Raw genomic sequence first — 72,089 nt, 5'->3', positions numbered from 1 at the left:
TTATAAGCACCATATACATTTAAATTATGTGTAATAGCTAAATATGCATAGGTACAACTTTATATGGAAGATGGCAATTCTGAACAAATTGGTGCATGTTTAAGGATGCATATAAAACCTTTACATTATATTATTCAGTGCATCAAGTCAACACATGTTATCAATCTAGGAAATTTCAGAATTACTATTCCAAAAACATAATATGCTAAAAATTACCAATCCATACACACACACAAAAAAAAATTAAGTTAAAAATTACAGTTCTAAAAAAAAAAGATAAAAAATGATCAATTAAAAAAGCAACATAATACATGATATGTTTGGCTGTGAAAGACAGATTTCAAACTGGCAAGTTCAGTTCACTTAACTGCCTACTAGTGTGAATACTAGTGCCAAATGCAGTTTGAAGATGCTATGCCAAGGACTTTAATCCTGCAAGTCACATCATCTTCAAAAAATATTTGCGACCACCAAGGAACAAAGGATTGAACTAAAATCTGGCAACAAGTCATGTTCTCAGACAAAGCACAAGTTATGTAGTTTGTAAATTGCAGTCAATGTTTGCCAGCCACCAAATTTACACTTTGAAACCTGACACTTAGCACCTTCTGTTAAGCAATGTCCAGCAGTTGTAGTTTAAGATGCAATCAGTGGTAGCTGAAGTGGGGGGCTGAACACACCTGCTTCCTTTGTCACAATTCTGGGGTTCTTTGAAATAAAAAGACCTTCACTTCAAATTTTACTCACTTCCCCTCCCCTGTTTTTAAAATTGCTTCACTGCTATATAATATACATTAAGCATTAAGCTAATGCCATTCTATCTGTAGAATATAATAACTTAACTTAACACACACACCATAACGTATAACGTGTGTGTGTGTGTGTATATATATATATATATATATATATATATATATATATATATATATATATATATATATATAAATATATATATAAAACACACCAATAATTATAAATATATTTTAAATAATAGAGCAATAATAAATTAGTTTAACAACTTATTATAAACCAGATGAGAAATCAGATTTCTGATGAATCTATTTTCTTTTTGTCTAATTAAGACTGTAAAACAAAAATATTTTTATCATACTAAAATGGTTTTATGCGACATACATTAAAAAGTATAACTTTAGGCAGGGACTATACAGAAATAAAGGCCATTAGTTGCAACAAACATTAAACATTTTCTTTATTTACAAAAAAATTTTCTTGTTTTTTAGTGAGCTTTAAAGCACTTTTAAACATTAAGTGTGTAAAGTGTATTGTAATATAGCAAAAATAGATATGCATTTAGCAACCTTTTATGCCACACACACACACATACACACACACAGATATATATATATATATATATATATATATATATATATATATATATATATATATATATATATATATATATATATATATATATATATATATATATACACACACACACACACACACATACATATAGGGGAAAGGCGCCTATGATAGCATACTTAACTTTGAAGCTTCATTATTCAGTATCCTGAAGACCAATAATAAAAGTTTTGATATGGATACATTCCTTGTTACATCTAAAACAATAATTACTCTGGGAGTTTTCATCAGTTTTATTTTTTTTATAAGTTATTCTTATTACAAAAAAAAGCACAAGTATGCCATCATAGGCAACCACTGCTCCTATGATGGCATAGGGGAGGATGGGGCTAGTTAGGATCGAGGGTAACTTAATGATTTCATTTAACCTTAGAGTCTTCCCTCAGAAAAGCCAGAAATTACTCAAAACCATCCTAATTTACCATTTCGTGCTACACACCAGCATTGTAAAATTTTGCGCATGCGCATAGGATATATTGTGTTTTACGTATTTTTTGGACCAAAAAAAAAATTTTGGAGCATCGCTTTCTTTTAACTTTACTTAAAAATAAGTTTTTCTTATAAAAAATAAAAAAGGTTTTCCCATCTCATCAATATTTCAACACCCCCAACTCGTCAGTATGCCATCATGGGTAAAAGTCATCATTTTCATTAAAACAAGCTGTGTCTGCTTTGTTCAAAAGATAAAATTAAAGTAACTATTCCACTAAATGCACAAAACTTGAATATAAAATGCATGAAAATTTCATTTCTGCACAGTTAATAGTAAAATCACAATCTTAAATATATGAATGAAATAAAACTACAACAGCACATCCCAAAATTGATTTTTGTTGATTATAAAAACAATACTTGTGCACAAGGGACGTTTTTTCACTTAAACTAATGTAAAGTCAGTATAGTCATGTAGGTCTAATCATTTTTTTTACCAAAATCAATTTTAATGGAAATATGACCGATATGCCATCATAGGCCCTATGCCATCATAAGCGCCTTTCCCCTATACCCTAAAAATTAGGATCACCATTCGGCAATGCTAAAAGTGTTTGGGGTCAGCAAAAAATTTATATATATATGTGCAACTCTTACGGATATATATATATATATATATATATATATATATATATATATATATATATATATATATATATATATATATATATATTTATATATATATGCCGATACAGATGGACAAAAAAAGGTCGATACTGATGATGATACCAATTAATTGACTGATTATTTAATTAATACAATAAAACTAAATATTACAGGTTAGGATCAAGATCATCATGATCAATCAGCTACTGGTAACATGTAATCAAGGTTTACTAGTAACAAGTATACTGACAACTTACATAATATTGATTGCAGCCTTTTCGGAAGTGAACTTGTTATGAAAATATATATTAAATTCTGTAATTTTGTTTTAAAAATTAAAAGTATACCTATATATGAAAAGAGTTTGGTCTATTTAAAATATAACTATTTCATAATTCAAGATATAACTTTTTTTAAAAAAGCCATTGGTTAGAAAATTGGTCAATAATAATAATAATAATAAAAAGTCAATAAAAAAAAGCTGTTTTCAATAACAATATCAATTAAAAAAGAGAGATCATAAAGAAATATGTTTTAGTGACTTATTTTTTTGCTGATCATTATTATTTCTTTAGTATATTAATAAATTTAACTTTTGTCACATCAAATAATAACCAGAGATTCACTAAAATCCTAAAAGAATAATTTTAAAAATAAATCAAAAAAGTTAAACAAAACTTTCTGAGAATAAAATTATAATAATCAAAATATCTAAATCCTGTAAAATCTTGCGGAATAGATAGAATAAATAACCCTGTGTGAGAGATTTAAAGATTTAAATAAATAACTGTCATGTGTGAGAAATTTAAAGATTTAAATAAATAACTGTCATGTGTGAGAAATTTAAAGATTTAAATATATAACTGTCATATGTGAGAAATTTAAAGATTTAAATATATAACTGTCATATGTGAGAAATTTAAAGATTTAAATAGATAACTGTCATGTGTGAGAAATTTAAAGACTTAAATAGATAACTGTCAGGTGTGAGAGATTTGAAGATTTAAATAGATAACCATTAGGTTTGAGAAATTTAAAGATTTAAATAGATAACTGTCATGTGAGAAATTTAAAGATTTAAATAGATAACCGTCATATGTAAGAGATTAAAAGATTTAAATAGATAACCGTCAGGTGTGAGAGATTTAAAGATATAAATAGATATCTGTTATATGTGAGAGATTTAAAGATTTAAATAGATAACTGTCATATGTGAGATATTTAAAGATTCAAATAGATAACTGTCATATGTGAGAGATTTAAAGATTCAAATAGATAACTGTCATATGTGAGAAATTTAAAGATTTAAATAGATAAGTGTCGTGTGTGAGAAATTTAAAGATTAAAATAGGTAACTGTTATTTGTGAGAAATATAAAGATTCAAATAGATAACCATCAAGTGTGAGAATTAAAAATTTAAATAGGGCATAGTGGTTAAATAAAAATTTTATAATTGAAATGGAAAATATTTTATATCTGATAAAATCTTTGTTATTAGATTTTATTACGAAAAAGGTAATATTGAGAGGTAATAGGTATAAAAATAGGCTGTTAAACATGGGTTAGTGGTATAGATTTTGGTTTTAATAGAACTATCTATAGAAATTTATTTAAAAAAATTTGACGAGTTTTGATTAGAAGTAATTTTATTTCTAAACTAAATGATTAAACTAAAAGATATGTTTAAAATTGATTTGAAAAATTGAATTTAAAAAACACATTTATAACCTTCAAATAAAAAATTATTAGAGCTTTACTTTTAACCAATGTATTTTTTCTTGAAATAAATTACTTTGAAGAAAACATTAAATTTAAAATTATAATCAATGTTTTTTGTCTTTAAATAAATTACTTAGAAAAAAATAGTTAGGACTGTTATTTTTAAAAAAAGCAAATATTTTCTTTGTATCACATTTTCAATGTTCTACCAAAATCAAAAAATTTTTTGAGTTCAAAGACCTTTCTTGAAAAATTATATATTGAAGCAGTTCAAGTTAGTTTTTACTTTTAAAACTCGTTTGTGTGTTTAAATCAACATTAATGTATTCCAACAGTAAATACAAAAAAAAATTAAAAATTGCATTAATAAATTCATTCATTAATACAAATCAAAATAAATTATAAACATTGCATATGTATATATATCTTATACTGCTAGTTTAGGTGAGCAGTCTGACGTCATACTGAAATATCCTGCTGCCAGGGGCTTCAAACATACATCGACTGACAAATAGGCTGACTCGCAGCAAAATGCTGCTACATTGAATGAGGGTTTGGCATGGGGCAGCAATCTTTTCTTTTATTATTATTCATTTTTTCTTCTTTTTCTGAGAATTCATATTTAATGTAACAAAAATATGGTAACAATTTTTACATAAATATGCTATAGTAGATCAACCCTTAAAATTAAGATTGACATTCACCAATGCTGACCTAACTGACAAAAATTGCTGACCTCATTTCTAGGTTTTATGGTAAGAACATTGTATCAAATTTTTTTTGCCGCAAATTATTGCCAACCTCATTTTTCCTAATTCCTAGGGTTGAGTGTATATATATATACTTTTGAAATTTTTATATACGAAATTATATAAAAATTTCAAAAATATGAATCATTTTATAAATAAATTATAATTTCAGATTTTAGTAAATAGAAAATGACATTTATTACCTTTTACAAAAAATGGGAATTTAACACGATTTTTAAATTATAATTTTTTTCTCTGTTTTTTCTAAAAAATAGTGATTATATTTGAAATTTTTACATAATTTCACTTCATTTAAGGCCCAACATGACATACTTTTAAAAACTATTTTTTTAATAATATTAGGGACCTGTTTGATGTATATATAAAACACATTTAGGGGTTGTCAGTTGACATTTTCAAAAAAAGTTGCTTTAGCACCACCCATATATATATATATATATATATATATATATATATATATATATATATATATATATATATATATATACATATATATATATATATATATATATATATATATATATATACCACTTATGAAATTTGAATGATGATTATGTAAAAAAGTTTGCATGACAATTAATTAGATTTGATATTTACACTATTTGCAAATGTAATAACTTATGAAAAAACAAAGAAATTTTTATTTTTTATCAACCTAATTTTTCCATCAAAATGTTTGGTAGAAAAATAAAAATAAATAAAGAGATGTTTTAGACATAAAAAAATAAATCATAAAATAATCAAAAGTTTTATTTATCGCCTTGCAAGCGCAAGAATATTTATTTTGACAATTTCTCATAACAAATAACAGAAATAATTATGAAATTTAAAAAAACAACTTAAAAACAAAATAAAAAATATTACCTAAAAAATATAACACATTAAATTTTGCTTTATATTACGGCCACCTTAGATATTTTAATTTTTTTGTTTTTTTAATTTATTTATTTTTTATTTTGAATTAGTTTTGTTATAATGATTGATTGTATCAAAAAATGAAAAAACATTTATTACAAACTTTAAATGATATCTTATAAAGAGTTTATTTTTTTTCAAACTAAAATTAAAACTTTTTTCTATACATATAAGACCATTAACTTTTTAAAATAATATTTCGAAGGAATTTAGATACCCTTGTTATCAAGAATAAATATACTTAATTAGTATAAATATATTTAATAAGAGATTGTCTATAAATTACCCAATGCTAATTTTCATTAAAATGCAAATCAAAAAAGATCAAACATATTTTTAGTCTCAGCCTTTAATTGAATAAAAAAAACAGAACAGCCCATTTTAATGAAAAAAGTTTAATGAAAAGCATTACATAACTTATGGACGATCCCTAATGAGGGTATCTAAACTCCTCAATTTTATTGAAAAATGATATTAGAGTTATATCCACAAAAGAAATTTTTTATTTAATTAACTTGTTTCTCTGCGCAGCGGCCTTGTTTGCCAAGGTTCATGTTTTGGAGTTATAGAGTTGAAAGAGGGTTATAACCACAAGTAGCCTCCTCATCTGTAGTGGCCTTCTCGGCCTTGGGGAGGTGAATTATATATAAAAAAAAAAAAAAATTAATAATTATAAGTATTTAGGCTTCAAGCAATATAGCTCTTGCAATGTCTTTGTTTTTATTTTTAGTTTTATTTTTTGAAAAATAATAGTTTATAAAAATATTTTATAGAAGTTACATCAGCTTTATATAAACTACAGTGTGTGATTTCAAAAAAGTGAAAACAGAAATATTACTTTTAATTTTTTCTAAATTATAAGCTAAATTTATACAGAGATAAAATTAAAGCTGATGTTTGGGTTTAACATAATATACTGCCTATTTTATTCAGGTTTATAAAGGTTTTCCTTCGCAGATCTTTAATTAACCAAAACTCAAATTAGTTATCATATAAGTTCAATGAAAATTGCGGCACAAAACAGCAAATGATCTCCTACTTCTATTTTTTAAATTTTTGTGTTGTATAACTTATGGTTGATGTAATTAAAATGATTTTTTTTGTTGTTGTTGCAACAAGTAATATTTTTGGTTTCTATTATTTTTATTTTTTTGAATGAAAAAAATCATAATTTCCAAAGCCGCAATTTAAACAAAATAAAATTAACATATTTTAATTCACTTATACAAATGTCAAGAAAAGAAATAAACTATTGTTAAATGATAACAAAAAATGTAATATTAAATTCAATCATTTAATATTAAAAAAATAAAAAATTGAAACAAATAAAAATTCCACAAAATATACATTAACAAAATAACACTTCTAGCTTAATTGTTTTTCTTAATTACTAAATTAAACTTGTTGTGCAGAAGTTTTAAAGAAGTTAATGTCCTTAAATTAAAAAAATAATAATAAAGATAATTTTATGACATCAAAAACACACAGAGCTAATAAGCTCAGCCATTCTTTTTTAAACAAGGCCTGTATACATATACATATATATAAATATATATATCAACCCTTGGAATTAGGTGCCGACCTTAAAGTATTTGAGGTTGGCTAAAAATCGCTGTCCTCGTTTCTATGTTTTATGGTGACTCCTTTGTGTCAAATTTTTTTTACTGATCTCTAACATTTTGTTCAACTTGTTAGAGATCAAAATATATATAATATATATATATATATATATATATATATAAATAAATATAATATATATAATATACATATAATATATATATATATATATATATATATATATATATATATATATATATATATATATATATATATATATATAAATAATACGTAGTATTATTGTCTAACCAAGAACGTGAGCTGGTGTGTTTACACACCTTCGGTATCACATGACCACGCTGATGGGCCCCAAAAGGCGAAACGCATCCGTGATTGTGATACGCACTGACTTGGTTAGACAATGATACTAAGTATTATTAGTATACACCAATTTTCTGTACTAGTAGTTACTAGTCGTCATGTGAGTGCCGTACCGTGGTTGGTATATTTTTTTCAAATATATATATATATATATATATATATATATATATATATATATATATATATATATATATATATATAAAACAGTTTAAGGTCAATATATAGATCTTAAACAGTTTTAGGTCGGCAATAAATTGCAAACCTTTAACTGCTAGACATCTGTATGTAAATCTTTTGGTATTCATGTGTGTATAGTTAACAATTTAACTCCAAATAAAATGGGAGGCAGAAAAAAATAACTCCAATTAGGTGACTAAAATTATGACATTACAGGAAGTATGATGTAAACATAGGTCATAGAAATTATAGCTGATGCTTCTTGACACCAGATATACTGTTAACTGGCTTTTTATCAAGTAACCATGAGTTGTACATCACAAAAATTAACCTCTAGGCATAGATCAACTTTGCTTACAAAAAAAATTGGAATAAGCAACAATTGCTTATAGTCTTACTAAATGCCTGTTGAGGGGTTAGTCAATTCAAGAATGCTACGTCATTCTAAAACAATTAGTTCCAAAAAGCAGATTTTTTTCCTGTAGAGGTTTGTAAATAAATAATAAAAGTAAATAGTATTCAGTGAGCTTCATATTGAAAATAAAAATACATAAATTTATGTTTAACGAAAGAACTCAGGAACAAATAGTTATACTGCAGGCTTTCACAGATGGTGTACAATCATACATAATTATATGACCATGCAAATAATATTCTTTTCGACAATTTGACAATGGCTTTTAACGCATTTTTCAAAATGTGCAGGCAAAAGTTACAAGACTCAACTAAAAAAACTCTTATTAAAAAAAGAAAAGGAATCTTTATAAAATAAAAAAAACTTAGCTAAAACTAAAACACAAAAAACAAACAACAAACGCAAAAAACTAACAATAAACTTTGAATTATTTATCTTTACTTATGTTTATACGTTTTTTTATTAACATAAAAATAACTTACTATCAGACAATCAAAACAGTTTTTGATCCTCTCACTCAACTGACTTGCAAACTGCTGTGACTGAAAGATTTTATTGTGCATTAGATGGAGGCATAGAGGCTAGAGCTATTGCTTTTGACATATCTAAAGCTTTTGACAAAATTTAGCATGCTAGTCTTCTGTATAAACTTTTTTCATATGGTGTATTTAGGAAAGTTTTTGAGATTAATAAAATCCTTTCATTCTAACCGCTTTACTAAAGTCATCCTCGAATACCAACACTCATCTCTTCATTTCCTGTAACTTCTGGGGTGTGTCAAGATTCTATCCTTGGTCCTGTTTTGTTTCTTATCTGCATTGATGATTTTCCTAACAACCTTACATTTAAAGTAGCTCTTTTTGCTGAGAACTCAACTTTATAATCCTGTTTTGACAAAAAAATCTTCTCTTTTTGGATTGCTTAGAACAGGCAGCCAATCTTAAATTTGATTTCACTTCTGTAACAAATTAGGGCTCAAAGTGGCTTGTAAATTTTAACTCCAACAAAACTCAGTTATGTCACAATACTGTCAACATTTCTATATTAATAAATGACGACAACCTCACTGAGTCCTCTTCAAAAACATTTGTCATTTTTTATTCAACTATTTTTATTTTATTTTTTTAAGTGTATTTACATTAATGATTCTTAAAAATAAAATAAAGTTTATTAAAGCAAAATAAAGTTCATTAAAGACACTTTTGTTGTCTAAGAAAGTCATTGTTTATAAAAACAAAATTATTTTTTATTTTGTAGTAAAATTTATTATAAAAGATGCATACTAATATAATTTATACAATATAAGTTAAAAAAATTATATACAACTTTCAATAATACTTTAACCAAAAATTATTTACAGTAAACTATTACATATTATGATTGATTAAATAGTGAGAACATGAAGGAAATGCTGCTACATTGATTAAGGATTTGAATAGAGTCACCAATCATTTTTTTCATTAGTCCTTATTACTTTTCTTTGTTTTTCAAAATCTTATAGAATAAGGTAAGCAAAAAATGTTAACAAAAATACATCTATAAACACAATAGAAGACCATTTCATAGCGAAAATGCTTAAAACTATTAATTGTAACTTAACTCAGGTTTAGTATTTATATCGTCAAGAGTTAAAGAGTGTCATTTAGCATATTTTTAATTACCACATTGCAATTAAATTTAGTTAAAACCACATTAAAAATCATTTAGACAATACAACCATAAAAAAATTACTGATCAAATCTAAATTTGGTATTTGAAAAAGATTATATCTCATTATAATTTATTTCTTAAAGCAATCTTATACATAACATAATCACCTTTTGTTCGAATTATCACAGTTTAGTCTTTTTTTTAAGTATTTAATAAACTATTTTTAATAAAGATTATATTCAGATTAGTATTAGTAACAGTAATATTTATTGCTGTAACAATTATAATTTTTCTAAATATATTAAAATATTTAAAAACAAAATAAATTGTGGAACACAATGCAAGCATCTTGTTATAGACAGCCCACACAATTCAAAACAATTTAACAGTTATCAAAATTATTTATATATTTGCGTTTTGAAAACATTCAACAATCTCTATGATTTCATTCAAAAGTAATAACCAATAAAGTTTATAACCTAAAAGCAAAGAGAAATTTTAGATTTAACTTTTAAAGATAATGATATTCGTCAATTAAAATATTATATTTAATTTAAATAATTTAATAAACTATTATTTTTGTCTACAATACTATTATTTATATTTTGAAAAACCGATTTTCCCACATTTAGCCCCAAAGTTGGTATAGCCCTTGAAATTAGCGTTGGCATATGGCAGTGCCGACCTAAAAGTATTTGAGGTCAGCAAAAAATTACCGACCTCATTTCTATTTTTGCCAATCTCTAACAGGCTAAGGTCAGCAGTTTATTGCCAAACTTATTTTCTAATTCCGAGGGCTGATACTCAATTATCAAAAAATTCAGATCTGCACCTGTATTAGTAGATACCAGCGATTTTCAAATTTTTTTAAAAATCAATTACTTCAAGCTGGAGTACTTTCAATAGACCATTGAAAAAAAACATGATTTTAAATTTTGCAACTTGTTTGAGTTTAGACAAAAAAAAATGAAGAAAAAATAAATAAACAGTTGGAAAGTTTTAATTTATTAAGAGTTATTAAGAAAACTTCTAAAAAAAAATTAAGTAAAAAAAATTAATTGAATTGAATCCATCAAAATTTCCTAACTTTTCCAGGACTTTTGCAATATTTAATATATTCCCTGACTTTTTAACACAGTTTAGAATTTCTTTGACTCAGAAATGAACCTTTTAGATGATGAACTTTTCTGATTAGTCTTTATGGAGAAAAGTCTTAAATAGAAACACAGTATTAAATGAAAAAAAAATTGATTTGAAAGTGATTTTTTACTAATTTATTAATGCTCTGTTTGAGTGTTTAAGCACTCTATTTTGTAGGATACATTTAAAATTATTTGTGTGTATGTATGCATGCATGCATGTATATATGTATGTATGTATGTATGTATGTATGTATGTATGTATGTACGTATGTATGTGTATATATATGTGTGTGTGTGTATATATATGTGTGTGTATGTGCGTGTACTATGAGAGTAACAAACGGCTTTTTAAAAAAACATAAAATAAAAAAAAAGCAGAAATAAAAAAACTTAAAGAATTTTAATAATGGTGTCAAAATATTCCACAAATTTGTGAAATATTACAGTATTTAAGACATTTATAACTTAAATACTGTAATATAATAAATATTACTAATTCTAATTAATTTAATTTTACTGTAATTTAATTTTTGGTATAGATTAAAGTTTATTAATTTCATTATTTATGAGTATTTATTAATGAAGTGCTATGTAACTGTAACTTATTTGATAAACAATTTTCTATTAATTTACTTATTCATATATATATATATATATATATATATATATATATATATATATATATATATATATATATATATATATATATATATATATATATATATTCAAAATACTTTAAATTAATTAATTTGTACTATCAGAGTAAATAATATAATACCAAATAATGGCTTTTCAATTTTTGTTATAACAAACATAAAATTTCAATTTGAATTTCATTACATAAAATTAAATGAGATGTTGCTCACCAGAACTCTGAATGTGTTAATTGTGCAAGCGAATTCAGAAAAGTGCAAGAACTTCGAACACAAAATAAATAAAAATTGAATTAAAATGTAAATACTCTTTATTTCCAAATTATTTGATAATTTTTTTCTATTTGGGAAGATATTGTAAATAATAAAAGCATATAAATATTTCTGACTAAAATATTCATAAACAGGCAATGGATAAGTAAAACCCTACTTTGATGTATTAAATAAGAACAAATGTTGCATATTTAAAAAAACTTCATAAACGGAAAGTTTATTATTTTGATCTTAATAAGGACTAATTGGTAAATAACTTAAAACTAAAATTAAGAATGCAACCTATAATAACATAGGTAAAAAATTAAATCTTAATTTATATGGTTTTCATTTCTTTTTTAATTAAAAAATTATGACTTAACTTATACTTTTTATTTTTTTTTAAATCAAAAAAGTATTAGTTTAAACAAATCTTTTTTTTTTAATAAAAACTTCTACTTTAAAATTTGATACAATAAGTTATATTCAAAAAATCAAAGAAAGAAAAAATGTTACCTTTTTCAGTTCAATTTCTATTTATAAACATTATCATCACCAGAATGAAATACTGGATCATACTCAGTTATTGACTTTAACTGTCAATAAACAGCTTGGTTACTAAAACTGAATGCCTTATCACAACTTATGACAAGTTTCTTGTTACAATGTTACTTAAAAAAAAACTTTTTCAAAAAATTTTATTAAATATTTTGAAAAAATTTATTTAGAGATAAGGGACTAGGGATTATTTAAGTAAAGACAAGTAAACAGACACACAAAAGTTTAATATGTGACTCACATATATTTGGCATCAAATACATTCTCTAAAAAATTTACAATATAATATAACAACTACAAAGTGGCATAGACTAAATCATATAAAATACTCTTATAGGAGAAGCACTTTTGCCAGTTTAAATTCATAGTAAAAAATTTTCAATTTTTTTTCTCTAACTAGTACTTTATCTTCTCTTACCAATTTGCTTAAAAATAACAAAAAACGAAACTTTTCGAATTTTTTTTTATTAAGTGACATAAACTTCTATAATAAGAAACTAAAAATTAAAATAGTTTTGTTTTTGTTGCATATGATAGCACTTCTATGATACTTTTAAGAGCACAAACCATGTAAAACAAAGCCACAAAGAAATGAGAGCCCAACACAAAAGATGCAGTCTAGTTACATGCATATTTATATGTATTCATTTAAGTATATGTGAGTGTGTGTGTGTGTATATATATATATATATATATATATATATATATATATATATATATATATATATATATATATATATAAACACACACACACACACACACACACACACACACACACACACACACACACACACACACACACACACACACACACACATATATATATGTAAATTATGTTAGTTATGTTAATTATGTTGATATATATATATATATATATATATATATATATATATATATATATATATATATATATATATATATATCACACACTAATATTTTTGCTAAATTCTCTAAAAATAGCACAATATCTCAAAGATATAGCTTAGCCTACTATGCATACAATTTTTTATTTACTGTTAACTAAACGCAAGATTTAGGATTATGATAGACTATATTTAATACTAGCAATAACTAATAACATTTAGTCTTGATTTAAAAATGAACTTGAAACGTGTGCATAAATAGAAAAAAAATGCTTGGTACAGCCAAGAAGAATTAAAGTAATTATTTTAAAAACAATTATTCTTCAAATCACTCACTGGTATTATACAAACATAATTTAAAAAAAAATGCTAAATGGTCTAGTTATAAATTAATTAGTTACATCTAATACTTTAACATACTTAAAAATGTGAACAAATAAGATTTAACTTTTTTCCACATCTTTAGCATTAATCCGATAGAAATATTTATCAGATTCAATCTGATGCAAACAATTAACAAAAATGAATGTTAATCATAATAATTTACATTACTTAAATTATATTATGACATTAATATAGACAATATTAGATTTCTTCTTAACTGTTGCCAAGATATTGATAAAAAGTTATGAAAATATATTGAATAAATTAAAATAGTATTTGTTAAAAAATATTCAGCTGCAAATTTATTTATTGCATTTTGAGATAAAACTTAATCGCTTTTGAAATTTTATTTTTTAATTTTAGGAATGTTTATATGTAACTAATAATAATTAGCATAAAATTGTAAATTTTATAATCATAATTATTCATATGTAGTAAGAGAACATATGGTCAGACCTTACTATATATACTGGTATTTTACAGATCTACTAGTTAGATACTTTACAATAATTATTTTAAACATGAATTGTTATGAATTTTTTAAACTGGCAAGAAGCACTTCTCAGCATCTGAAATGCTTCATACCTTCTTTTGTTTGCGCATTTGTAATTTCCAGGGTATAATCAGGAGACTTAGCAATTTTTTTCTGTAACATTATTGCGTCTCTTAAGTCATTTAAAGATACGGCTTGACAATCAAATGTAATCGTGTTATACTCCAAATTGCTGCGAAACTTGTAATGTATTGAAGACATTTTCTAGTGTTTATTTATTAACTTCAAATTAAAAGTGTTCAAAGCATATTTATTTTCGATAGGAATTCCACAAAATCGTTCATATCACGTTGATGTTAATCTTCGTTGTAAAGTGATAGCAAAAAACTGCAGCAACTATTCAATGATTTGCCACAGATTATTCATAAAATAATTTTTTTTTCAAATAGCCAGAAGTCATTGATTTGTTGATGAATTTAAAAACTTCAATTGCCTTTCGACAAGTCCCTGTCGACACACGTCTTTTTTTTATTTATTTTTATTCAAACGCAATCTTAAAGCCTATATTATAACATTTAAGATACAAAAAGTATTGCATTGTGGATAATATTATGTACCGCATTTTTTAAAGTACGATTATTTTAAACCACCTTTCTCACATTTAACAGACCACAATGAATAACGATTTATTCTCGGGCAATAAGTAGTAACTTTTTTTTTTCACATATAAAAAATATAAGTTCTTTAAATATAAAAAAATGTTGTTTAATATTTTGCTTCTTTGAGCTATGTAAATATTTTAGCATCTTAAATAAGTTTAAAATGTTCTTTTTTTTAACCATGTTGATATAATTTACAAAGTTCATCTTAAATTTACGGAGTTAGTTAGGTGCCTCTCATATAGTTAAAAACTAGTAATAGAGTGTTACTAAAAAGCATAAAAAGTACGAACAAACAAACAAAAGCAAAACAAAACAAAATAGAGTTCTGGTATGTTCAAAAAGACATTCACTGAGATGAAATTATGGCTCTCGAACTACGTAAATTATTCAAATGTTTAAAGAACCACACCTGGAATATTCAGTTTCTGATTAGGTTCCTTATTAAAAAACTGATATAGCCTTGGTTAAAACTATACAACACATAATAAAAAAACGGGTTTTTAGCTTGAGACATCTTTAATACTGTAAAATATTAAAAACATTAACAATCAGATAATTTGTATACAGTATATGTATATTTTAATGCTAATAATAATACTAATAACAATAATAATAATAATAATAATAATAATAATAATAATAATAATAATAATAACATAATAATAATAATAATAATAATAATAATAATAGAAATAGTAATAAAATATGATAATAATATAACTTATAATAAAAAAATCTTGATTTCCCTTTTAACATGGTGACTTTGTTTCTATTTTTCCTTGTGATTAAATCTATCATGTGTTATCTATAGTTTGTCTATCATGATGTTTGACCATGTCTTTGATATTTAACCATTTAAACTTTGTTTTTATACCTATATCATAACTCTATTTAACAACATAATCTTTCAACTTTGTGAATGATATTTTACAAAATGAAAGATATTTAGTTGATATTTTTGAAACGGAATGAATAAGTGCGTGCTTCAACTGACTTAGAGAACATGCTGGGAGTAGTAGATACATTTGGAAAAGGGTTAAAGTTGGAATTAAGATTGCCTGTAATAACCCAAACCCTTAGTTGATGTATGTACATTACTTACATGTTCTCCTGATTTAAATTCCTCAATATGTGAACATTTGTTGTATGTTCTACCTATTTAAATCAGTCTGATTGGTATAAATTTTACAACATAAAATACATTTTAGTTAGTTAATTAAGTTACATAAAGCCACAGTCTTGTTAAACTCATCATCAGCTGAGTATACGGGCCTATACCCAACTCTTATATCAGCTACTTTTGTGTGGAATTTATGGTAAATGATGAGCTGTAGTAACTATAATGATTGAAAATTGTCCAGTAATTGTTTAAATTCATCAATTAATGTTTCCTCAATGATAATATCTGGTAAAGTTTCTGACAATCTCACGATGAAATCGATTTCGAAGTTGAGCTTTGGGTGCTATGTGACATATCGTTTTTTTTAATGAACGTTGAGTTGCGTATCTTTATTTATTGACGAACGTCACAAAATAAATGTAAGAGATTTATGTCAAATAAGGAAGTTTTATTTTCAAATAATTTTTATTCTAGTTAATAAGTTATTAAATACATCAAAGATGCTTGGTAAATTTATTCAATGTTTGATAATTGCAAATTATCAAATATCAAACATTTTTCTTCATTTAATTAAAAACCACATCTTTCACAAGAATGTCCTGATGGAGTAAAATCAAGATCAACACCATATTTGTCTAATTGCAAAAGTAGTTTTGTTTTTATGATACCCACTTTCTCTAGTATTTGTTGAACATTGATAAAATATGTACCTCCTGATCCCTGTCTCAGTTTTCTAAACTGCTTTTCTAAAGGATCAGTTGTAAATGTTCCAAACAAAACATACTTGATAAAATATGACTTGTAGACAAGAGGAACTTTGATAACTCAACAAGACCATTACAAGTATGATAGATACTTTTAGAAGTGTCTTTAGTGAAGCTTTTAAAACGAACTATTTGAGAAGAGCACATTTGCTTAGCTATGTTTCCAAATTCTAACAGCTTTTGAAGATTCAAATCATCAGAAAAGAAAATAGCAGACCGATTCGGATCACGCATATGTACATCTGCATAAAGGCTATAAACATTAACAATTCTCCAAAATTAAGTTATTATTGAAATAAAAGAAATAGTATAATCAGCATCTTTTAACTCTGGGTTACATTTTAAAGCACAAACTGTTTCTTCACAAAATATTTTCAGACAAGTTGAAACTTTTTGCCTTTCAATTGATTTTGGGAACACAGCAACATCTGTAAATTTAGACATTTTAATCATTTGATTTGATTCTAATTTATGCAATGCTACAATATGAGACCATTTGGCAACTTTTTTTTCTTTATTAATAAAAATTCAAGTTCCTGTGACTTTTCAGTGATCCAATTATTGCGAATATTATCTAAAAGCTGCACAAAATCACACAGAAGATATATATTATCTTTTGTTCGCCAAGGTATGCCATCTGTCTCAAATTTTTTGAAAAAGGCTTGATTTACCCTGTTACCATCACAAACTATAGAAATAACATGACTACCGGCTGCTTTTATCGCAGATAAAAGAAAAGTAGTTTGTTCAAAAAGAAAATTTGAATCGGTGTCACGCACAGGAAGCATTTTACATAAAAATTTGGGTCCACCAAAGTAATAACCATAAAACTTAAAACAGTATTTGCAAGAACATATGGATTATTAACTGCTTTTCCAAAAACTGTTCCCCCATGGTACTGCAACATAGTCTTTACATAAACTTCATCTAATAGAAGAATGCAAGTTTTATGTCTAATGTCTGTTCAAAATGTTCGCTTCCAGTTTATGACGTCATCCGCACGGTGAATAGGCCTGTTATAAAGTACGCCTTGATATCAATCAATCGCAAAGTTATTTTTAAAAAAAATTGCTAAAGTAATAGGCCGGGTGAATAAAAAAGAGCAATTGCTTTTACTCAACGTTTTTGAAGCGATTGTTCACAAGAGCTAGCGTCTCTTGTGCCATCTACTAAAATTCATTCTCTTGTTAATCGTCATTCAATTAAGTCTCATCCATTTTCTGCGACTGTTCCTAAGTGCTCCAAAAACTCTTATTCGTCTAGTTTTTTTCCTCGAACATCAACTCTTTGGAATTCGCTTCCTTCATCTTGCTTTCCTGATTCATATAAATTGCAATCTTTAAAATCATCTGTCAATTGTTATCTTGTTCTACATTCTTTATATAACTTCCTCTTCTAGTAACTTCCAACTCTAATAGTGGTTGCTTGCAGCCTTGTTGGAAATGAAGATGTTTAAAAAAAAAAAATGCATTAAGTATTCAGTTTGAATTTTATGTAAACAAGTATTATGTAATGTTATGTGATATGTTCTTGTTATCTATGTTGTATAATACTCTCATAACATTAACAATATACCAATTTAGCTAAATTATTTAATATAAATTTTAAAAATGTGAAGCTCTTTCAAAGTACTTCTCTGGAAAAAATTGATGAAACTAAGCTTTTTTCATTTATGACACAAAGAATGTTCATAGAATATTGGAAACATGTTTCCTTGGATGTAGGTGAGTTTAATGCCTTGGTTATTTTTATTACTGAAGGTACATGTACATACTTGCATGCAATATAGAAATAAGATATAAATACTTTTTTATTTTATAAGTACTGTCTTTATTTTTTAAATTTTATTTATTTTTAAATAATTATTAATAAAACTGCTTGATAAACATTTCTCGAAAGCAACTACAGCACAGCTGTTTTGAGAATCTTGACATCTAAGTGTCAGTAAATATCATTTTCATCTAAGTATTTATTTAGTTATAAAGTTATCATAAAAAAATTATTTATATATTAAGAAACTTTTCCATTGAAACCTTTAGGAGTGCTCTTACTTTATACAATTTTTAATTTAGAATAGTTAATGATTGTCACCTTCAAGAAAAACTTGCAAAAAAGCGTCTCGATTTTTATAAAGATGGAAAGTATTCCGAAGAAGAGCAAATGCTGAAAGAGATTTATAATAAAATAGAAACTAATGATCTTTTAATTTTACAGGTTTATTTATTTGATTATTTTTAGTTTAAGAAATAATATTTTTTTTTGTTTTTTTTAAACTTTTAAACTAAAATCTTTTCCCTTGAAAAATAAAATCAGAAATTAACATAAAAATCTAATTAACTTTTTTATTTTTTTCAGGATGTACTTTTTTTTTTTTAAATCTTTTTTTTTTAATCTTATTATAGGATGTACTTTTATATGAACTTGAAAGAAAACATGTTTCAGAAAGAGATTATTTATGTAACCTTATTCATCCAGAGAAAGAAAGCATTTTTAAAAAAAAAAAAAATGTTGCCACAGCATAGTAGCACGGCTTGCGGAACTAAAGGTAGAATATTATTTGAATTATAATATTAAATAATAAATAAAGTTTATTTATTAATTTTGATGTAAAGTATTTTCATTGTGAAAATAAAATTGAAATTTCTTGCTGTTTAAGTTAAGACTGTTGTTAACTTGTTGTTAACTTAAGACCGTTGTTTAATAAATCTAGTTCATCCTGTTGTAAAGTGTATGACGACATATTATGAACAAAGTGTTGGTGTTTAGAAGGAAGGTTAGAAAAAGGTAAAGAAGTAAAAAGGAGAAGTAAAATGTGGAAGTAAAAAAGTAAAGAATGTTAGTAAAAGGTAAAGAAGGTTAGTTTTTAATTTTGCTCTACCGCCAGTATTTATAAAAAAGACGGACGTTTTCTCTCAGTTTAATAGCATTGCACAGTTTCTCTATACTCAACTTAGAAGCAGTGATTCAGAACCTCAACTTAAAAGTGAACTTTCTCACTTAGCAAACAATTATGTATATAAAAACACACCATCTGAAGGTTGTCCAAGGAAACACAAAATATTGAAGAGACTAAAGAAAAATGAAAGCATTATAATCACAAAACCAGACAAAGGGAAAGGCATAATTATTTTTAATAAGGCTGACTATATTAAATCTTTAACTAATATTATAAATGATAAAACTAAATTTAAGGAGTTAAAAGACGATCCAACTATTAAAAGAGAACAATCTCTACAAGGGTATCTTTGGAAACTTAAAAGACATAATTGTTTTGAAAATAATGTTTACAATAAAATATATCCTGTTGGTTCACAAACAGCAAGAACTTATGCTTTACCTAAGATGCACAAACTCAGTAAAGATTCTTCTCTACCACCTTTTAGACCAATTATTTCAATAATCTTGACATATAATTATAAACTTGCCAAATATCTTTCTGATTTATTGTCTCCTTAAATACCTAAATTTTATTCCGCCTGTAATTCTTTTGTGGAGAAATTAAAACAAGTTGATATAACTAACAAATATATAGTTTCCTATGATGTTGAAAGCTTATTTACTAATATTCCACCTAACGAAACTATAGATATAGCTACTGATTTATAATTAAAAGATGAAACGTGTTTAAAATATTTTTCTAAAGCTCAGTTCAAAAAATTACTTCAAATTTCAACATCCGGTTCTCATTTCTTATTTAATGGAAAATATTATGATCAATTAGATGGCGTTGCCATGGGTTATCCTTTAGCGCCAATTTTAGCTAATACTTTTATTGGGTTTCTCGAACAAAAATGGGTTAGTAATTGCTCTTCCTTCATACCAATTTTCTATAAATGTTATGCGGATGATATTATCACTATTTTTAATTCAGAGTTTGAAGCTCAGGAATAGTATTGATAACCATAATATAAGATATTATAAGCTTCCATTTATAGGATTTTACTCAAATTTTACTAAATCTAAAGTTAATAAGATCATTAAAAAATATTGTAAAAATGTTTTAATTTAATTTTCACTACCAAAAAGTTACAAAACAGTTTATGTATAAAAGATCCATTCCCTAAGCTGCTCAAATCTAATGTTGTTTACAAATTTTCTTGTGCTGGATGTAATGCCAGTTATATAGGAGAAACCTCCAGACACTTAACAACAAGGATTCATAGCATCTTACTAGTGACAAACAATCTAATGTTTATAAGCATTTAATTTCATCTGTTAGTTGTAAAAATCTAAGTAACTAAAATTGTTTTAAAATCTTGGATACTGCTTCTAACAAAAACAAATTAAAGCAGCACTCCATATTAAATGGGAAAATCCATCTTTAAATAAACAAACTGTTCATTATAATATATATTTGTCTATCTAGTTATTTTTTTTGTTTTGTTTTGTTTTATAATTTACTTAACTTTATTTTTATTTTTTTGCTATTTACGATATTATAACTTGTATTATAATTTGTATTGGTTTATAACAATTCTATTTGTCTGTTTATATTTCTCTGTAATGTCTTCAAATTTTGATTTTATGTTTATATCCAGAGTTTTAAATTGTTATTTTATCTTTTGAAAATGTAGTATGTTAACTACGAAACATGTCAAGATTAAAAAATATCGTGTTTTTCTTTAAAATATGTTCACAATGATTGCTATTGCGTTGCTTAAGAAATATATATATACATAAAGTTACCGGGGTAAATTTGGACAGCAGGGTAACTTTAGCCGTTTTTAAAAATTTTAATTTCACATTTGTAACTTTTAAACAGTTAAGTAACGTTTTACTATTTTTTTTTTATTTGTAATTGCAATCTTTCTTGCTTAAATTTTGATCTGAAGTTTGTTTCAAATGCTCTTTACTATAAGTGAAAAAGAATGAAAACTACATCTTAGTAAAACACAATCAAAAACTATAAAACAGAATATTGTCTGGGCGAAGATAAAACAATAGCAAACAACTCAGTTTTTCTTCTGTTTTAAAGACAAACGTTCAGATAAAATTAGGCGAAAAGCGAATTTTTGGCTCAAGTAACTACATTCTGGTTTTTTTACAGGGTGGTCAAAGTTATCCCGTAAGTTTATACTCTTTTGGGGTAATTTTGGCCAAGTAAACAGTATTAATTTTAAGATCGTTATTTATTATAACTAGAATATTTTTTTGAAGCATGTTATCCAAATAATTTATTTTGAAAAACAGTTTTTAGCTTGAATGTATTTTAGGATTTTGAAAGATGTATATTTTCTTGTTAAACTATATGTTGTTGTTGTTACTAAATCATAATTTTAATAACTTTATGACAAAATTAAAATTTATAGACTTTTATTTTCAAATTTAATTGCAATTTAATAAAACTGTATAATAGTTTAATGAATTACTACATTGCAGTTTGCTTGTATTGTTTATTTTACTTTTGTTTAAAGCATAATGCCTCGTAAATATAACAAGCATAGTGTTTGAAAACATGCATACAACACTTGTTCTAATATCATTCTTTTGAAAGAGTGTATGGGTGCAATTAATAAAAGTATGTCTATTCGTCAAGCCTCAAAAAGGTTTAGTATACCAAGAAACACTGTAAATAATAAAATGAAGTCAAAGCATAAATATGCATTGGTGCACTAACCAAATTTACTTATGACGAGGAGCAGTTACTTTCATCTATAATAAGTGTTTTGTGTGATTGGGGATTTCCATTGAATAAACGTGATGTTAAAATGTTAGTACCTGGTTATTTAAAATTGCAAAACGTACTCTAAAAATATTTAAAAACAGTCTTATTGGTGATTTTTGGGTTTTAAGTTTTGTGAAACGTTCACAGTTAACCCATAGAAATGCATCAAATATTAAAAGAAAACGTACAGCTATAAACAAAGAACAATTAAAAATTTATTTTGACAATATTAGACTTGAGCTTAAAGAAATTCCACCTTCTAACATTTGGAACTGCAATGAAACAAATTTACGTGATGAGTCTAAGAGTCCTCATAAAACTCTAGACCAGAGCCTTTTAGACATATTAAATGAGAAAAAAATGAAGGTGGTGATAAGAAAGATGTTACACAAAGTAAAAATAAGAATAAAACATATATATCCAAAAAAAAGACTTAAAATTGAATCTATCTCTGTAAAAAACTATAGTGAAACACAAACAGCATCTGAAGGTGAATCAGTCTCTATTGAATTTATGATAGATTACTGAAGAGGTGCCTAAATTTTTTTTAAAAAAAACAGAGTTTATGTTTCAAATTGTTTGTTTATTCTATAGTGCTCTCTTATTTTTTTGCTTTTTCTTACATTTAATAAAAAAATTAGCAAGTTTTTTTTTTCATTGGGTTAAAAATTAATTTAAAAAAATCAAGTTATCTTAGCTAATCCCAGCAAGCACACAACGTTGAAATAACGTTGAAATAACGTTGATCGACGTTGATCAACGTTATTTCAACGTTGTTTCAACGTTGTGTGCTTGCTTGAAATATGCTTCTTTGATACTGTTTATATTTATTTTTATTGTCCCTTTTTTAATTTCTTGACATATTTTAGGTACCTTTTTTGAAATAAATGTTACCTGTAAGTTTAAATTACATTAAATGTGGTTAATAACGCTAAATTTATTTCTGGTGCTAAAAAAACAATTTACTATGACAAAGTTACCCCATTGCCGGGTAACATTGACCACTTCATTATTTCTATAAAATTTTGGATTTGGTGAATACAATGAATACACCATTTTACTAATTAAATGACAGTAATGCACAACTTTGAGCATCAAAATAGTTTTGGGAAAATGTTCCTTTTTTTCAAAAAGTTATCGTCTTTATCAAAATTGATACAAAGTTACCCCGGTTTACGGTATGGATTAAGTTGTTTTGACGCGAAACTTTTTTTGTTGTTTTTTAAAAAACTGCTGTCGCTTTATGGAAACGTTTTTGCGCATGTTATCTTAAAGTAGGAGTATATATATATATATATATATATATATATATATATATATATATATATATATATATATATATATATATATATATATATATATATATATATATATATATATATTTATATATATATATATAACTTTATGTGTATACTTTTAACAACCATTGACATTGTTTCAGGGTTGCCACTCAAATTTGAAAATGAAATTCTATGACTCTTCATAAAATTATATGATAAATTACTAGAATAAATTATATGGTACTTGCCAATGTCTAAGCATTTGCAACTTGGTCATTATAAAACATGCAAACCAAAAACAAATTGGCAAAAAGTTCTGAAATCATGTCTGAAATAAACTCTTTTTCTTTTACTTCTCTGATAACTTACACTGAAAAAATATTTTTTTCAAAAAGGACTTAGACTAGACATACGTGTACTTTTTTTTGGATCCTTAAAATATCGCGTATAGCAACGTTACGTCTCAATTGTTTTTTTTTTAACTTTATAAAGTGTAGCAAATTGAGGCGTAACTCAATCTAGATTTGAGACGTAACTAAAATACGTCTTAAACATAGATTTTTTTAAAGTTACGTTACCTCTCAATTAGTTACAGGGGCGGATCCAGGAAATTTTTTGGGTACATCTGATTTTTCCACGAGCAATTTTTCTCCTCCCCACCCCCCCCACAATTCCGGAGTTGGAGGGGAAGGAATAATACACCATATATATACACAGGGCCATTCCGAAAAGATCTTCAAGGAGGAGGAGGGGGGGGGGGGAGGAAATAACGTATGTTTTTGCCGAGTTATTTCTAAAAAAAAAAAAGTCATCGTTTACTGACATTTGCTGACTATAGTTAAAAACTTGCCTAATACAAGTCTAAATTTGCCGACTAATTTTTCAATAAAGTTTTTGTAGGGGGTGGGGGGTTAGACACCGCTCTTCCCTAGTGACAACTCTGTATTTATAAAAAAAATACGCAAGGATATTACTAGGACATCTTACCATAGTAAAGTCGTATATTTACATAAAATTCATTTATATTGACAAGTTAGATTAATTTATACTCACAAATTAGCTTAATATTTTCACATTCCATTTTTAAATTATAATCTTACACATTTTACACATCTTATATTTTTATCGTAAATAATTATATATTATGTTTATATTGTAACAAACATAAAAAATATAAATATAACAAAATAATTATTTATTATAATAATAAATATTGAATTTTATATAAAGAAATTAGATGCCTCAATCTTAGTTTTACATTTTGCATAGCAAAAGTAAGTTTTAAAATCTTTATTCTATTTAAACTTACATAATACATAAAACTTCAAAAAATAAAAACGTTTACACTATAATTATTACAACATAGCATTTACAAAGAATGATAACAGCAACAACGATATATCTGAAACCAACTTATGTAACGCGATGTATGCCAATAATTTCTTTATGCCAAATAATGTTTTAAAAAGATTTGTGGCTATGAAAATAGCCGTTTTTTTTTACCAGTCGCAAATAAAGATGACTTTTTTTGTTCTGTTTTTATTTTTAGTAATTTGTATTTTTTTAAACTTTATATTTTTAAATTTTTTTTTAATATATTTTATATTTATTTCAATTTTATTTAAAAGTTAATCTACGATTAATAGTAGCAAACTTATCAATGACTTTTTTTATATCTATAACTATCTCTGTATGAATATTCATTAATGCTAAACCATTTAGGCGGTCCTGAACCATGGTGCTTCGCATGTAATTTTTTAGGCGCCGAAGCGAAGAAAATGACCGCTCACACTCACATGAAGTTAATGGAAAGGTAGCAAGTAACTTTAGACAAACTTTTATGTTTTCAAAACCAGGAAAATTTATCGCTTTTAAAGTCTTAGAAATATTAGAAGGGATACCTCCTTTAAAATTTAACCAGAAGGCTTCCCATAAATCAAGCTCACCAGACAAAGCAAGCGGATTCGGTAAATCTGTTCCATAAAAGTCACTGAAAAATATGATGGAGCCTTTCCAACTGGTGCCACGAAAACATTGCACTACTGAAATCATTTTTCTAGGAACTAGCACAAGTGCTTTATAACATTTTAAGGTAGTATCATCAAACCTTGTATCTAGTTCAACACTGAGATGGTCTAACAAAGGAATCGTGATAACAAACTTAAAATAATCAGAAATAGATTCAGAAGGTGTATTATCTCTGTTTTTGGAAATAAAGGAAGTTCTTGGCTTTGTTTCGGCTACATTAATATTTTGTGCAATTTTTAAAGCCTGTGCATAACACATTTGATGGTGCTGATCAACTACATTTCTAAGTGAAAATACAACATCTTTCAACGCCTGAATAAGATTTAAACCATCATAAATATCATTACTCTTTGACTGCAACATTCGCGTTATGGGAAGAGTTAAGTCAAACACATTTCTTGTTATGCACATAGCAACAATAAAATCAAAACCTGTAATTAGTTTCAGAAGAGACGATGCACTTGAAGATGTTGAGTGATTAAAACTCTTACTGACATTTAAAGACATCTCTTTAAGACAAGAGACCAAAGGAATAAAAAGTTCTTGAAAAGTGTCGAATCCATTTACTTTTTCCACCCAACGTGTCCTGCAAACATCTTTTAACTTTATTTTAACAGCCGATGGAACAGTACTTTCGATATGCTCCTCTAACTTTTGTTGTCTCGTAGGTGAAAGATTAAAAAAATATGATACTTCTTTAACATGTGTCAGAAGATTCTTAACATATTGTATGTTGCACGAGGCACAAATAGCTAAATTTAGCCTATGGCTATAGCAATGAACAAATGAAGCTTTTTTATTTAGATTTAAAATGCGAGAGGACAATCCTTTGATATGACCAGCCATTGCTCCAGCACCATCATATGACTGTCCTCGGCAATTCATGATATCTAAAGAAATATCTGAAATACTTTTTAGCAAAATATCAAATAATCCTTCACCAGTAACACCATTTGTTGAAGTTCAGAATGTTGAAGTTCAGAATTACTTAAGGTTTTTGCAACATTTGAATAACTAGTATAGTTAGAAACCAAATAACCAATATCATAATTATTGGACGGTAAAGAAAATAATTCACAACATGTAATTTTACTAAATTTTGATAATGATAATGGTGGTTGAGTAGAGACTTCCATTGGTTTCCTTTTTATATTATCCAATAAAAGACTACTATCTTGATGTTTGGCCTCGAAATAAAATTTTATTTTAGTCTGCGACATTTTGGTGCTTTCATTTAAAATTTTTCGTTTTAAGTTTCCTTTTATTATCACAGGAGTATAATGGTTGTGTTGGAAAGGAGCAGAAAAATCATATAAAACACCTTCATAACAAAAAAGGAGATAAAAAGACTCAATATCGTTTAAAGAGGTTATACGAGGTACAATAGTAGAGCTGAATAAAGTTTTAAACTTATGTAGACCAAAATCTGGATATAAACATTCTATTTTCTTATTGCAAACACTTGATAATGCAAGAATACAAAGGAAAGAAGACCAGTTTTCATTGTTACAATTATTAATAGTTTCTTCTTGAACTAAATCTATACTTTTTTTTCCTGAATCCAAAGAATTTAGTGATACTGATAAAGGAAGAATGTTATCAAAGCATAGAAAAGAGCTAGTATTATTAACAAAAGCATTATGAAAAGTTGGATGATTAGAATAAAATTCGGCATTTAAGAATAATTCAATTGATGTCTGTAATCTTAAATCATTAGCCATACAGTTATTTCCAGTTAGACACAAGGAGATAGAACTGTACAGACAGTTTCCAGTTGATTGAGACCTGAGATATACATAAAATATAATAATTAATGTATTTATATGAAAAATTTATAAATATTTTTAACTAGCTACCAGTCAATATAACATTACAATTAACCAAATAGTTATTTATAAAATTATGGAACCTGAACAAACATCTTTACCTTAAAACAACAAAATTGCCATTATGTTTTTCTTTAAAACTTTTTGGAAGATAGATTTCAAAAATTTTAAGAGTTTTTTCTGCTTTGCAAGAGTCGACAATAATAATATCTTTACAAGAACAAATATTTTTTTCTAACATATCTTTCAAAGAAATCAATTTTGTTTTATCATTTTGTAACATAATGTTTTTAATTTCTTGATTGATTGACATTTTAAATTATTACTCGGACAGACAAATTAATGCTTGAACATTTAAAATTAAACAAATTTTGAATATTTTGAATTATTCGTATGTATATTAGGGTGTATGTGTTAGGGTACGTCCGACAGTGTTTTTTTTATAAAAAATCAGAATATTTAAAAAATAAATAATGAAAACTAAATTAAATATAAAGATAAATAATATAATGAAATAATACTGGGTACGTCTATTGATGTATTTTATCACTTATAGAATATTATTATTATTTTTACCTCCTGATGATTGCAAAACAAAAGATTTCGTCAAAAATTTATTAAGGGTGTTATGCATTAGGTACGTCCAAAAATTGTTATAAGTAAAGAAAATTTTCAATTATTTTTCTAACAAGCTAAATAAAATCTTAAAAAAATTTTTAATTATATATTAAAATAAAATTGGGTACGTCTATTGATCTGTTTAGGTAAATATTATTTATCAAGAATTGCTTAAACCTCCGGTGAAGATACTTTTATATACGTTTTAAAAATCGCTTTAAACAAAAACCATTGGTATTTTTATTTCACAATTGCCCGTAAAACCCTAACCCTAACCCTAACCCTAACCCTGACCCTAACCTCAACCCTAACCCTGAATGTAAAACGCAAGCGTAGTACTTAAATCTTATTGAGTTTACAGTTCAGTAAAAAAGATATATACTTTTTTAAAATTCAATTAATAATCGAATATAGTATAATTTATATTTTTGATATTTTTGGGTACATCTTAAGACGTATTAGACGTACCCTAGATCCGCCCCTGAGTTACCCTTTAAAAAAAAAATAGACGTCATGTAACGTAAAAAAATTTATATTTGTGACGTATTTTACAGGTTTTATGCATATTTATATGCATAAATATGCATTTATATTTGTGGCATATTTTACAAGGTTTACACGTATATATAAAACATTTTTTAAGAAAATATAAAACATTTTTTAAGAAAATATAAAACATTTTTTAAGAAAATATAAAACAAATTTTAAGAAAACATGAAACATTTTTGTTGATTTAATAATGCATTTATGATATATAAAGTTATTCATAAATTTCTAAAGAATAAAATTATTTTTTATATACTATAAGTAATTGTATACTATATTATATTATATATTATATAATTTATATACTATAAGTAATTATATTTAAAGATATAATATAAATAATAAAGCATACACTTTAATAAGATTGTTGCCTTGCAATACCTTTAAGGATCCATTTTCTCATATTACGATATCAACCAGAAAAATCAACGCCAATTGTTGGTTTAAGCGAATTTGAAGTAGCCTTAACTTCATTACTAGGATTTGGTAACGGCCTTATAGAAGTATCATTAGCTTTAAGATAATTAAAGTATTCCTTGATCGTGTTCATTTGCAGTGAATAGGTGGCAAAAAGTAGACTGAAACACAAAAAGTAGACTGGAACACAAAAAGTAGACTGAAACACAAAAAGTAGACTGGAACACAAAAAGTAGACTGAAACACAAAAAGTAGACTGGTTTGGCCGAGCAAATCAATTACATCACTTTGACGATGAAATGCACAATTACTCAGTATTAGTACAGAATGGGAATTCGTTTGGAAAAACGATCTTAAATTGTTGGTTATAATATCACAAAAAAGATTGCCATTATAGCCATTATATTATACATTATATGCCATTGCACCATTCACTATCTTAAAGCTTAGAATACCATTAACTTTTATAGCGGCCATTAGACTTTTCCACGATTTGCTGGCACTGTAACAAAATATTTTGTATTCTTTATAGAATAGCCATATTGCTTAGAAGTATGTAAGTTAAAGCCTGTTTCATCCAGAAACGCTAAGTTTTTGTCAGGAATCGAATTAATACCCCTGCAAAAACTTTGTTTTAAATAATGCTTTGCGGCGAGTTCCTTTGTTATGGTACTAATGTAAGTCGTTTTCTAGTGAATTCCAAATACTTAGATATCGTTGGTATAGATGCATTAATATTTCTTTCAGTGAGAATGTTTCTCATTGATGCTAAAGTATGATATCATGTTTAACTAACAATCAAATTTCAGATTTAAGTTCTTCATAAGAGCTATACCTTCCTTTTTTTACTGATGCAATTTCATTATCACTAAGTCCTTTACTAATTTTATCAGAAATACAACATGTCGTAGCAACTTCTTCCACAATTTCTTTTAAGAATTGACATTCTTATGGTTCTTACAATATCCTTTGTAATAAGTTTTTTTTTTCTTTTTTAAAACAACAAAAATGAAGTTTGAATAATAATTACAAGCATAGTAAGGCATGATTGCATGAGTATCGCATTTAAAAAGTTTGCTCCAGATAAAAAAAAAGCGCTTATTTAATATGGATATAGTAATTTTTCTCTTTTTCATTGTACGTAATATAAACTTAAAATTATAACGAACATTATTCACAATATTGAATTTAAATACTTTATAAATATAAAACTTTTATTTCAAACTTAAAAGTCTGATTTAGAGTATGATGAAAAGTTTGATAATAGACTCAAAAAATTATTCTTTCAAGGTACTTGTAACTAACAACTATTGCAGTCTTTTTTTAATTTTTATAGTTCTCTCCTTTGTTATGAATAAACCTCATAAATTCCAAAGTTTTATGGAGTAATTGTGTAATTAAATGTTACTTATATTTAAAAAATAAAACATTTAATTAACTAATTAAGCGTTTCATATTTTTTAAAAATTTTATTTTTTAAATGTTTTCTATTTTCTTAAAATTTGTTTTATATTTTCTTTAAAAATGTTTTATATTTTCTTAAAAAATGTTTTATATTTAGCATAAACCCTGTAATTTCGTTTCAATTCTTAAATGTTTCACTTTACGATATGTCTCGGTTTGTACTTTTAAAGGTAATAGGTACCTTATATTGCTTAAGTACCGTAAATTATTTTAACTTTTACATGTACTTTTTTTTTTAAAGGGAAAAAAGCTTTAAAAATTGTATTTACCTAAGAAGTCTTTTTTAAAAACTAACCCACAAGGCCTTGTGGGTTAGTTAAAAATTAACCCACCCTTGCAAGGGTGGGTTAATTTTTGAAAATTTCTTTAAAATGACAATAGTTTTGACAAACGTGTTATTGCGTTTTCAAAAATCAAATAAATAAAGAACCAAATTTATAAATAATATTGCTCATAAAACAATTTTGTTTAACACCGTAACTCATGCGTTACTGTATTTAACAATTCATTTGTCAGAAATTTGTAACTAAAAAATATTTTTTTTTAAACTGCTAATTATCATCACTTATTTTAATTGTAAAATAGATTCGTCATTATTCGTTACTTTTGTTTTTGTTTGTTAATAATATATATTGTTTGTTAATAATATATTTTGTGTGTATATATATGTATATATATATATACACACAAAAAATAAAATGCGAGAAAATGTGATATATAATTTAGAAACTGAAAACATTACCTTGTTTTTCAGTTTCTAAATTATATATCTGATCTATTTTTAAAAGAAAGACTTATAATAGTATAAATTAAAATCCGTGTTTAATAAAAACTGTTTTGAATCAGTTTTGAACTGGTGTAGAGACTTTTTTTTTCTGAAAACAATGTTTGGGAACCTTTTCCACAAAAGTGGTCCGCGATTCTGAATTGAATAAGAACTTTGTTTAGAATAAGATTTTGGTATAACAAAGTTGTTTGCAGAAAATCTTGTAGCGTATTTATGATGTATTTCTTTAAAATAAGTTTCAAATATTTGGGGGGAGAGTCCATATTTTGTTTTATACATGAACTGTAGAACAAGATGGATATTAAGTTTGAAAATATTCAGGGTACCAATTATACGTAACAGAGGTTCACATGGAATCGCTCTACCAGCTCCAAATATAATTCTAACAGCAAGTTTTTGCTTGCTATAAAGTTTTTTTTAGCTTGGTGTGATTAGTACTTGCCAACATGATGTCGCCGTAAGCTAAGTAACTATGTATAAAGGTAAAATATAAACTTTTTAAGGACTTAAAATTTAAGAGTGGCTTAACTCTATAGATCATGCCAATTTTTTTTGAGATTTTTTTTCTATAGAATTTATATGAACTTTCCAAGATTTTCATCAAAGTTCAGATCTAAAAAATTTACAGATATTTGCCTTTTGACGTTTGTTTTAATCATCAAAAGATTGGGAAGAATAAGTGTTATTTCTTTTGTTTTGTTTGGTTTGTGGAACAGAGAAAATTTAGTTTTTTTGAACATTCAGAGACAATTTGTGGCATACAAACCATTCATTTACTTTATTTAATTCTTCATTTACTACTGTAAAAGGCGTTTCAATATTTTTGTGAGAATAAAAAAGATTCGAGTCATCTGCGAATAAAATAAAATTTAATAGGTTTGATGTTGAAGACAAATCATTTATGTATAGTAAAAAAAGTAAAGGACCAGGTATAGAACCCTTTAGGATTCCACAATTTATATTTTTATTGTCGTTTTTAAATTTTCAAATTGTATATACTGTTTTCTGTTTGAAAGGTAATTTTCAAACCAGAGTAAGTTTGTCTCCTTTATTCCGTAATATTCCAGTTTTTTTTATTAGAATGGAATGATTTACCGTATCGAAAGCTTTCGACAGATCAATGAAAACTCCTCACGTTAATTAAAATTAAATTTAAGTTTTTACAAGTGACTTTAGTCTACAAGATCATTTGTATTGTTCAAACAATATTATAATATTGTTCAAATTATTCTTATTTTTATTATAAGTAATTTGATAATTATCAAATTAAATTTTTTTCAAATTTATTTTCCTAATTGATTTTTTTTTTTCCAGGCTCCAATCTCTGGATGCGCAGATTAAGATTATTTCTTAATTTACGTATTAATCATTGCTTAGCTACAGCTCGGGTTATACGTATATTTCACAGTTGTGTAGCAAATTATTTTTGGTCAGTAGACATACGTGATCAAGATCCCCAATTTCTTATTCTCTGGAACGATAACTTTTCTAAAAGAAGAAAACAAAAAAAACTCTTTTGCGTAAACTAAAACTTTTAGAGTCAAAGGATATTATTGAGCAGACGGACATTTTTCATATAAAAGTGGCAAAAAATCTTTAATAAATCAAGCGCCCTTTTAAAAAGTTCGGGGCTCCTTATTCTTCAGAGCATGGTGTTATAGCCCCCATAATTCATGACAGGTTAAACTTTCTCTCCTTAGTTTTTAAATAATAAATACGTTTACACAAAAAACTTGTAAAATTGGCCGGAACTAGAGAGGGTTTCAATCATGGGCGGAAACCTATTATTGATATTTTCAAACTTTAGAAAAAAGAAATACCTAAAACCGCGCAAATCAAATCTTGCGGCAATCTAAATGTTAGTGCTTTAAAGTTTTACTTTTTTGCATTACTTTTATACAAGATCCTGTCAAAGTTATTGTAAAAAATAAGTAAGTTTACTTACTTTATATAAATTACTTTTAATTTACTTTACAAATAATATCAAATGTAAGCTTGTGTAATTTAAATTTTATTTAATATAATTTTATTTTTAATAAAGATTTGTTATTACTTTTAATATAAAAAATGTTATTTTATTTGTAAATTTAATTTACATTTGGTAGCGTATTACCTTTATGTAACTTACTTTCTTATGCAAGTTACTTTTTAATATATTTTTTAGTTAGTTACTTTTAAAAGTAAAGGTAAATTACAATTTGAGGAACTTTTATATTATGTAAAGTAATTTTCAAAAGTAATTAACTTTTAAATGTAGAAGTAAACAGCTTTTTCATGTGACTTTTACAAGTAAAAGTAAATTACATTTTGATGTAAACTTCTTTTACATCAACTCCAAATTTAAAAATATTATAGTTTCTACCTGTTATAGGCCACCTGAAGGTAATATTAAAAAATGTTCTAATTATCTTGAAGAAATTTTTCTTAAAATCAATAAAGAGCAAAAAAAGTTGTTCTGTATCGGGGACTTAAACATAGATTGTTTAAAATACTAAGAGTGTCCGATCACTAAATTATTTTTTGATAACATGTTTCAACATTGTATTTTACCAATTATTAATAAACCCACACGGGTAACCTCGAATACTATTTCTGCTATAGATAACATACTAACAAACTCATTTCTAGATACCTCCTTAAAAGCAGGAATAATAAAAATTGATATAACAGATCATTTTCCAGTTTACTTTACAATAAAACATGATACAAAAATAAATAATAACTCGAAAAAAAAAATTTATAAAAGAAAAATAAATAAAAATTCTATTAAATGTTTTAAAGACGCACTATCGGCAGTAGATTGGGTTAAAGTGTATCAAGAATGTAACCTTGGTAACACAAACTCTGCATATAATACTTTCACAGATATTTTTCTAAAACACTATAATATTCATTTTCCAATCAAAGAAAATGAAATAAAAGTAAAACATTTGAGCTGTCCATGGATCACCAGCGGAATCAAAAAATCTTCAAAAACTAAACAAAGATTATATGTTAAATATTTGAAAAACAGAAATGAAGAAAACCTATCTACTTATAAACAATATAAAAATCTTTTCGAAAAAATCAGAAAACATTCTAAAAAAGTTTATTATTCTAAATTACTTCAAAAAACTAATGGAGATACCAAAAAAACATGGAACATCATGAAAGAAATAATCGGAAAAAAGTATATAAAAACAAACAGCTTACCAGATAGAATTATTATAAATGAAATAGAACACAACGATCAGAACTCTATTGCCGAACAATTCAACAATTTCTTTGCAAATATTGGCCCTAACATGGCGTCTAAAATTCAAACCGCAAATAACTCCTTTGAAAATTATTTTACTGATCTAAATAGCGAACTAACTTTCAACGGATTAAGCTATGAAGAACTCGAAAATGCAAAAAACTCTTTAAAAATCAACAAAGCACCAGGAATTGATGAAATCTGTAGCAATATTGTAATGAGTATCTTTCCGATAATAAAGAAACCCCTCTTCGAAATATTTAAATCTTCAATTACAACAGGAACCGTTCCAGAGAAATTGAAAATTGCTAAAATTGTACCAATATATAAAACTGGAGAACCATACTTACTAAACAATTATAGACCAATCTCAATTCTTCCTGTATTCTCAAAACTCCTCGAACGAATAATTTATAATAAATTATACCAATATATAACAAACAACAATATCTTAAATACAAAACAATTCGGCTTTCAAAAGCAACATGCAACCGAACATGCAATCGTAGATCTTGTAAATAGCATCAACTATTCATTTGTTAATAAAGAATTTGTTTTAGGAATCTTTATAGATTTATCGAAAGCATTCGATACTGTTGATCATGCTATCCTGCTAAAAAAAATGGAAAAATATGGTGTAAAAAATGTTGCATTACTCTGGTTTAAAAATTTTTTGCTAAACAGACAGCAATGTGTTAATACTGATGAAAATATCTGTTCAAAATTGCTTAAGATTAAATGTGGCGTTCCCCAAGGTTCCATTCTAGCTCCCTTATTGTTCTTAATATACATCAACGATCTTCCAAAAGTCTTAAACAAACTTGATGTAATAATGTTTGCAGATGATACTAATTTATTTTATTCATCTCAGTCTATTGAAGAACTCTTTGAAACAACGAATATCGAACTTGAAAAACTTAATATCTGGCTAAAATCTAATAAATTATCTTTAAACACAGAAAAAACCAATTACATTTTATTCCATCCGAACCAAAAAAGAAAAAAAATACCTAATATATTACCATTGCTAAAAATAGAAAACAAAAATATTGAAAGAACCTCAATAACAAAATTTCTAGGTTTACTAATTGACGAAAATATTTCATGGAAAGCATACATTGACTATTTAAATACAAAAATAACCAAAAACATTGGCGTGCTATACAAAGCTAGACCAATGTTATCCCAAGAAAATCTAAAACATCTTTATTTCTCATTTATACAGACCTATTATACATATGGTAATATAGCATGGGCAAGTACCAATAAATCCAATTTGAAATCACTTTATCGACGTCAAAAACATGCCGTTAAAATTGTCTATAAAAAAGACAAATTCACTCATGCTGAACCTTTGTTAAAACTCCTTAATGCACTAAACGTCTATAGAATAAACATTTATCAAAACTTATTGTTTATGCTGAAATATAAACTCGGGCTTGTCCCATCACATTTCTCAAATGATTTCTTTAAAAGCAATAGAAATAGATATGACACTCGAGAAGTAGGAAACTTTAATATACCGTTTAGAAAAACAAAACTATCGCGTTTCACAATTTCATATCGCGGTCCCTATCTCTATAATAAACTGATATCCAGAAATGCCATAATTACAAAATTAGATAACCAAAATTGTTTGAAAATCTTACTAAAAAAATTCGTTTTAAATATAAACAATTATATGAACTTACACTAAACTAATACTGAAACTAGAGCCAAAATTAACGTTGAAGCGAAAATCCCAAAAAACTTCAATAACAAATATTAATATAAAAAATATATAAATCAAAAATAATTTTATTTATGCCTAATCATATATTTATGTGTGCAAAATCTAGCATTCATCAATTATTTTTTATCTTACATTTTATTATATGTGAATCCAATATAAAATGAACTACCATTATATTTTGTGAAACTAGAAACATGTAAAAACAAAAATACAAAAAATATTACAAGTACAAGCGGTTTCTTGGTGACAAGACCATCTGGTCTTCTGCAAGTTTCCCGCGTTCTTTTAATAGTAATGATACCCTGCAGTTATATTCTTTGTATTCTATAAAGTTGTGAGATTTTATTTTTTCTCTTACCATCATATATTTTATAAAAATTGTAAATTTGTATCAGTTATATAGATAGAATCACAATATTGTAAAGATAAAATAACAAAAAAAAAAAAAAAAAAAAAAAAAACTTATTTTTGAAAGTAAAAAAAATTATATTATAAAGTAAAAGTTGTTTCATAGAAATTAATTACTTATACGAAAATGTAAATTTATATAAAACGTTTAAAATTACTTATGTAATTTGCTTTTTGATAAAAATTGACAAACTCGTTTAAGCAGAAAAAAATTAGTAAAAGAGCCATCCCTATTCTTGACTCAAATTTTCTTTAAATTTTCAAGCCGTTTTCAAATTTCTTATATAAAAGTGTGTGTAACAGAACTTAAACAAATAAAAGTGTGGCTACAAGGGCCCTACAATTATAGAGACACTTAAACTATACTCACTCATTTATTCAATATCCATACTAATCTATTTTAATTCCTTTCATATTGGTGCAAAAAGACTCACACCCTTTAAATGTAAACAAAAACAAATATTTTAGTAAATAATTACAAAGTTGTGATCCTCAATAAAACATAACGTTAAGAATAAACGTTAAGAATAATATATATATATACATATATATATATATATATATATATATATATATATATATATATATATATATATATATATATATATATATATATATATATATATATATATGTATATGTATATGTATATATGTATACATATACATATATAGAATGTATGTATACATATATATATATATATATATATATATATATATATATATATATATATATATATATATATATATATATATATATATATATATATATGTATATATGTATATATGTATACATACATTCCAAAGAGCTAATGTTCGAGGAAAAAAACTAGACGAATAAGCGTTTTTGGAGCACTTAGGAACAGTAACAGAAAAAGGATTACACTTAATTGAATAAAGAGTAACACGAGAATGAATTTTAGTAGATGGCACAAGAGACGCTAGCTCTTTAGAGCAGTGCCCATTATAGTATTTGTAGAAAAGAGAAAGAGAAGCAACATTACGACGATGTGATATTGGTTGGAGGTTGGCTGCAAGAGCAGGTTCAACTATGTTTACAATGTGTTTTTGCACCTTGTCTAAAAGAGAAAGGGCATCATTAGAAGAACCGCCCCAGAAATGGCAACAGTATTCTACACAATGCCGGATTTGAGATTTATAGAGAAAGAGAACAGAATCCAAAGTAAGAAAGTGTCGAGCTCGATAAAGAGATGCAACCTTAGCAGATGCTAATTTTGCAACTGATTTGATATGGTTTCCAAGAAAGATTGGAAGTAAGAGTAAATCCTAGAAGATGAAGAATAGATGACTCATCGAGTACATGAATAATACTATTCATAAATATAGGAAGACCTAAATTATTGCGATAACGATTGGTTGAAAAAAATTGAGTTTTATCTGAATTGAAGTTTACCAGCCACTGTGAGCCCCATGCTGTAGCAGAAGTGAAATCATTTTCAAGCTCAAATGCCCCCTCCAAGCAATCAGAGAGTATTGGTTTCTTATCACGACAAAAATAAATGGTAGTATCATCAGCAAACAATGCCACCTTAGATGTGAAAATATGGGGAAGATCGTTAATGTAAATTAAAAAAAGTATAGAGCCAAGGATAGAACCAAGAGGAACCCCTGAAGTTACAGAATAAGAAGAAAAGTGCTGTCCATCAAGGACAACTTTTATATTACGATTGGAAAGGAAGGACTCAACAACCTTAAAGATGTTGCCAGTTACACCATAAGAAGAAAGCTTATGGAGAAGACCAAACTTTATCAAAAGCTTTTGAAATGTCAAGAGCAATAGCCTAAACTTCTCCACCTTTATCTAAGGCACGATAAAATCTATCGGTTATTACTGTTGGCAAATCAGCTGTAGAACGAGAAGATTGAAATCCATATTTATGGTCATAAATTAAGTTATTAGATTCAAGATGAGAAATTAAGTGTTTGTTAATTAATTGTTCAAAAACCTTTCTTGTGATTGGAAGAAGACTAATGGGACGGTAGTTAGACGAATCAGATCGCTCTCCAGAATTTTTGAAAAAAGGGATAACAGATGCCGCTTTCCAGCAGGCTGGAAAGCAAGACACTGATAAGCACTTGTTGAATAGTTTTGAGAGTATAGACGATAGCTCTGGAGAACACTTCTGCAAGACAATAACAGGTATGTTGTCCGGGCCACAAAAGTCTAGGCAGGAAATCACTTTAAATACAGAAGCTGGAGTGAAGAACGCAACTAGTGGAATCAAGAGATGATATTGATGAAAAGTTATTAGCAAACAAATCAGCTTTGTCTTTAGGTGAGGTGACAAAGCCTGAACCATGCAAGAGAGGTGAAATTACAGATTTGCACTTATTATTGATACTATTAAAGATTCTCCAGAAGTCACGAAAGCCTAATTTTTGAGATGAGATACGAAATTTCATGACCTGAGAGTAGCGGGTTTTGGCGATAGACAAAACTTTTTTACAATGGTTTCTAGCAGTAATAAACAGACGTCTGTTTTCTGGAGAATTGTTTTGCTGATAAATATGGATGTAACGGTTTCGATTGTAAATCGCAGCAGCACAGTGTGAGGAAAATCATTGAGGAGAGTGAGACTTGACCTGGAATCGTTGAGAGGGAACAAAAGATTCCATGCCAGCCTGAATCCACGAAGTTATGTAAGATGTGGATTTGTCAATAGGAAGACAAAAGATTTCTACCAAAGGGTCATCACAAAGAAAATCACGGAATGAATCCCAGTCAGCTTTACTGTAATTGTAAGAGGTACAATAATAGGGGGATTCAGGTGATAAAGAAGAATGAGATATTAGTTTTCGAGAGATCAAGCTGTGATCAGAAACATCTAAGGGTAAATATGGAGAAACTGAGCTCTGACTAGGATCAGAAACAAGACAAAAGTCGAGTAGAGAAGGTAAATGATTCGGGTTGTCTGGAAAGCGAGTTGGAAAGTTGACAATTTGAGTAAGAGATTGAGAAAGACAAAAGTTGTGGACTTTAATGCCTGCAGAATCACTGACACTAGAGCCAAGCCATTTGGTGTGGTAAGCATTAAAGTCACCGACAACAACAATATTAGCTGATGGATAAAGAGAGAGGACTTTGTCAATATGATCAGAAATAACGTCAAAAAGAGTGCAGTCTTGAGATGAAGGAGAGCGATATAGAACAAATAGAAAAGCAATAGAGTGAAATGGTGCTAAACGAAAGCACATAAAAGAATATTCTGAGGATTCAAACCTAGTTTCACGACAAATGGGTGAATTCTTACGAATGTAAATGCCCAGGCCAAGCATGTGACTATTGTAGTCTTTGCGAATTAAAGGAAGGTAACCATCAACACTAAGATTGCAAGATGAGACAGCTGAACTTAAACTAGTCTCACAAAGAGCAAGTAGGTCTGGTGAACTTTGCAAGAGATAAGACTCAACAGAAGAAAAGCTACTTCGAAGACCACGAATATTATTAAATGATAGATTTAGAGAACTTGGTGATGATGATGGTTTTTTGTGTTTTATAGTTTTTGGTACTTTATTTATTTTAATATTAGATTGAAGAACTTGACTCAAAGCATAGATAGTACTCAGAACACCGTTTAATAGCCCAAGCAATTGCCTCATTACTACTAATAAACCCTAAGCCGTAACAAAGGGCTCCATATGTGGCCTCCGCAATGCACACAAAAAGTTCAAATAGGGACACCATCCATGCGCAACATGGCACTGTTAATACTTTGATATTTTTCAGCTGTTGATGGAATCAGTCTCTCTGAGAGCTACCACAGAGCTCGGGAAACCTGACTACCAGCCGGCCTCAGAACCATAAAACTGAATTTTCGAGCTGTACTAAGGGTACAGCTCTAAAACTCATTATTTCTCATATTAGGAGATAATAGAATGAGTTGCCTAGTCATAAAAACAGAGACACAAGCAAAACCCATGCATTGAGTCAAGAAGATCCAGCATTCAACATCCTAAACTGGAAACAATGTATTAAAAATACATCTGCTTTAGCCTAATACTTAAAGAAGCGGTGCGAGGCTGGTCAACAGATAGAACCTGTTTACCCCTTAGATTTACAAAACTATAAAAAACTCTTCATATTGAACTTCCTTTCAAAAGTTTAAAAAGGAAGTAATTAAGGTTTATATAAAAAACTATAAGCTATAAGTAACAAAAATATAGCATAACTTGATACTTATTGGTAAGGAAATTATAAAAGCTATGTGACTATAATTACTTCCTGTTTATATGTTCATTGTATGTTGTCCTTGTTTATGTAGTTGAGCTTCATAAATAAGAAGTAAGTTCTCATTTGAGAGTTTTAACATTGGAAATAATTTAAACAAAAGGTTCATTTTTATGGCAATTGAAAACATGCTGATCAATTTTATCTGAACCAATACCTGTTCTGCATGGATAAGATGTGTGGATTAATTCTTTTGAAATTGTTTTGAATATTCTCGCATTCAATTTTATTGAAGAAATTTGGTAAAACTTTAGGAAACAATTTCACTTCTTCAAGATATACTACTAAACAAGCATGTGTTGGAGCTGTTTAGTAGTAGGATATCTTGAAGAAGTGAAATTGTTTCCTAAAGTTTTACCAAATTTCTTAAATAAATTTGAATGCAAGAATATTCAAAACAATTTCAAAAGATACATGGATGATGGTTTTGTCACTTTATTAAAATCAATTAATGTTAACTTGCTGTTAAAGGGTCTCAATTCTTTACACCCCGATATCAAATTACAGAAGAACAACCTAAAATTTTATATACAAAAACCACACAGTGCCAATTTTTAAACTTTTTAGACCAAGTCTATCAGGTTTCAAGAATCGCTCCATCTTTCTTTTATTTCATAATAATATTTTAGCTCTTTTGATTGTAAAGAATAACCAAATTAATTATGTTGGCTCAAAAGAGCTATAATTGTACTAGTCTATAACAAAACAACAAAGTACATAAAGTATATATATATATATATATATATATATATATATATATATATATATATATATATATATATATATATATATATATATATATATATATATATATATATATATATATATATATATATATATATATATATATATAGTATAAAACAAAACAAATATGTATACGTAAATAAATCACATTACCATAACAGACCGCAAAACCTCAATCAACCATTAACTCATGCTCAAGGATAAGCCAACTTAACACACCAATTTCTTCTATTATTGCACTATCTGATTTTGAACCTGGATAAATATAACTGAACGAAAGACCACTTCCATGAGGTGAAATACCAATTAATGCTTTTCCTGTTTATGCGTTTTTGTAATGAGAAAATATAAGAGTGTTTAAATCAAAATTAGTTGTTGAAATTTAAATACTGTGCAGTCTATAATCATATCAGTTAGACCATGTCCAGTCTTGACAAATATTTCTGGCATTCTTTTTAATAAATATCCATCATCAGGATGAAGATCAACTTTATCAAACAATGTTTCTAAAAATACTATCCATGGAACAAAAAGGCTAATAATTGTGCTTAAGGAAACTGATAACATATGTACTATAACTCCCAAGTGTAATGCATGACGAAAAATAGTTAAAACTGAAAATAATTCAGTTCTTTTTGACGGCGCTTAAGTTTTGGAACATATTTTGAAATTATTCTTTTAGTAGGAGATTTCCGACATAAATGCACAATAATAGTAGGAGTTTCTTGATGAATTAGGTTGTTAACAATATCTAATTCTTTTTATAGGAATTCAATTTTTGTTTATCAAAAGGAGTTGGTTCTTTAAGTTGTTTAAATTGAATAAAACATTTATTTAATTTATTTTTATGAATAATATACTGATATGGTGGCACAACAACATCGGGAAATGAGATAAAGTGTTCCCTTTTTCCAGAACTCCAGTGTTCACAACAACGGACACGTTGTTGTGAACACTGGAATTTATGCCTTTAGTTTTTAAGATCTTTTGAGGATTTGAGGATTTGAATGTTTGAGAATTTTCATTTTTTGGTTGGAAATAATATAGCTACGCGCGTATCCTTTAATTTACCGCACCAATCTTGTAATCAAAAACTTCGACCATTTTAGTGAAGCGTGCATGGCGTATGCACGTAAGAGTGAATATTCTTGTGTTATTTTGTAGAATTTCATACCAAGATGTATATTTTTTGAAAAGTAGAATAGTTAAACATTATTTTTGTGTTGTTCTTTTTTGTAGTTACCACCACAATCGTTGAATTTATGGTTCTTAAAAACTTCGTTGTCGATCAGCTGTATAATTTATATTAGAGGAATGTTGATAACTTTTTAAAATCTATTGGCCCAGTGCAAAAACTTATTTTCTAAGTGCATACCAAATTTCATTAAAAAATATTATGTAGCAGATGTCTAATTTTTTGTAGCAGAATAGGTACTTATGTGCTGTAAGAATGTATTATTTTGTAGAATTTAGAACCAAAGTTTTAAGAAAAATTTTTAAAAATCAAACTTTTAGAAAAAGTTGAAAAGTTAGATATTATTTTTGTGTTGCCCTTTTTAGTAGTTACTACCGCTATCATTAAATTTACTGCTCTGGAAAAATTTAATGTTGATCAGATGTAAAATTTAGATGAGGAATGTTGATAACTTTTTTAAATCTATTTATCCCTGTGCAGAAACAAATTTCATTAAAAAGTATTATGTTGCAGACACCTTATTATTTGTAGCAGCATAGGTACTTAAGTTTAACTTTTTCCGGAGAGAATCGTAAGCAGAGGGGAGCAAACAATGATCTTCTTAAATGATCGTTGTTAGCCTCCCTCCTCCTATATGAATATTTATATAATAGTATATAATAACAATAATAATAATAATAATAATAATAATAATAATAATAATAATAATAATAATAATAATAGTAATAATAATAATTATAATAATAATAATAATATATATATGTGTGTGTGTGTGTGTTTATGTGTCTATAAAAGATTCGAAAACGATATATAATTATAATAATTATATAGTAATATTTTATAGTTATTTTTATTACTTATTATAAATTAATTTTTAAATTAAATTTAAGAATAAATTTATCTTGATAAAAAGTATATGCAAGTTGTTTAAGTTAAGCGAGTGAGATATACTCACATAATCATAGAATATCATAATGCAGTATCATTAGTATCATAATATAATTGATAGATAGCTTTATAACCATTTGGTTATCATCAGGTGATATATCACCTGATGATAACCATGGTTATCATCAGGTGGTTATAAAGTTGGTATCAAATGGTTATAAAGCTTATAATTATTATCATGATAAATTATTTTAAGTCATTGGTAAAGTTAACTCATGATTGATCAAAATTGATATTTATTGCATACAAATGATACCAATTAAATTTTTTTGCTTAAAACAGAAACAAGTGACTAATTTTGAGTTACTTGTTTCTGTTTTAAGCAACCATAATACCATATAATCTCAATACATGAGATTATATGGTATTATGGGTCCCAAAAAGAATATGTGTGTGTTTTATGGTGCGGTGAAAAACTATTTAGAATCAAACTTTGCATTGCCTTTGCAAGTAGACATCGACTGTAAAAATGGGCATATTCTGTTTGTATTCGTTAACAATAATGAATCAGATCAATTAACTATTGAGCAAGTCAATAAACTTTATGGCTTCAATATTTGTTATAGTCAGACTAAACGTCTTGTTAATGTGCCAAAAAAATGGGCTTGCAATTTTTTAAGAGATTCGAAACCTTTTGTTGACTTCTGCAATGAGCCTTTTATTTGTCAAGCAATGACATTGTCAGCAGCAATCATTTCAGTCAACCCTAAATTCAAGTAAAACTGTCTCATCTTTATCAGTTGCCTCACTCCTAAACATATTAGTATTTTGTCTTTGCCTAATAAAAAATATCCTTTGCAGGTTAAGAGCTGACCAGTTGACTCCGAGAAAAAAACTCTTAAAATGGAGATTAATTGTTTTTGTGACTGAAATTGGTACCGAAAAACAAAAGCATAGAAAGTATGTAAAGGTGTTGAAAGATAAAATTAAAACAAGACCAAGATTTGAACATCTCAATGAGACTATTGCTCGCAAAGAAAAGACAATTCAAAGTTTGCTGCGTAAATTAAAAGTCCAACATCTAAACTTGCAGCTGAGTAAGCTTCAAATTTCAAATTTTCATTTGACAAAAGAGCTGGAATTCACCCAAACAAAGCTGTCTACTGAAGAAGTTATCTTACGTCAACAACTTTTTGACAAGAATGTAGAGATTATTGTCCTGCAAAATGGTATGCTCATTTTACATGAAAAGATTGAGCAAATGCAGCATAAAGTACAAAACACCAGATGTAAAAAAGTCTACTCATTTGATAATAGGGCACTTATCTATGATATGCTGGCATGTCAAGTTCTTACGCACAGTGTGCCCCAACTTCTTCATAAAGTAGGAGAACACTTTAGGTGTAGATTTAGTGACATTCCACACCACAAAATTGTGGAGCAGATGATTCGCGAGCTTGGTATTATTTCAGAACTCCAGGCTGCTGAGATAGGATTCTCAACAAAAAATTTGCTTTTGATGCCACAACCCAGGAGGGTGTTCATGTTAATGTTGTGTACTTAGCAGCTCAATCTTCGTGCATGGTTGTAGCCATTGATCAACTTGCTGGTGGTACATCTTATGACTATAAGAGTCATATTACAAAGTCTGGATAATCTTGCTAAGTTGTATAGTGACTTTTACCAGAAACAATACACTGATGTATGAAGCACTATCAGCAACATAATGAGTTAACATATAACACAAGGAGTGACAGAGTGGCAGTGAACCATGCAACTATAACAAAGTTAAACACTTTTTGGTAGAAATCTCTAAATGAACTGAACTGTCACCTTCACCCATTGGGTACAATCACTTCTGCTTCCAAGTCATCGCTTAAAGCTTTGAAAACTTTAAAATGTAAGCTTTTTGGTAGAGATTGTTTTGCAGTAAACATTGTTGTTTAGTTAAATAAACTCCGTTACAAGGATGGTAAAGGTAAATAAATATGATAAACTCTTATCACCGAAAAACAGACTTTTTTGGACGTGATCTCAATGATCCAGTTTTTCAATCACTTATAGATTTTTGCCCAAGCACTGACAAAATGAGAGACACATTAGCCAGCTGTCTATTAAAAGCTGTTATTAAACAGCAGTATGAGTGACAGTTTACTATGACCATAACTGACCAACTCATCACATCAGCACGTCCACATAATATTAACTGTGAAGAACTTGTGGGTATGTTTAGTGCTGCAAAGCAAAAAGCTTCTAATGCCACACTCTGTTATTTGTCATCAAAAATTTGTGCATGCAAGAATAAGACAACAGATTTTCTTTCTAAAAAACCAACTGATATACAAAATAAATTGGTAGCCTAGTCTATCTTCTCAGCCGGTAAAAAGCACTTAGCAAACATACAATGCCATGAAGAAATGAAGGCAGAATTGATTAAAGCATGGCTGAAAAGATTCTAAATGAGGAGGAGAAAGAAAGAAGAAAAGTGGAAAAATATTTAAATAATGCGTACCTCTACAGGTAAAACAACTCTTCCCAGATCTGGAAAATAATGAAGCTGCAGATATTGAAGACATTTTCAATGAAGATGCTGTTGAAAGAAGTATATGTCTCATGTGGTATGATGCTGACACTAAAAGCCAAGATATGTTCTAAAGCAGGCTTCTTAGCATTAAAAAAAATAATGCTTTTAAATCAAATGAAAATGAGGACGATGGTGCTGTTGAATACGATATGAGCAAATATCAATTATCTGTAGACATTATAAGCGGTGATTTGATGTTATCATAAGCATTTTATGTGCAATTAGGTAGTAAAAAGGTATATGTTATTGTAAATAATAACATAGTTTATATACTTGCATTTATAAATTTCATTTACAGATGTGGATCTTTTTATTAGATCTATTTTACTATTTCAACCCCCATCCCCTCCTTTTTTTTTTTTTTTTGTATGCTTATAAAAGTATTTTTTTTATTTTATTCATTAATTCATTAATTGTATATATCAGTTTATATTTCAGGTAGTTGGGTAGTTATCAATATCTAACAATATTGATTTGGCTGCAAAGTGAGCACCATCTACATGAACAACCTCCTGGTAAACAGGAAAGCTCACTTAAAGTGAAACTTAACTATTTACTTGACTTGTCACAAATATGTTGATGATGATGTTGGTGATACATAGGTGTTAATGCATTAACAAGACAAAATGTATTAATTGTATATATCAGTTTATATTTCAGGTAGTTGGGTAGTTATCAATATCTAACAATATTGATTTGGCTGCAAAGTGAGCACCATTTACATAAACACCCTCCTGGTAAACAGGAAAGCTCACTTAAAGTTAAACTTAACTATTTACTTGACTTGTCACAAATATGTTGATGATGATGTTGGTGATACATAGATGTTAATGCATTAACAAGACAAAATGTTAGTGTTAAGTCATTTTATTTAACCAATATACCTTAGACATATTTTATATTATAACCTATGTTAATATATTTTATTTCAAGTATTATGGTGAGTAGTTGCTCAAGAAAACATTAAAAGGTTAGCTTTTTTATTCATCAAGGATTTTTCTATTTAAATAGTAAAATGTGTTATACATCTTCCCCATAATTTCTAATGTTAATATCTTGCATACATATTATTTATTGTTGCTAGATTTTGACTCAGAGCCCTGATGAAACTTTTTCTTTCCTAACAAAGACAAGTGTTATAATTTTATTAAGTCAATATAAAGAACATAAATTTAATTTTATTATATTTATATAGCTAGAACACCTGTTCTTGTTATATTGATGTAATAGTTTTAATTGATTCCTATGTGTTTTGGTTATAATAATTATTATCATTCTTTTTTTAACTTTCAATTTTATGTCACATATAATGTGAATATTTTATTTCAGGTATTATGGGGAGAATTAAATAAAGCAAACATTGAGGGATCAACTTGCTTCTATTAACGTTTCTATTTTAATGGTAAATTATATTATGCATCAGAAGTTAAGTTATTTTGATTTATTTTTACCCAAGAGCATACCAGATATATTTTATTTATGATTGCAAGGTTTTAACTAAGAGCAGGTAGAAAGATAGAGTTTAATTTCTTTGAATTTTGATGCCTTAAAAAGACAAGAAAATAACGGGTGACAACTAAAAAACGAGACTTGATTTAAAGACACATATCTTCTTAAAGGAATAAGATTTTAAAAATAGGAAAACTGTTTTAGAAGATATTTTATTCTAGTTTTTAAATACTTTATGTGTTTTTATTTTTTATAGAAAAAAAAAAAAAAAAAAAAATTCAAAGCAAGAAGAGATTAGAAAACGTGTGTATGAATTTTATTTAAATTACAAAAATGCTGGTAAAAAGATCACTTATGACCACTTTAAAGTTGAGAATATACCTAAAAGTACTATCTACAAGATAATTAAATGTGCTGAAAGTGAATCTGGGTACCAAAGAGTTCAAGGAAGTGGAGTAAAAGCTAAAAAAATCACCAGGACAAACATTGAAAGGCTCAAACTCATGTTTGACCATAAAGACGGAGTTTCTCAACGACAGGCAGTTAAAAAGTCCTACTGTACTCAGCAACATATTAGTAAAACATTAAAAAAAAGAACAAATATTAAATCAAGAAAAAAATGACGATTCCAAAACGCTCTGACCAGCATAAAGCAGCAGCTAGAACTAAGTGCAGTCGATTGTGTCAGAAATTTAAAAATCGTAAACCAATCATTGACGATGAGTCTTATTTCACGTTAAATCACTCCAGTATCAATGGAAATGATAAAATGATATATTTTATACTAGTGATGTAAAATCTACTCTATCTACAGTTAAATACCAAACAAAACAAAAGTTTCAAATGAAATTACTTCTACGAATTGCTTTTTCTGAAAATGGAATTTCTCAACCTTATTTTGTACCAAGTGGACTGGCTGTAAATCAAAAAATCTATTTAAACAAATGTATCAAGAAGAGACTTATTCCATTCATCAATAAGTATCATTCAGATGGTGCATATGTATTCTGGCCAGATTTAGCATCATCTCACTATGCAAAAACAGTAATCATATACCTAAACAAGGAAAGCGTGCATTATGTTGAGAAAGCGGATAACCCTGCAAACTGGCCAGAATGTTGTCCAATTGAAAATTTTTGGAGTATTTTGAAAGGCTTTGTCTACAAGAATAATTGGCATGCAGAAAATCTTAAAAAATTACGTTCTAGAATCAAGTATTGCTCTAATAAAATTGATATTGAGCTCATACGGAGCCTAGCTCAGTCTATACCAGGCCTAGTTGATAAAGTAAGAAGTAATGGTTTAATTGAGAACAACTGATTATATATTTAAAAACTAGAATAAAAATACTTTCTAGAACATTTTTCCTTTTTGTTTTATCTTACTTCTTTAAAGAGATATGTCTTTAAATCCAGTCTCATTTTTTAGTTGTCACCCGTTAGTTATATTATATTTATTAGTGCAGTATTAACAGTTAGGTATTTATTAATCAGGGTATTTGACTTCTTTTGCCTTGATGATTGTGCATTATATTTTTTCAGAGATCTATTTCATTTTAGATACCGTTTAATAGTGTTTATTCTATGGACAAAAGAATCGACTTTTTATCTCTTAGGATTTCAATGCTCAATGGTAAAAAGAAAATTTGCACCTTGTTCGCATTATGACGTCAAAATCTTGTAAAATCATTATGAAAGTCAAAATCTGTAGCTATTTTCATAGCCACAATTCTGTTAAAAACATTATTAAGCAAATGGGGAAATAATTAAGTGTAATCTTTTATCTAATTATATTTACAAACAAATTACTATTTGCATTTGATTGGCGTATTCATTTTATTGGAGTAGAATATTAATCTATTTTAGAAGAACATTTGACATAAATTATTTCCGTTAATTGTATAAGGTCAGTGTAGTCGTGCCGCAAGTGCAATTGGACTAGTTTTACTATTTTTGAAGGTCCCACCTATAATAAATACACGTTTTTTTTTTTTTTTGAAACATGTTTTTTTATAAGAAGGTAATTAAAGAATTTATACGGAAAGGGGTAAAAATTATAACAATAGTAAAATAGGAACAGAAATAAAAATATCAGATAGTCCAGTGGCACGTTTTTTCTATATTCTATATATTTTATACTTGATAGGATAAAACGTTTTACAAGTAAATATTTTTGCTTTCAAAACGTACGCAATATTATTATAATTGTTTATATATGTTTATATTATATTTGTTATATCCCTATTTAAATTATTTTTAATTTTTTTTTATTATATAAGAAATATTATTTTAGTTAACAAAATTATTATTATAAAACTACCGTTAGCTGAACGTAAAAATATGAAGTTGGTCGCAGTTTTCTTTAGTAATCCTTATAGTCAAACTTTGGTACTTAAACTTTTGCATAACATTTTATGGAATCATTCTTTTTTTTAATATAATTTTCGCCATTTTAATACTAATTTAAAGCTCTTTCTAATGATATATAATAGTCTTAATATATAAAAATTTACTTTATTTTATATATTATTTATTATAATTATATTTTATATATTATTTATTATAACACTTTATTTTAGTTCCATCTTCTTTTTTTGTATTAATGTTATTGTAACATTAAGATGAAGAACAATACCACTTCATGGTTTTTGTTTGCTTTTTATTACTATTTATTTTAATAAGAATTATCTAATATTAGACTGTTTAAGTCGTTTGCAAAAATCAAAACAACAAAATACACTTTAAAAACAACCTAAGCAAAGTCGCCATTTTGTTCATTTATCCCCTATGGAAAAGTCATACACTGAAACCGCGCTCTGTGAAAGTCCGTAATTATCTATATTAAGAAAAAGATTTTTAAGTTTTGACTTTAAAAAAAAAAAATTGTCAGAAAGAGTAATTAGGGTGTATTTTGGAATTAATTTATTATATTAATAGGGGCCGCGATAATAGATAGAGAATTGAGTGTTTTTTGATTTTTTTCGGAGTACGATAAAGTTACCAGTTGCTCTAGTGTTAAACTTTTTGGTAAGTGAATGAAAGAAGTTTTTTGTAAATCGTGAAGGAACTAATTCCATTTGATATTTTAACATAAATAGTATATTAGCATATATATTGATTTGATAAATGTTTAGCGCTTTTATTTCTAGCATGTTTCTGCGGTTGATAAAGAAACATTATTTTGTCTTGAGTATGCTTCCCCAAGCAATGTCATCGTATGTAAGATGACTATGCATAAACGAAAAGAAAAGAATTTATAAGTTTTTTTGTGATAAAAATGGTAAAGTTTTTTTTTTTTTATAATTTATTTCGTCACTACTTATTTTATATACAATTAACTTTAATAAATTTATAAATAAGATAAAAATTAGAATAATGACAGGAGCAAGTAGAAGACTGCAGTCTTATTACGAGGCTCCTTTCATTTGCAACTTTACAATAAGTTTCACGTGAGATTAACGTGACATGAAAAATTCATAAGTGGAAATAAACCATGGTATAATCATCGTTTGTAGTTATCCAAAAGTGATATATTCGTTTTAGTTAGTTATTATTAATTTGATCTTTAAAAATAGGAGAATATGTTGACGTCACTTAAGTTAAATAGGTGTTTTACTGCTGACTTCATGCTTTTTATTTCCTCTTTAAGGATCAAATTCTATAGCCGCGGTCCTCGAAATAAGATAGAGAAGTCAGTTATTTTAACTAAAGTTTTCGGAATTTTGAAGTTTTGAAAAGAGTGCTTTGTTGGGTATTTGTGATCAATAGTGGAAAATTGGCTTTCAAAGTATTTTCGTAGCAAGTTATTTTGCCATTGAAACATAAATAATAAATTTTGGAGGAGGCTCAGTTCATAAATATTTAGAGCTCCAATTTCCCTGAATAATGGGTATATCTGTTAGCATTGCATACTTTTCGACACGATTACTTTTGTTTCATGCATATTTATTTTAGTACTGAAGAGTGTGTGCTTGACCAAACGATATTGCAATAGTTGATATAACTGTGAATGAACGAATAATTTTAATTTTTTAGTCAAGTTTTATTTAAAAAGTGTTTTATTTTATACATGATGCCAATTGATTTGAAGATTTTGTTTTCGATGTGCAAAATATGATTCTTCCAATTAAGATTTTCTTGAAAGTTATTCCCAGGATTTACATCGAATGGTCTCTTTCTATATTAATGTTGTTGATCATAAGCTTGGGAAGTTAAAGTGGTAAATTAACAGAATTAGATGGTTTGTGAAATAAAATTTATTTGGTTTTAAGAATGTTTAAGGAAAGTTTATTACCTTTGAACCACTCATTTAAGTTTTGCAGCTTGTGATTAACTGTAGAAAATATTGTTTTTATATTTGAGTGAGTAAAGAAAATATTCGTATCATTAGTAAAAAGAGTAAAGTTAAGAATGTTTGAAGTTAAGCAGATATTGCTCACATAGAGTAAAAATAGTAAAGGTCCAAGAATTGAGCCTTGGGGTACACCACAACTAATTGTTTGTAACCGTGTACGTGCTGAGTTGTACAACGCTCTTTGTTTTCTGTTATTTAAGTTCTGAATCATTTGTTTTTTGTTACTCCATATATCTCTAGCTTGTGTAGGAGAATCTCGTGGTCAACTGTATTGAATGCTTTGGTTAAAACAGTAAAAAAGGCTAGACTCTATTCATTAAAATCAAAACCATTCAAAATTTTATTGACTAATTCAATTATTGCATGATATGTTGAATGGCTCTTGCGAAAATCAAACTGCTTGCTTTACAGAATATTATTTATTTCAAGATAGTTATATAACCTATTATGCATGATGCGTTCAAGAAATGTTGAAAAGCAAGAAAGAATTGATATAGGCCTATAGTTGGATGCTAAAGAGTCGTCGCCATTCTTATGAATAGGGACTACTCTTGCTAATTTTAATTGGTCAGGAAAAACACAAGTTTTTAAGGATAAATTGAATATTGTTAAAAAAGGCAATTCAATAATATCCAACACTGATTTCAAAACAATTGCATTGATTTCGTTGATGCCTGGATTTTTGTTGGTTTTTAGTAAATTTAAGGCTGTTTGAAGTTCATCCGGGGATATTTCAAACTCATTCATAACTGAGTGTGTGTTTTTTGAGAAAGACTTAAATGTTTTGTTTCCCGAAATTATTTTTTCGGCTAAATCTTTACCAACGTTTATAAATAATTCATTAAACATACCAGCAATTTTGTCTCTGTCAAAAACATCTGTTTTCATTTTTGTTTTTAAACGCTTTGGAAAAACAGTGTTTATGTTTAGTTTCTTTTTTCCAGTTACTTAATTTATTATATACCATTTTTTTCTACCATTTTCTATTGAATTTTCGAGCAGATTGGAGTGATTGTTTTTTTGAATTTTTGTTTTTTTAATTTTTCAAAAGAATGTTTGTAGTTTTTATGTTCAGTTTCATTTTTTAAAGTTTTATTTTTTAAAAAAATATCGTAGAGCTTTTGCTTCTTTTTTGATGATTTTTAAGGCCCTTTTGCCAACCAAGGGTTACGCAGATTTTTAGAATGAATTGTTTTCTTGGTCTTTGGAAAAGCTTTTTCATATTGTTTAAAAAATAAGCGTATGAAAAGATCATAAGCATTATTCGCATCGTTGCATCGTTTCCCAATTAGTTTCGTATATCAAACCACGAGATTATTTTCTAGAATTGTTGTTTATTTGTCTGACGTAGATGGTAAAGTAATTATTATCTTCATTGGTTAAGCGATTGATTATCAGGAAATTTGGAAAATGGTCACTTATATCGGATTTTATGATACCACTTTCTGTAAAAAACTACATGATTTTACAAATCATGTAGTAATTTGTTATAATATTGTCAATGATTGATGAAATTAAAGGCGTCTGCTTTTTATTAGCGGTATAACACTGCTAAAAAAGTGTATTTAGGAAGTGACTGACGTTGGAATTGGAATTTGTATTTAAAAGGTTTATGTTCAAGTCACCTGTTAAGTAAATGTTTTTTTTCGTATCAGGTAATATGCGCTCCAGATGTTTTTGAAATAGTTCGAAATTGCCACTGGGTGGTCTGTATAGTGCAGTAATGAAAGTATTTTTAGCTTTTTGATTGATTATTTCAATAGTTAACGATTTGCAGTCTGCATTATTTATGCTAAGGTTTTCTATCTTTTTGAAAATAGATAAATCTTTAACAAAAATGCACACTCCTCCACCGATGCCCTTTTTCCTTGCTTGATGAACTGATTTATAACTCGATAAATAAAAACTTGAGTTTGAATCATCTCCATTTTAAAACCAGGTTTCTGTTAGGCATATTACATTAAAATTGCAGTTTAAATTTCCTAACTTTTTTATTCATAACATTTTTATTCATACTCTTGATATTTAGGTTTAACAGCGAAAAAGAAAGATGATAAAGAATTAAGAAAGCTAGAAGCCTCACTTACATTAAAATAATTAGTTTCGGTTGAAAGTTGAAATGTCAAAAATTGAAATGATTGAAATGTAATGAAATGTAATGGTTGAAATGAAAAGATTGAAATGGCAAAAATGTTTACGTCAGGATAAATGTCATTTGTTAAAAGTATATTATCTCTGTGAGACATATTTAAAATGTTTGATATATTGGTTTCTGCCATGTTAAATGTTAAAAACTATTATTATTTTTTTATTTTGATCTTTTTATACATGTTTTATTTTACAACTACAAAGTAATTACAAGTTACCAATCACTGATTGGCAGTAAATTATACAAATTTAAATCATAAATCTAAAGTTCAAAATAAATGAGGTAAATAAGAATATAGTTGCTTACAACTCCGAGACACGAATAAAATAAATACCAATTACAACAATATAATAACGTGTAAGTAAAAATAATCCGAGAAATATATCTCTATATTACTCCAATTAAAATAAAAAATACAATAAATAAAAATAATCTGCTAATTTTTTGGAGGAGAGTTTAGATGTTTCACAATAAGTTAATTTACCACATTTCAAGATAATGTTAGTGTATAAATATGATAAAAACAAAATTTGTGTAAGATTGTTAAATAGAAATACTTATTTGTAGTCATAGGAAGCTCGCAGAAGACTTAAGTCAGTCTTGTCATTGAGTACTTCGAGTACATCGAGCATTTTCTTACAGCTATTTATGTGGTTGATCATACTTTATTTTTTATTAGTTTTACTACTAAGTTTTAATGAAAGCATATATTAGATTATATATTAGATTAATAACTTTGTCATGCCTGACGGAAACATTCCCACCGTTTTGACGTCTTTTTTTGACTTCAGTCAGCAATCTCTTTCTAATAATTACGGTATCAAGGGAAAAATCTTTGTTTATATACATGTTTGTTCTTTTTAATTTGTGCGATTCTTGAAGGATTTCGGCTTTATCTTTGTGTCTAAGTAAGTTAATTAAAACTGTTCTTGGACGTCCATCCTTTCTCAATCCGGTTCGATGAGCTTGCTCGATTTCAAGTCCTTTCAGTCCTAATTTATTAGATATAAGTCATTGAACTTTCTCTTCGGTTTCAATCCAAGTTTCTTTTGCACTTTCTGGTATTCCATCAATTCGCAATTTTTTTTTCGAGATCAATCTTCAATTTTTCTATATTTTTCGTTTCTATTTTTCGCTAGTATGTTTTCCGTTTCAAAGCGTTCGTTGTTTTGTTCGTAGACTTTAGCAATTTTTTTTTATCAAAATGTTCTTCTTGAAAATTTAAAGATATTTTTATGTCTAAAAAATCTTTAACCAAAATTTTGATTTGGTTAGCATTTAACTTAAAATTTTTGTTCGACTTTATCAAGCCGCTCATTGATGATTTTCGTGTTTGCACTTAAAATTTTTTCTTGTTGTTTCAACATCGCCTCAGTTTCTTTTCTATATTACAATAACATTTCCTGTAGCATTTTTTTAATTTCTTGAAGACTTATTGACTTATTGTCTACTCCGATCAAAGTTAGGGTTAGGGTTTGGGTTAGGGTTTGAAAAGTAAACCAAGATTTTTAGATATTTGAGTGTTGTTGGCCTTTATTTGGGCTGTCCATTAAACCTTTTTTGTCTAGAACCACTAAAAGAAATTTAATTGTTTGGTTCTTTCAATATTGTTGAAATTGATACTTAAAGAGGGAAGACTTGATGGAAGAGCCTTTTTTTATTGCTTTGAATAAAATGAAACATATTTAGTTTTTTGTACATTTATTGATAACTTATTAGCACTGAACCATGTTTTAAGTTTTTGAAGCTCAAGATTGACTGTCAAAAAGGTCATCGATAGAAGAAGATGAATAAAACAGATTTGTATCATCTGTGAACCTTATGCAATCAAGATTTGTAGAGGCTTTAGGAAGGTTATTAATGTATATAACGGGCTGAAACAGTTCCGTGTTTTTTTAAATACGGTTGTTATTTGTTCAGCTTTTTTTTTTGAAGTGGTTTATAAATGTCCTGTGTTTTTAAAATCATCGTGTTTTTATACTATTAGAGTAAAAAAAGTTTTTTACTATTTTTCACATTATTAAACACTACAAAATGTTATTATTCAAGTTTAAGAATATATAAATCGGTTCGGTGTATTTAAAGCGAAACTTTTAAGAGCGAAAATTTTAAAAGCGAAGGTCGGGAAAGCGAAAAAGTTAAAAGGGATTTGGATGGGTTAAGCGAGAAAAAAAATATTAATAACATTGGTAACATTATTTTTATATAAATAGGTTAATATTTAAAAAGGAAAACGCAATTGACTATTTATATTAAAATTGCTAATTTTCAAAGGTCATATCTTCTAGACAAGAATAAGTGGAGAGAAGACTAGATATTTTTTATAGAATTAGAGAAATCAATAAAAAGTATCGAACTCTCCTTGGGGCTTTGACTAATTTAAATTTTAGCATCATTTAAGATAGGAATAATTATTAATAAAGACTCGATTTTTTTCTTTGAATTGCATCATCTTAAAGGTGTTACAATTGAAGTGAGTCAATTTCAGAAATAAGTTCATGAGTTTATACTTTATAGAAGATAGAGTAAGGCGAAATTGAATTGTTTAGAATTTTGCTCCAAAACAAAGTGTAAAAGTTGAGATGATAAGGAGTGAAGTTTTTAGTTGTTTCCACACAAAAAATTTAGTTAGTTAGAAATGGTTTTCTTTTATGTGCCTTCATATCGGCCAGTTATATTTACTGGTAAATTATCTGCAAGATAAAGTGAATTTTTTAATATTTGTGTTGAAAATGTTGTTATCAGACCTACACTTTAGTAAAATGAATAATAGCTCAAGGCCTGTGTCAAAAATGACTTTTATATGTTGTATTTATAAAGCCTGATTTTCGACTTACAATCTATAAGTCAAAAATCACAATATAAGTCTCTATAATACAGAGACTTATATTGCGACCATTATGTATGGCGTTATATTGATCAATGTTGTTACACTTGAAATATGTTGCTGTACCTTTTAGGTATTTTGTTTGGCTACTATTTTTTTATGATGTTGTTTTGATTTGATTTGTTTCTTAAACAGGAAGCTGCAGAGTGTCTTTTTTTTCCCATGTGTTCAATTTCAGCAATATTTTTGTGTCAAAATTATTTTATAAGTCATTTTACAGGAGGTAGTGTAAGATTATTTTATTTTTGACTACTTTCTCATTTTGCATTGTGGTTGTTTTTATTTTTTAGAACACTTCAAGGATATGATTTAATCAATAACTGGATGGATTCTTGGTTGATGCCTAAAAGATTTTTTGAAGGCAGTTCCGCATTATGCATTTTATTGTAGTATAAAAACATGCCAATAATCCAAAAATTATTCTGCGTAATGTTTTTTGGATCGTTTGCATGTAAAAATGAAAATTCAGTCATTAATTGTGAAAAAGATTCTGTTTAAAAAAGAAAAAAGGCTTATAAAGTGTGCTTGGCTAATTAGTTTAACAAGTTTCAATTGTGATGATTGACTGGTGAGAAACTTATTTACTTTTTATGCTTTAACTAAATGATTTGTTATTATTATTATTATTTCATTTATTTAACACCCAATGTAATTTACAAGGTAAAAAAGAAAAATAAGAAAGTTATTTCTCGTGATTTTCATTTAAGAATTTTTTCTTCCAGAATTTGTTTAAAAATTCCTCTTTGCTCTTTCGCATTCCACTCTATTGCATGTTTCAAAGTTTGTTCAACTTGGGAGGGAATTTCACTTTTAGAAAGTGCTATTTTTATCTTCTTTTTATTTTGAATTAAGTTTTGAAAATTTAGCATCCGAAAACGGCATAGGTCCTTAATATCGCCAACAAACGAATGTTTAAATAAGGGGTGTTTCAGTTGTGAAAAGATAATGTCTGAAGTTGTTTTATTATTAAGAAGACGAAGAAACAAGTTTAATTTATTTTGTTGAATACTTTTTGAAATTTCCTGGATTTTAAATAGCGAATTTGTATAGTTCTTACTGTGTTTTGAAACATTTAAAAGCGATTTTAGTGCACTCCTTCCAATTACATCTAGCTTTTTCATCAAATCGGAATTATTTTCACATATCTCCATACCATAAGTTAAGGTAGGGACTGCCAATAATTTATATATATAAGAAATAGAACTTGGGTGGGCAAACCGGATTCCAGATTGAATAAGAGTTTGAACAACAGCTCTAAAGTTTGAAATTTTTTCATCAACATTTGTATTATTGAGTGAAGCAAAAGTTGAATGTTTAGTATCCCATGTGAATCCCAGATGTCTAAGTTTATTCTGAAGATTTATTTTATTACTAGATATCGTTATCGTATTGGTTTGTATTTGTGCTTTACCTGAAATCAAGAATTCAGTTTTTTCGGCATTTATTTTAATACAATTTAAATTACTGTAAATATTGCATGTTTTTATCAGCTTTTTGAGACCAGAGAGGGTAGAGCTTAAAAGTATGATATCATCCGCATATGCCACCACACCAGTGAAGTTACCATATATCGATGTGCCAACAATACCTTGATTTGTAATAGTTTCAAGAAGACTTTCAGTGTAAATATTATATAGGTGAGGTGAAAGAATCGATCCTTGTCTTACTCATTGCTTTAGAAGAAAGGAGTTTGATTTACAACCTTGATATGAGACTGTTGCACTACTATTGTTATATAACGAAGAGATAGTGTTAACTATACAGAGTGGTAATTTTTTATCGAAATATAATTTATCAAATAGGATATTCCAGTTGCAGCAATCAAAAGCTTTTTCTACATCTAAAGAGCATAGGTATACAGGTGAATTGTTGCTATTGTAATGTTTAATTGTTTCGCTAATTAGAAATTCAGCATGTAGCGTTGAACAGTTAGCATTGAATCCAAATTGTAGGGGGTGAGTACCTCTAATATCCGGACATATAATAAGGATTAGGTATTCTAGAACCTTTGTAAAAATTGGTATAATGCTAATACCGTGATAATTGTTCGGGCTATCTAAAGATTTTTTATACGATTTAACAAGGGGTACAATAATAGACGTCGACATTGATAATGGTGTCCATCCATAATTAATGGAATAATTAAAAAATTTGATGAGCCATTTTGTTAAAGTATCACAATTTGCGTATTTTAAATGTTCTGCTGAGATACCGAAAGAGTCAGGAGATTTTTTAAATTTTAGGTTCGAAATAGCCCTAATTATATTTTCTTCAGTTATTATAACATCATCATGTCTTGTACACGGGGGAATTCTCCGATGATTTCCATTACGATGTGTTATTTTTGAAGTATTCAGTACTTTTTCGAAGTGGTTTGCAAACTCTGAAGTAATGGATTCTTTGTCTTTTTTATTATTTATGGTAAATAATCTAGAATTTATGTCTTTGTTTAAACATCTAAAAGCATTCCAAAAGTTTTTTGGTCTAATATTTTTTAACTTTTCAATTTTAGTATACTGTGCGCAAATTTTATTATTTTGAGCCAACTTGACGGCTTTGCGAAAGCTTTTACGAGCCATTAACTAACGATTGAAAGTTACGGAGTTTAAATCTTTTAAAAAACCAGAATCCCTCCATTTGTTGAAATGAATTGAAAGAATAGTTTTAGAACGACTTAATTCAGGTGTCCACCAAGATTTTGAATACAAAGATTGCTTTTTACTTTTTAAAGTTTCCTTAAAAGCTATTTGAGCGCTGCCAGCAATTATTTTATAGATTTGAATAAGGTCGTATTCATAATTATCAGTAAAATTAAGATAGTTAAAGCAATTGGTTAAATGATCATTATATGAAATTATAAAGTTAGAATCGTTCCAAGCGTAGCTAGGAATATTAGTATCTTCTTCTATTGTGGTATTGTATTTAGTGTGCTTACCTTCAACTTCAACTGATATTGAAAGTGGTAAATGATCGCTTAAGTTATTTGAGCACTAAGGATGAACAATGCATTTTAGACTTATGAAATTTGTATATTTTGGTATGGCGACGTGATCAATATATGACGAATTCGGTAGCGTCTGGTGCCGATATGTATAATTAGGGCCAGAACCTTTAGTTGCATCTACTAGTTCTAATTGATTTGTTTTTAAAAATTCAGATAAGTGGACAGAATAACTGTTTCTTTTGGAATTCGATCTTTCAAATAAGTCATATATTTGGTGTGGAAAAGATTGGAAATCACCGGCTATAATTATTGTTAATAGTTATGTTATGAATTGTTTGTGACCTAAATATAGTAAAGTTTTTATTTCTTCATTTGCATTACTTAGCATAAATATTTAGTTATTTTTTATACAGATTGGTTGGTAATAGTCTTTATTATCTTATTTGTTTGATGTTCGGTATACTGTCATATGTTTTTGAACTAGATAAATTAGTTTTTAAAACATAAATTACTGCAGGCTGCATGAATCTAATTTTAGTTTACTTCTTTGGAAATTTTATATCATTTACTTAGTTTATTGTATTGCTAATTTTTTTATTACTTAAAAAGGAATTTTTTTTACAAAAAAAATGTGTAAAATGCATAACATCCCAGCTAAAACAATATGTTGGGCTAACATTGGAAATGTGTTTTTTTTTTAAACATCTTTATTTCAACAAGGCTGTAAGCAAGTGAAAAAAAAAGTTTAAGGAAAAAAACTAGACAAATAAGAATTTTGGGAGCACTTAGGAACAGTCACAGTAAAACAATTAGACTTTATTGAATGATGAGTAACACAAGAATAAATTTTAGTAGATAGCACAAGAGACGCTAGCTCTTTAGAGTAATGTCCATTGTGTATTTATAAAAAATAGAAAGAGAAGCAACATTATGATAATGTTATGATGGTTGGAGGTTGGCTGCAAGAGCAGCTCCTTGTTTGCTGCAAGAGCATGTCAAGGTGCAAAAACAATTCATTTTTGCACCTTGTCTAAAAGAGAAAGGGCATCACTAGAAGATCCACCCAAGATATGGCGAAAGTGTTCCAAACATGGGTGGATTTAGGATTTATAGAGATAAGATATTTATAGAGATGTTTGCATTGATGTATGCTTATAAATTTAAAAACATATTATAAGTTGACAATATATTCAAAGGCTGAATTTTAGCACAATTGTTATAAGCAAATGGTCTTTGCACACTACCAATTTGGCATTTATACTTCAAGGGTTGTTTATTGTAAGCACTTTTTTTTCTCTATGTTTTATTAATTTTTTTGTATAAAATTAATTTAAAAAAAGGTTCATAAGTTTAGAAGCTTTAATACAATATAATAAGTTTTGACTGTTCTGAACAAGAATAATTTATTAAACATCATATGAATTAAAATATCAACTAGTTTTTTAACCTCTTATTCTTTACATAAAAATTGGCTTAAATCTAGAAATAAACACAGACCAATAATGACAGTGCTTTAGCTCATTCACCTAATTAAAAGACTCAAAAAACCATATTGCATATTCAAAGCGCATTATTACTGAGTGCAAGGAATCTCAAAATTAAACGCAAAATAAAGTAGATTTACTTAAGAACATTAAAATCTATCAACATTAGCCCAAAAACTACCCTTATAAAAAACATAGAACTTCAAAAATATACATCTACAATATTTTTGTAAAAAATCAGCAAAGAACATTATGTAACCCAATCAAATATAAAAGGAACATTATTTCTTATAAAGATCATAAGCATAAGCATAAGTGATTAACTTGATAAACATAAACTGATAAAAGCTTGCCTTAATTTACATAAATAGGAATATTTGTAGATATTATTATCTACTAGATAATAATTTATATTAAAAACTAACCTTCATATTTTTTTTTTTTTTAAATATGTTGCGTTGATATATTTGCCTTAGCTTTTAGTTTATGAATAAAAATTTAAACATCAATTCTTGAGGTTTAACTATCTAATCATTTCTAAAAGCATCAAGGGTAAACAGCCTCACCATACTTAATCAAAATAAAAGCACATTATTAATTTGCATCTTTTTAATTTTAAGAATAATTTTTATTTAAAAAAAAAAACAATCTTTTGCTTGAAATGTAATGTATAAATATCAAAAAAGAAATTAAAATAAAATAATATCGATAAAAAATTATGCAAGTCTAATTTTTATCAGATAAATTGTAGTGCAAAAATAATTTTTATGGAAGATTTTATACCTTTTTGTCGCACTGTAATATTACTCTCAGCTAAAATACCAAATAAATAAATAATTCTAAACTATATACAATAAGTTTTTTTATTTATTTAATTTAATAAACTTTAACTATAACTATTACTCTCAGCTAGAATACCAAATATATAAATAATTCTAAATGATAACTAATAAATAAAAAATATAAACAATTTAAAAAAAATAAAATTTAAACGCCAAGTAATCTATAACATAACATTTAAGTAATTACAAAATCACAAAAAATTATCTCAATATTTACATTGTTGTTGTTGCTGCTGAATTATCACGATACTCGATTTCCCGGTTTTCGCTTTTAAACTTTTCGCTTCAACGTTCTTCCGCTTTAAAACTTTTCACTCTTACGTTCTTCCGCTTTAAAACTTTTCACTCTTACGTTCTTTCGCTTTAAAACTTTTCACTCTTACGTTCTTTCGCTTTTAAACTTCGTTCTGACGAATTCTTTCGCTCTGACGTCCCACTACCTATTATTATACGGCCTGATTTGTTGCATTTTGATTTGCATTTTCCGTAAAAAATTAAGAGGCCAGTTTTTTTACGGCATATGTTTATTTTGGTTAGCAGACGTTAACATAACTCCAAAGTAGGTCGATGTTTTCGCTTACCGTATTTTTTTTTATTTTGCCGCATTAACAAGTTTTTATATTTTGGCTCATAAATAAAACAAACGTGGGTTGACTCATAGTGTTTGCGTTAATGAAAAATAATACATATGTATATATATATATATATATATATATATATATATATATATATATATATATATATATATATATATATATATATATATATATATGTATATATATATACATATGTATTAGTTAAAATCCTTTCTTTTTTTTTTAGTGATGTGGGGCAAAGCTACCTTACATTGTACTTTTAGATATGATTTTAATAGTTAAACCTCTGAAAGATGTTTATCTTTTAAATCATAAAGTAACTTTATCACAAGAATAACTACAAATTAAAAGTAACTTTAAATCAAAAAGTTACTTTTAATTTGTAGGTATCAAAACCTACAAATTAAAAGAGACAGATTTACGAAATCAATAAAATTTTAAGGTAATATTTATTTTTATTTTAAAATGTTTCTGAATTAACATCTTATCAAGTCTTCATCATTGAAAGTTATTGAAATCTTAAAAAAACTGATGCAATTTTCTCTACTCTAACTAAAAGTTATTGAAACATTACTAGATTTTTATAATTCAAATAGTTTTATTATGTTGCTAACTGAATGTTGAGTCATATTTCGAAAAAAAAAGATATAAACCATACCGTTAAAAAGTACTATTAAAATTAGTTATTGTTAGAATGGTATTGTAATACTGTGCTGTGATAATCATATATTTAGAAATAATAATGTATCAGATGAAGAACATTAACATAAAATATAAGCCAATTTATATGGTTCTGACTGCTTTTTAAAGCTTCTGTAAAAATAAAGCAGTTTAATAGAGCTAATTGAGAAGTAACTAGTTTATCATTTTACAGTAAAAAGGCATTGAGGTTGTATTTGATGCAAAAAATATATTTTTAGGTTTGAAACTTTAAAGATTTAAATAAACAAGGTGAAAAATTTTCTTTACATTTAAACATTAGGCATAAAATATTAAAAATATGATACATTAAAAACGTGCATTTTTTAAAGAAGTCATTTTTTTTTTCAAATAATCTTGGGGCCTATTCCTTTTAGGATTGTTTATCGTTTGACTCATCATTCAGCAAAGTCTCATTCATTTACTATATCTGTCCTTTCATTCTCTAAAACTTTTATTTGTCTCATTTTTTTCCCCGCACTTTAACTATTTGAAACTTAATAGTGGTTGCTTGCAGCCTTGTTAGGAGTAAATCAGAACAAAATTAAAAAAAAATATATGGAAAATTGCTTTATTAAAGAACGTTCACCTTTAGCATCTCTAAATATTAAATTAAAAATGATATAATTTTTTAAATCTCTATAAAACTTTTTTTAACATCTTCACTTCCAACAAGGCTGCAAGCAATGTTATTATTATATAAAATAAATTAAATGAGACGCTAGTTCTTTAGAGCAGTGCCCATTATAGTATTTATAGAAAAGAGAAAGAGACAACATTACAACTATGTAATAATGGTTGAAGATTGGCTGCAAGAGCAGGTCCAACTATGTTTAAATGCGTTTTTGCACCTTCTCTATAAGAAAAAGAGAATCATTGGAAGGTCTGCCCCAGATATGGCAACAGTATTCCAAACAATGACAGGTTCTGCAATTGATATGATATATGGTTTCCAAGAAAGATTGGAAATAATAGTTAATCCTACAAAATAAAGGCTAGATAAAGTTAATCCTACAGATAAAGGGTAGATGACTCATCAAGTACATTACGGTTCATAAACATTAGGGGTGGGAGTTAAGGTTAGTTTTAGTCTAACTAAATTTAGTCGACTAACTTTTTAGTCTAACTAAAATTACTCGACTAACTTTTTAGTCTAACTGAATTTAGTCGACTAACTTTTTAGTCTAACTAAATTTAGTCGACTAACTTTTTAGCGTAACTAAATTTAGTCGACTAACTTTTTAGTCTAACAAAATTTAGTCGACTAACTTTTTAGTCTTACTAAATTTAGTCGAGTAACTTTTTAGTCTAACTAAATTTAGTCGACTAACTTTTTAGCGTAAATAAATTAGTCGACTAACTTTTTAGTCTAACTAAGTTTATTCGACTAACTTTTTAGTCTAACTAAATTTAGTCGACTAACTTTTTAGTCTAACTAAATTCAGTCTACTAACTTTTTAGCGTAACTAAATTTAGTCGACTAACTTTTTAGTCTAACAAAATTTAGTCGACTAACTTTTTAGTCTAACTAAATTTAGTCGACTAACTTTTTAGCGTAAATAAACTAGTCGACTAACTTTTTAGTCTAACTAAGTTTATTCGACTAACTTTTTAGTCTAACTAAATTTAGTCGACTAACTTTTTAGTCTAACTAAATTTAGTCGACTAACTTTTTAGTCTAACTAAATTCAGTCTACTAACTTTTTAGCGTAACTAAAATTAGTCGACTAACTTTTTAGCGTAACTAAAATTAGTCAACTAAAATTTAGTCGACTAACTTTTTAACTAAATTTAGTCGACTAACTTTTTAGCGTAACTAAATTTAGTCGACTAACTTTTTAGTCTAACAAAATTTAGTCGACTAACTTTTTAGTCTTACTAAATTTAGTCGAGTAACTTTTTAGTCTAACTAAATTTAGTCGACTAACTTTTTAGCGTAAATAAATTAGTCGACTAACTTTTTAGTCTAACTAAGTTTAGTCGACTAATTTTTTAGTCTAACTAAATTTAGTCGACTAACTTTTTAGCGTAACTAAAATTAGTCGACTAACTTTTTAGTTTGACTAAATTTAGTCGACTAATTTTTTAATTTGCGAAAAATATATTGTTACTTTTACTCAAAAAATACTTTTTTTAAATCTTGTTATGTGTTAGTTGTGAAGTGGTTTGAGCGCCATTTTTTTAATAACAAATTGCTGTAAGTTACAATTTAGATCTCCATGGCATCTTTTTCAAAGTTGATTTTCAGAGTTTTTCAGAGTTTTTCAAATTTTTTTTTCTTAAGTTTGCGAGGTATACACTTGGAGTTTTGTAATAGTAAAAAAACTGTATCCAATTACTCCCCCCTTATTACTAAGTACTTGTTTTAACTTTCAATGAAAAGCAGTTTAAATCTGGATTTTTTCAATTTCTAATTAAAATGAACCATAAACTATTAGAAAAAAAAATGGTGTCATTTTTTTGAAATGTGTTGTATGCAGAAGCTTTTTCGGATTTCTTTTATATAATACCAGCAATCATTTTTTGAGGTAATAATACCTAATTTATTTTGTTCTACACTCATAAAACGCAGTTTTTACAGTGACGACAATATGATTGTAGTTGTTAATAACAATTACACAATATAGAAATAATAAAAAACATTAATTGCGTAGCAATTTGTTACGCAATTAATGTTTTTTATTATTTCTATATTGTGTGATTGAATATATATCTTGTTCAACTCTCAATTTTTTTTTTTTTTTAATTATTATTAAAATGTTAATAACTAATTATGTATTCGGTATAAAATATCAGCTGTTTTTGGCGGAGTTGCAATTAGTTGTTAAAAATGTCAGAGATTTAGTTGAAGAAGGTGCAAAAGATAGTTCGTCTAAATTCTTTTTCATTGCAAGAACATTAACTAAGTGCAGGAAAATTGTTACATCTTTCAATCATTCTTCTCAACTTAATGATTTATTAGAGGAAAGTCAAACACGACAAGGTGTCGAAAAAAATCACATACTTCATTTGATTCAAGATGTGAAAACTCGTTGGCACTCTACGTTTCTCATGGCAGAGCGAATGCTTAAGCTTCACTCCTACGTAAAAGATATCTTTAATTCGAAACAACAATACAAAGATATGAGAAAATATTTACTCGATGAAGATGAAATGGTTAACTTAAAAGAAACGGTAAATGCTTTATTAAGTTTTAATCAAGTAAGTGTTTTACTATCTGGCGATAGGTATGCAACGTGTTCTTTAATTATTCCAAGTATAAAGTACCTTGAGAAGCAGCTGAGTAAGAATAAAAGTGAAACTCCTCCTTTAATTGTAATATTGAAATCACATTTGTTAGAATCTTTACAAACTTACAAAGATTCATATGAATTAGAGAATAATTCCTTTTTATTGTGTGCCACTTTTTTGAATCCAAATTATAAAAGTTTTCAACTCTTTGAAAATTACGAAAAAAAGAAATATTTAAAAATTGTGAAAGAATTTTTGTCAGATTTTTATCTCTCAAAAAGAGTTGGTGAAATAATTCCAATTAAAAAGGTGACAAAGGAATCAAAAAAGTTTAAGTTGTCATTTGAGGATGAAGAAGATGATTCCGGAAGTGATAGTAAAAAAAATGTAACCTTAGATTTAAAAAAAGAAATCAGTGAATATATAAGATTGTCAGTGCACGAACAAAATGTTTTAGAGTTTTGGCATCAAAATCAATATGTTTTTCCAATATTGTATTGCATTTCAACGATGATTTTATGTACACCTGCTACCAGTGCACCAAGTGAGCGCCTTTTTTCTGATGCATTAAACAATTTGTATACTAAGCGAAACAGGATGACGGCTGAATGTTTTCAAATGTTGATGTTTTTGTACGAAAATTTGGAATTTTTTAATTTGGTTTAAAATTGGTTCAATTTAATCAATGTAATACGGAAATATCTTGTTGTAATAATTATTTTTGAATTTATTTTATTGTTCTTAAATAAAAACTCTTAAATTTAGAACTTGAACTGTTTTGTTTTAAAAACAATCAAACAAGGTTGCAACATGTTTAAAAAATGATTTTATAAAGTTGTTGCTCTCATGTTTGGGACAGGGGAGACCCCAGAAACTTGAGGGCTCTTATGTTTCCAGGCTACAATTATCGCAATTTTTTGCAAAGTATCATTATCCGATTTTCAATTTTTTTCTTAGAAAAACCAATTGCTTAATTAGACTATAAAACTAAGTGCAAAATATGAACGTAGCAAGTCTTCCCGATTCTATGTTATTTAAGTTTAAGTTTTTTTACATTTGTAAATGTATTTTACATTTTCATGTATTAATTATGACCCACCCAAGTTTATATTTCATAATGAATGATTTCTTTAACCTTACCTTTTCTTTATAATTCTACAAAAAATGGCGTCTTAAATGCGGTTCATTTAAGTTGATATTTCAAACTTACTTTTTAAATAAGATTGCTTCTAGTTAACTTTAGATCTTACTTTTCACGCAAAAACTCTTATTTTATAACAAACTATCTACTCCAGCTTGAAGCAATTTAAAGCCAAAAATTGCTGCTGCCTAGTATACAGCCATATTTAATATAATTAAATGAGTTTATATACGACTAAAAATTAAATTTTTGATACCAAAAAAAAAACATTATTTTGGGAAAAATATATCGTAAATTAATTTTTTTTTAACAAAAAGTGAAAATGTACTTTAAAATGATAGATATTCTGCATTTTTTAAGTAATTAAAAAGTGATAAGAAATTTTCTGGTTTGATAAAGCGACCGCTGCCATTTAACAGAATGTTTATCTTATTTTACAGTTTTACACGATTTAATTGCGTAGGTTGCATTTTTAAATGCGGACGATGAGCCTCTCGGTAAATGCTATTAAATGTTTTGCATTTTAAAACCTCTATTAATACGTTTAACATTTGGTATGCATGCCAACCAATTTAAGCGCAATTCCGTGCTTATTTGTCCGTACGTTGAAAAAATGAGAAAATGATTAAGTTTTAATTATGAATGTAATGATAACGTTGCATATATAAGCTTTCGCATTAAATGTCAAGCTTGTTGAGAAAAATGATGGAAGTTAGCGTTAATAAATTGGTACTTTTTATTGCTTATATGAAATTAAATAGTTAGAGACTAAGTATATTCGCTAGTATACAGGGGTGGGTGGGTGGTGGTAAGTTGAAAACTGCCGTAAGAATAATTGCCGATTAAAAATTATACTTGCTGAGTATAAGAATATATATATCGATTGCTGAGATTTGCTAATAATTATAATAACATCTTAATTTGCCGAATGATCAAACTAAATATCGGTAATAGCATGGCCTATAAGAGATGGACGTGCAACCTATTTTTTTTTTTTTTTGCGAACCATGCTCATTGCGCATTGTTACAAATCTTTTGTTTTAAACAATAGAAACTAAATTATAAAGTCTGTCGGATTCGTCGAAAACTTTTGGTCTCGTCTAACCAGTTACATCAACTTCCTTTTAGTTATTCAAGATAACAGCAATAGATAGCGATTCCACGGCTCAACGAAAAACATTTGACGTTTGAAAAAAACATGTAACTTTCATGAACATTACTCTCTTATATCTTTTTGTATGCTTAAGCAAACACCTTAAGGTTTTTTGCATCAATTAGTGTTACTCAACCTCTTTCCAGTCATATAAAGAAAGTACTATGGTTTATATGGCTTCATTTAAATTTTATCCATATCTTAAGACCACTTTTAAGAAAAAAGCTCGAAGCGGGAACATTTTTTTAAAACAAAGCTTTTAGAGGTTAGGATTCCTTAGTACTAAAACACATCCAATTTTTATAAAACTTTCCGTATACATTAAAAAAGGGATGACGAATCAATGTGCACACTTTTTAACTTTTATACATAAATTTTTAGTTCTTAGCGTTTCAAAACTTCAAGGTTTATTTTTATAGAAAAAAAAGTGTTTTTTAAAAGTGTCCAGGTGGAAAATGCAAGCTTACTCTTTCCTCTTTCCTCTTATAACAAGTATTTATTTATGTTTTCTTGAAGAATAGGTTCTAAGGATTTGTATATAGAAATTATGTATATATATATATAACTATCTTCCTTCGCATATTTTATGACGTTTTTTGTTTTGATTTTGCGTGACATAATGCAAATTTTCGGTGCCATAACAATGCAAATTTTCCATACTCAAGCCCTATACCTTTCGTCAAAAAATCATCAATTATTGCACTACAAAAAATTCAATAACTTTTTTTTTTTTTTTATTTTTTATTTTTATTTTAGGTGCCCCAAGAAGTCCTAACGGTCTTGTCACAGAGCACCGCGGAAGTGCATTTAACCAGGAAGTTCACGCCTCCTTCCTTACCGTGACGCGAAAATTTGTCCAGAGTTCGTTTCAAACCTGGATTTCCTGCTTAGTTTTTTTTTAGATCCGCTTAACTTCAAAGGCCGAATGACCCCTCATTTTTTAAGTCAAGTCAAGCTCTATACAATGATATAAGTTACATATGTTTATTTAAATAATAAAAAAATCGTCAAGAATGGCTACAATAGAATCAGATTTTAAGTTTAATTTTATATAGCTAGATATTCCTTATATTTTAGGAAACAACACTGATAAAAATATAGAAATTAAGATCATTTACTTAACTGCTTTAGTACATGAATAACTAGAGATATAACAAATAATACAAAAAATTAACTAGTTTTGTAGCTACTTAGAGAATATTGGTTTCCTGTCCAGGGAACTACACCATCTACTATATTGCTGTAGACTTATTGTTTATGAATATTATAGAGTTTTTTATTTTTATGTTTAACAACAGAAATATATACAGTTAAGGATAAATAACTCATACATAAAATGAATATAAATACAATAAAGAAAAAAATAATTTGTCACAGTTTTAAAGAATTTAGCAAAGCCAATTTATGGCAAACCGCAAGAATAACTAAGTATCTAATATTAACATAGCATGATTTACCAGCTATATATAAACTAATTTTTATTTGACAAAAACAAATGGGTTATTATGTGCCTTTTATGACAAATGAAATAGTATATGAAATATGAATTACGAAAACATGAAATATCTGGCTACATTTTGCAAGATGATTATAAACTTGAATAACTTTTTAAAAGGTTTTGCATTATCAAGTTATAAAAAATCACGAGTTATAAAAAAGCCCATTAGAAAATACACCTACTAAAAAACAATGCTCAGTGGAATATATATTATGGAGCTTATAGAGTAGTCGAGGCAAAAAATGGCGACATATCGGAAATAATACTCAAAAAATACACAAAACTAAGGCTGGTGAATGAAGGACAAAGGAGTTGCATGAAACCAGACCTTGACTAAAAATTTTATTTAAGCATTTTTACTTTTCGCTTTACTTTTTTTAGTCATTTTAAAATTATCTTTACAGACCTATTTTATTATTGATGGAACTTTGTTTAGATGAAAAAAGTTCCCAAATTTACAAATGTTTATCTTGGAAAAATGATGAAAATCTGTTCGTGCCGACAACTGATTTCCTTTTCCTTGGTGTAATTTGTTTAGTAATTTGTCAACACGTGAAGTAGTTACTTATCCTGAACAGTCTTATTAAACAAATGCTATAAAATTTAAACTAATACCACGTGATCAGAGTTTCTGTTTAAAAACTAAGGGCAGCCATTTTAATAGATTTTTTTGTTGACGGGTGAAAATTTAGAGTTTGTCGGAAACTCGCATGGCTCGCTGATTTCTGCGGCCTCTTTGATGTAAAACAATAGGTTGCACGTCCATCTCTTATAGTTCCATGGTAATAGATAGTGAGTGTCATACCCCCAACACCACCTTCTCTTCTCGCTGGCTCCAATACTATATATCACTAATATGAAAATGAAAATTTATAGGCAATGTATAATAAAATCCAATTTTAGGAATGTTACTTATCTGGGATAATTTTTCCTATGTTGCTATTTTAAGCCTTTGAAATAGGGTTGTTAACCGAAAGGTTTCAAAGATTTCTGTAAAAAAATCTTTCAAAAGGGTATATACAATTAGTATTTATTTTTATTCG

The 72,089-nt window shown here is 27.2% G+C and overlaps 3 protein-coding genes across 4 annotated transcripts in view; 1 reads left to right on the top strand and 2 right to left on the bottom strand.

Moving 5' to 3' along the window:
• The window catches only part of LOC100201689 (E3 ubiquitin-protein ligase RBBP6), a 40,321-nt gene extending 25,284 nt beyond the window's left edge, over positions 1-15,037 (bottom strand). The window contains exon 1 of one of the 2 annotated variants that reach the window (XM_065798901.1): positions 14,504-15,037. In XM_065798901.1, coding sequence (XP_065654973.1) covers positions 14,504-14,672 — 169 coding nt within the window. In that variant the 5' untranslated portion in view covers positions 14,673-15,037. The remainder of the gene's footprint in view (positions 1-14,503) is intronic. The other variant, XM_065798902.1, reaches the window with a different exon arrangement.
• Positions 15,038-25,519: 10,482 nt separating this feature from the next.
• On the bottom strand, positions 25,520-26,815 carry LOC136082085 (52 kDa repressor of the inhibitor of the protein kinase-like). The gene has a single exon (XM_065800663.1). The coding sequence runs from the start codon at positions 26,813-26,815 to the stop codon at positions 25,520-25,522; it is 1,296 nt and encodes a 431-aa protein (XP_065656735.1).
• A 39,965-nt stretch (positions 26,816-66,780) lies between these two features.
• On the top strand, positions 66,781-67,920 carry LOC136082084 (E3 SUMO-protein ligase ZBED1-like). The gene has a single exon (XM_065800662.1). It carries the CDS (start codon positions 66,781-66,783, stop codon positions 67,918-67,920), a length of 1,140 nt encoding a protein of 379 aa, XP_065656734.1.
• The last annotated feature ends 4,169 nt before the right edge of the window (positions 67,921-72,089 follow it).

The sequence above is a fragment of the Hydra vulgaris genome, chromosome 06 (assembly GCF_038396675.1).
Source record: "Hydra vulgaris chromosome 06, alternate assembly HydraT2T_AEP".
In the NCBI taxonomy this organism is placed as follows: Eukaryota; Metazoa; Cnidaria; class Hydrozoa; order Anthoathecata; family Hydridae; genus Hydra; species Hydra vulgaris.
This window is presented reverse-complemented; position numbering and strand designations above follow the sequence as displayed.

What these genes read in the sequence shown, in the direction of transcription:
- LOC136082085 (XM_065800663.1), bottom strand. Translation starts at nt 26,815, where the DNA reads ATGAATTGCCGAGGACAGTCATATGATGGTGCTGGAGCAATGGCTGGT.
- LOC136082084 (XM_065800662.1), top strand. Translation starts at nt 66,781, where the DNA reads ATGTTAATAACTAATTATGTATTCGGTATAAAATATCAGCTGTTTTTG.